This window comes from Humulus lupulus, chromosome 1, assembly GCF_963169125.1.
Source record: "Humulus lupulus chromosome 1, drHumLupu1.1, whole genome shotgun sequence".
In the NCBI taxonomy this organism is placed as follows: Eukaryota; Viridiplantae; Streptophyta; class Magnoliopsida; order Rosales; family Cannabaceae; genus Humulus; species Humulus lupulus.
In genome coordinates this window covers 131,177,003-131,249,091 of record NC_084793.1, presented here as the reverse complement: position 1 = coordinate 131,249,091, position 72,089 = coordinate 131,177,003, and the positions used below count along the sequence as shown (strand labels likewise).

At 37.4% G+C, this 72,089-nt stretch overlaps 1 protein-coding gene across 1 annotated transcript; it reads left to right on the top strand.

The window, feature by feature from the left end:
* Positions 1-23,805: 23,805 nt before the first annotated feature.
* Positions 23,806-31,860, top strand: LOC133797910 (CDPK-related kinase 5-like). The gene is made up of 11 exons (XM_062236019.1): positions 23,806-24,784; positions 27,132-27,262; positions 27,486-27,527; positions 27,643-27,751; positions 29,283-29,361; positions 29,438-29,734; positions 29,813-29,925; positions 30,432-30,539; positions 30,645-30,707; positions 30,816-30,983; positions 31,318-31,860. The coding sequence occupies exons 1-11, from the start codon at positions 24,236-24,238 to the stop codon at positions 31,456-31,458; spliced, it is 1,800 nt and encodes a 599-aa protein (XP_062092003.1). The 5' UTR covers positions 23,806-24,235; the 3' UTR covers positions 31,459-31,860.
* The last annotated feature ends 40,229 nt before the right edge of the window (positions 31,861-72,089 follow it).

The following is a 72,089-nucleotide window of genomic DNA, read 5'->3' as shown; positions in this document are numbered from 1 at the left end:
TCATCGACTACTCCGCTGCATACAACGTGATCTTAGGACGACCTACGCTCATGGCGTTTGAGGCCGTCACTTCCATTCGCCACCTCGAGATTTTGTACACTCCGCGAACTGCTATAAAAAGTCAGGCCCTGGCCGATTTTATGGCAGAGTGCACGGGATTCCAGGAGGATCCCGCAGAAGACTTGCCCCAAATCAACTCGCCCCGGGCGTCGTGGAGGATCTTTGTGGATGGTTCATCTAACGAGAACGGCTCCGGAGCTGGGATTATTTTGATATCCCCCGAGGGACATAGATTCCACTCGGCACTGAGGTTCGGATTCATGGCCTCCAACAACGAGGCCGAATACGAAGCTTTGCTGGCCGGGCTAAGGATAGCCCAGGAGTTGAGGGCGGGCTCCGTCCAATGCTTCAGTGACTCCCAACTCGTGGTAAACTAGGTTTTGGGTGAATATCAAGCACGGGGACCCAAGATGGCCGCCTATCTGGCAAAGGTAAAAGCTGAGCTGTCCGTGTTTGAGCGAGGCTCAATCGAACAAATACCTCGGGAGCAGAACGCTAACGCAGACGCTCTTGCCAAGCTCGCCACCTCTGGGGAAACAGAGACCTTGGGGTTAGTACCAATAGAGTTCTTGGAGAAACCAAGCATAGTAGATGTCAGGACGGAGGTCGAGATGATCGATGCCAGGCCGACCTGGATGACCCCCATCCTTGAGTATCTCGTCGAGGGAAAGCTGCCTGAAGGGCGTAATGATGCACGGCGAGTACTCTATCAAGTTCCCATGTATACGATAGTAGATGGGGTGTTATACCGGCGTGGGCACTCCCTGCCTCTCCTACGATGTGTTCTTCCAGGTGAAGCAAAGGCCATCCTGCAGGAGGTGCATGAGGGTTTTTGCGGAGACCACGCTGGTGGGCAGAGCTTGGCCTTAAAGGTCCTGAGGCAAGGGTATTACTGGCCAACTCTGTCCAAAGACTCAATTTCATACGTGAAGAGGTGTGACAAGTGCCAGCGATTCGCCGCAGTTTCCCAAGCTCCTCCAGCTGAGCTAAAGATGATCTCGTCCCCATGGCCGTTTGTCGTTTAGGGGATAGACTTGGTTGGCGCCCTCCCCACTGGAAAGGGCGGGGTCCGTTACGCCGTGGTAGCCATCGACTACTTTACGAAGTGGGCTGAGGCAGAACCTTTGGCAACGATAACGTCCAAAAAAGTGCTTGACTTCGTGGTTAAAAGCATTATCTGTCGATTCGGCCTGCCCAAGAAGATCGTCTCCGATAATGGTACTCAGTTCGACAGCAACCTGTTCACCGAGTTTTGTGAAAGGTACAGAATTGTGAAAAGTTTCTCCTCCGTGGCCTATCCTCAGGCGAATGGCCAGGTCGAAGCTGTCAACAAGACTCTAAAGGCGAGCCTCAAGAAGAGATTAGATGAAGCGAAGGGGCTCTGGCCAGAACAGCTCCCCCAGGTCCTATGGGCATATCGGACCTCACATCGGACTCCTACGGGTCATACTCCTTTTTCCCTAACCTTTGGGAGTGAGGCAGTCCTCCCCATGGAGGTTAAGGTGCTTTCGCATAGGGTCCAATCTTACGACCAGGACCGCAACCACGAGCTACTATGCAATTCCCTTGACCTAGTTGATGAAAGGCGAGAAGATTCGCAACTCCAGCTCGCCCATTATCAGCAGAAAATCACTCGCTATTTCAACTCCAAAGTCAAAAAGCGCGCCTTTAGCGTTGGCGACTTGGTCCTAAGGAGAGTTTTCCTGCCCGGGAAATATCCCAAAGATGGAGTCTTGGGACCAAACTGGGAAGGACCGTACCAGGTCATCAAAATCATTAAGGAGGGAACTTATAAGTTAGCTCGGCTTGATGGAGGGGCAGTCCCGCGGACTTGGAACGCCATCCATTTAAAGAAATATTATCAATGATTCACTTGTAAGGCCTGGAGGGCCATTTTTTATATATTAATGAGAATCAGCTTTTTGTACATGTTTGCAAGTGTAATCTAAAGTAACCACGAAAGACCCTTTCCCAGTTACTTGGGGGGCATATGGTACCTGGATATAACCAGGTCTCCTTAATGACTTAGAAGTTTATTCATATCGATTGACCGTTGTTTTTCTTAAAAAACACGAGATATGGATAAGGATTAACACTAACTAAGTCATATCCTGGATATAACCGAGTCATAAAACTTAGAAGTTGATTTAAATCTATTGATCGTTGTTCTTCCTAAAGAGCTCGAGATATGGATAAAATTTAACGCGAACTAAGTTTTCAAATTAAGTTCCTGGTCATAACCGGGTCATAAAACTTAGAAGTTGATTTAAATCTATTGATCGTTGTTCTTCCTAAAGAGCTCGAGATATGGATAAAAGTTAACGCGAACTAAGTTTTCAAATTAAGTTCCTGGTCATAACCGGGTGATAAAACTTAGAAGTTGATTTAAATTTATTGATCGTTTTTCTTCCTAAAGAGCTCGAGATATGAATAAAAGTTAACGCGAACTAAGTTTTCAAATTAAGTTCCTGGTCATAACTGGGTCATAAAACTTAGAAGTTGATTTAAATCTATTGATCGTTGTTCTTTCTAAAGAGCTCGAGGTATGGATAAAAGTTAACGCGGACTAAGTTTTCAAATTAAGTTCCTGGTCATAACCAGGTCATAAAACTTAGAAGTTGATTTAAATATATTGATCGTTGTTCTTCCTAAAGAGCTCGAGATATGGATAAAAGTTAACGCAAACTAAGTTTTCAAATTAAGTTCCTGATCATAACCGGGTCATAAAACTTAGAAGTTGATTTAAATCTATTGATCGTTGTTCTTCCTAAAGAGCTCGAGATATGGATAAAAGATTAACGCAAACTAAGTTTTTCAAAAAACTGTAACCAAAATGCATAAGGGCAAGAAAGAGGATCAATTAAAAGCGTTGAATCAAATTGTCTCGAGGTGGAAGCACCCCATGCAAAGGTTACACAAAAAATATTAAAAAATAGTAAAGGGCACAAGAGAATAAACGCCCTAAGCTCCGCCAGGTGGCCCCTTGGAGGTCGCCGTCTCGCCTTGCTCAGCTGCGCCAGAGCCTTCCCCGGTCTTGGAGGGCGCCTCTTTATCAAGGCGAGCTTGGAACTTCACATAATTTAGGAAGTCAGCAAAATACTGGTCCAGCAGGAGGAATGCCCCCGCCTTGAAATGCTCGCCGCTCCAGGCCGCGAATGCCTCGTCAAGCGGTGCGCAGCTCCGCTCGCCTTCCGCGGGAGGTCGGGCAATCACTAACGCTCTCCCCAGCCCGATGTTGTGGGAGAGGAATATCTTATTGATCTTCGTCTGGTCGGTAATCTTTGAGACGATCTTCTCCGCCTCGAAGAACGCATCAGGAGCCACCTCGAGCTCCTGCTCCACTGCCAGCCCAAAGGTGGGGATCGAGGAGTCTGGCATCACCGCCTTTCCTTTGTCTTGCTGGGAGGACGAGCTGCCGACGGTCTGCTTGGGAGCGTTCCTCTTTGGTGCCATCTGGTCGCCTAGCGAACAAAAGAAAATATTTCAGAAAAGGCGACCCAAACATGAGGAAAAATCAAATGTTATTTGCACGAGCTGAGGTAAGCCCAGCCCGTGGAGAGTGGGACCACGCGGTTCAATGAACACGCGCTTGTGCTCCCAACAGATCCCTGATTACTCAGAATTCGTGTGTCAGGAGGGTCAGGATAGAATTTTCCTTGGGGGGAAAGTTTCAGTAGGCAAAGAGGGTAAAATCGCCTGTGAAGCGTGTCCCCTAAGCTACCCGGTTTTGCACCCGGAATTCCAAAACTCCTACCCAGAAAATGCATCCTATAAACCATACTCCTAAACGATTTCCTACAGCAAAAAATACCCTAGCCTAAAAGGCTTTCACCCTTCATACCCACAAAAACCAATAAACCCTTGCATGTGGCTACAGTAAATATTTACCTAAGCTACAGTGAAAAATATTTTCAAAACACGCATGGTCAGGAGACTTACAGAGTGTTTGGTTGGGAGGTGAATGAAGGTGTCGCCTAGGTTGGAGCTTCGTAGGAGTTGCTGTCTCCAAAGATTCGAAGGAATCCTCACGCCTGAGCTTCTTGAACACTAAGAATGGCGGTCGCAGAGAAGAGGGTTTCTTTTTCTTCTGAGATGAAGAGAGAAGAAGGAAAGAAGTTCTGAGAAATTTCAAATGAAAGGGTGGCCCATGCGTAGGGTGGCCACCCCTTTTATATACGTGAAGGATCACGTATAGAGGGCCGTTGGATGGCCCTGATGTGGGATCCAAGGCCCTCCACTCGAAATACGAAACGACGGCAGGGCATGGGCTAGGCCATTAAATGCGGTTCTCGGAAGATGTACCATCACCAACCACGATGTTCCATGTATTAGGCGACTGCGTCAAGTGTGGAATGCGCAGGGTTCATGGGGAAGCTTAAAAGCCCCTACTATGGCCTTATGCGACGTCGTTTACCACAAGCAAGTGCTTGGGGGGGCAGATGTACGCCCTGATTTTCATACGGGTTGATTAGCGAGCTGAGATGCGGCCTAATCATGATTACCTCGTGGATATCCCCAAAACCGGAGCTTCCGTCATAAGATCATACCTCCTTAGCTCGAGGTAACCCAAGGGTTTGCCAAGATTGCCTAAGACTTGAGCCCGGACTCTGAAGGCCGAAGGTCGAGTCAGGTATCCAGCTCGTGGACCGAGCTGGATTTGGAGGCTATGACTCTTTGTAAAGTCAACACATGCAAGGTAAACGTGCATATATCAAACATCACGTGTCTGATATGCCCCTGACTTCTCAGACACGCACCAGGAACGTGCGTATTCAGACACCCACGACTGGGTTAGGCCGTGCGGCCCATTATCTCCTTACCTATTGATTTGACCACACTTATGTGTCAGGTTTTGGAATTAATCATGAATGTCACAGAGTTGATACGATAGGTAAGAAGGTCACGGGATGACCTTCTTACCAACTCCCAGGTGCCTTCTCCTATAAATATGGAGACCCTGGGAGTTGATAAGGGTTGGATTATCTCTTGTAAGAAATACCCTGTAATCAAATATCCAGTATATAGCAATAATACTGACTAGTGGAGTAGAATGATTTTAACCTTTGAACCACTTAAAAAACGTATCTTTAGTCACCTTTTCATTTCTAAGATCATATATCTGTTTCGATTCAACATTAGCACTGATCCCTTTCTCTTCTTTTCTTAATTACCTGTTGGCGAAAAACCGCGTCAACAAGCTTCATTAGCCTTCTGAACCATATCTGGCCCTAAGTACCTCCTCTCACCCATCTCATCCCAATGAATGGGTGATCTACACTTTCTCCCATATAGCATTTCATAAGGAGCCACTCCAATCATGGATTGATAACTGTTGTTATACGAGAACTCAATCAATGGTAGATACTTACTCCAAGACCCCTCGAAATCAATCACACACGCCCTAAGCATGTCCTCTAGCACCTGAATCGTCCTCTCAGTCTGTCCATCAGTCTGAGGATGAAAAGTTGTGCTAAACTTCAGCTGGGTCCCTATAGCTCTCTCCAGAGCTCCCCAAAACTTAGAGGTAAAGATAGGATCTCGATCAGACACAATAGACTTTGGAACCCCATGGAGACGAACTATCTCTCTCACATACAACTCTGCATACTGCTCCACTGTATAGGTCGACTTCACTGGTAGAAAATGATCTGACTTGGTGTATCTGTCTACTATTACCCACACTGAATCACAAAGTCCCACTGTCCTGGGTAAACCTCCCACAAAGTCCATTGTGATATCTTCTCACTTCCATTCAGGAATTCCCAAAGGCTGAAGCAATCCCACTGGTCGCTGATGTTCAGCCTTCACCTACTGACATGTCAAACATCTAGACACATACTCTACCACATCATTCTTCATCCCGGGCCACCAGTATAATGTCCATAGATCCTGATACATCTTCGTGGTACCCGGATGAAGCGAGTATGGCGTAGTGTGAGACTCATCCAGTATCTCTCGTCTGATCCCCTCATCTGCTAGAACACAAATTCGCCCATGATATCGAAGCATACCAGTCTCAAAGACGGAATAATCCTTAGCTTTCCCCGCTAAAACATGCTGCCTAACTTCCTGCAACTGCGCATCCACCAATTGTCCCTCCTTAATCCTCTCTAGCAGGGTCGACTGCAAGGTAATATTAGCTAACTGGCCCACCACCAATTCTATCTTTTCCCTGATCATCGCATCTGCTAACTCCCTTGAGATCTGGGTGGAACTATACAACTGTCCTAGGCCCCTCCGGCTCAATGCATCTGCCACCACGTTGGCTTTCCCCGGGTGGTAAAGGATACCACAGTCATAATCCTTAACCAGCTCTAACCAACGCCTCTGTCTCATGTTTAGATCCTTATGAGTGAAGAAATATTTCAAACTCTTATGGTCGGTGTATATCTCGCACTTCTCCCCATACAAGTAATGCCGCCAAACATTCAGTGCGAATACCGCGGCCGCCAGCTCCAAATCATGAGTGGGATACCGTTGCTCATACTCCTTCAGCTGCCGCGATGCATAGGCTATAACTTTCTCATTCTGCATCAGCACGTAGCCTAAACCCATCCTCGATGCATCACAGTAAACCACAAACTTTCCTTCCTCCGAAGGAAGACTCAACACAAGTGTGGAGATAAGCCGTCGCTTCAACTCTTGGAAACTGTTCTCACACCTCTCTGACCAAGCAAACCTCTGACTCTTTTTTGTCAACTCTGTCATTGGTGAAGCGATCTTTGAGAATCCCTCCACAAACCGCCTATAATAACCTGCCAACCCAAGGAAAATCCGCACCTCCGAGGTGTTCCTTGGCCTCATCCAATCTCTCACTGCTTCCACCTTGGACGGATCCACCTTAACCCCTTCTGCACCAACTATATGCCCAAGGAAAGTCACCTCTGGCAACCAAAACTCACACTTCTTAAACTTGGCGTACAATTGATGCTCCCTTAACCTCTGTAAAAACTATCAAAGATGTTGCTCATGCTCTGCCTCTGAACTGGAGTATACTAGAATGTCATCGATGAAGACAATGACAAACTGATCTAAGAAGTCCTTGAACACCCTATTCATCAAATCCATAAAAGTTGCCAGGGCATTGGTCAAAACGAAAGACATGACCAAGAACTCATAGTACCCATATCGCGTCTGGAAGGCCGTCTTCGATATATCCTCATCTTTGATCCTCAGCTGGTGATAACCAGATCGTAGATCAATCTTTGAGAACGCCGTCTTTCCCTGCAGCTAATCGAACAAGTCATCAATCCTTGGTAGAGGGTACTTATTCTTTATAGTCAACTTGTTCAATTCTCGATAGTCTATACACATCCTCAATGTCCCGTCCTTCTTCTTAACAAATAACACTGGAGCGCCCCATGGTGAATAACTAGGTCTGATGAATCCCAGATCCAGAAGCTTCTGTAACTGTATCTTTAGTTCCTTCAACTCAGATGGTGCCATTCTGTATGGTGTCCTTGATACTGGTTCTATCCCCGGTGCTAACTCAATCTCAAACTGAATCTCCTTGCGCGGTGACAACCCTGGTAGATCCTCAGGAAATATGTCCAAAAACTCACACACCAATCTGGTCTCTCCCGGCCCTGCCGACATAACCTTAGTGGTGTCCACTACACTGGCCAGAAAACTTATGCATCCCCCCTGCAACAAGTCTTTGGCTCTCAACGCTGAAATCATGGGTACGCGGGGTCCACATACCGCACCCACAAAGACAAAAGGATCCTCGCCCTCAGGCTCAAAAGTCACCATCTTCTTCCTGCAGTCAATAGTAGCCCCATATCTAACCAACCAGTCCATCCCCAGAATCATATCAAAATCCTCCATGTCTAACTCAATCAAATCCACCGAAAGTTCCCTACCATCAACCATCACTGGGAGTGCCCTAATCCATCTCCTAGAAATTACCAGTTCCCCTATAGGCAACAAAGTCCCAAACCCCACAATCTGATATTCGCTAGGTCTACACAATCTATCAATCACTTTACTAGAAACAAAGGAATGTGTAGCACCAGAATCAATCAATACAGTAAAAGGAGAGCCAGCACTAGAAAGTTGACCTGTCACTACTGAGGGACTAGCCTCGGCCTCTGCCTGCGTCAAAGTGAATACTCGAGCTGGAGTCAAGCTATCCACCTTTCCTGCTTCACCTTTCTTCACTGTTGGGCAGTCCTTCCTGAGATGCCCCACTGTTCCGCACACAAAACAAGCTTTGGCCCAACATTCGCCCAAGTGACGCCTTCTACACCTTGGGCACTTTGGATAGGTCCGCCATGCCTCACCACCACCCTGACAGCCACCCTGACCACCCCGACCCCTCTTATCAGGACCAATAGCGGTCGAAGTGACAGGAGTCTTTCTCTTGAAGTCACTGGGGCGTCCGCCCTTACCTGTCCCTGAATAAGGAGGCACCACTCTGAGGCCTTCACGCCTCACCGCACTTTCTCTCCAAATCTTGTTCTCCGCTTCCTCAGCGGTAAGAGCCTTTTCAACGGCCTGGGCATAAGTTGTTCCTCCAGGTACCATTGTAATCCTGACATCCCGGGCTATCATAGCATTAAGCCCCCTGATAAATCTATCTTGCCTAGTAGCATCAGTAGGCACAAGATCTGGTGAAAACTTCACAAGCCTGTCAAATTTTAGGGCATACTCTATAACAGTCATATTGCCCTGCACCAAACCCATAAACTCATTAACTTTTGCTGCCCTAACAGCAACATTGTAGTATTTCTGACTAAACAAGTCTCTGAAGCCTTCCCAACTCAGAGTACTGACATCCCTGGTCTTTGAAGCTACTTCCCACCAGATGTGGGCATCCTCTCTCAACATATACGTGGCACAGGCCACTCTGTCATGTCCCTCTATCCTCATAAAATCTAGGATAGTAGTAATCATTGTCAGCCATTGCTCGGCCTTCAGTGGATCAGGTCCCCCTTCAAAGATTGGAGGTTGCTGCTTCCTGAACCGCTCATATAACGGCTCCCACCTGTTCCCAACCTTCCCAGACTGTACAGCTGGTACCACTGCAGGTGGTACAATAGGGGCAACGCTCCCTGATGGAGCCTGCTGTCGCAGTAGACGAATCTATTCATCCTGGCTCTGTAATCAAGCCTGCATATCTGCCATGAGTTATTTCCAGTTCTCAGGGACTGGCGGAGGAATCTAGCCCTGGTCATCACCCCCGGTCCCAAACCTAGTGCCGACTAGTTACGTAGATTTTCTTAGACGCATAGCTATCCAAGTCAATCTGCAATCAACGACTCGGCAGTCAGACCATGATGACAGGGTAAAATCTTCTCCAAAACCCATCAAAGGAACATAACCAATCACAAACATTCAAAATATAGGCATTCATCCACATGCACCGACTGCTGATAAGCATGCCCCAACATTACCTCACTTCAACTAAGATAAAAGCATTCACCAATACACAATATACAGTTAATCATTCAAATATTCATTTACATGCACTACGATGCTAATAAGCATGCCTTAATATTTTCATACAGCAGTCAAGGGCCGGGCCTTATCAGTATCTCATGCTTCCTATTAATCCAATAAACAGCAACATTCATAACTCATTTCAAGCATATAAGCACCTATATACACTACCAAACCCTAAATCGAGCTTGTCTCTAGCAGCGAATGTACATGTCCAGCCGGTCTTCAGGAACCCTTAAACCTAGGACGCTCTGATACCAAGTTGTAACGCCCTGGATAGCCAAGATCGCTACACTGTGTACTTATAAAGGTGCAAGACTTGCTAATCAAGTCGTTTAATTAAAAACGTGTCACTAATCAAGAATGTCCTAGGGTTAAAAAGGTTTTGGTCTCAAAAGTTACACTCTATATCGTTAAACAGTTTTACACATGGGATCCCAAAAAGAAACAGTATTTAAAAGTTGGTTTATAGAATCTCCAAAATACAGACAATCATCAGCCATTCTAAGGCAAAACAGACATTTCTGGTTCTCATGTTCCTGCCTTTCCCCCAACCGTGGCGGCTGAGCAGCTGGTCATGTACATTTAGCTCATAGAGCTCTCCAAGTCAAGGCTGGTCAAGTTTGCCCTTGAGCCAAGGCCCAGCAAGAAAACATAATATGCAACACAAATAACAACTCGCGTGGGAATTTCATCATCAACTCGCGTTGATGACGATGGAACATTGGTTAGAGTCAATTCTTTAACCATCTCCTCTAAAACTACTTTGCTGCGAGGTTTAAAGTTTTGGACATAGTCATTTTCCAGAAAAGTAGCATTTGTAGAAGTAAACACTTTCTTTTCTGAATGACTATAGAAAAGTCCACCCCGAGTACCTTTAGGATAGCCAACAAACATGCAAACTTCAGTTCGCGGTTCTAGCTTTCCCTCATTTTTCCTCAGGACGTGAGCGGGACACCCCCAGATTCTATAATGGCGTAAACTAGGTTCATGACCATTCCAGCATTCTAAAGGTGTTTTGGGGATTGATTTTGACAGCACGACATTGAGAATGTCATTTGCGGTTTCAATTGCATGTCCCCAGAACGAAGTTGGTAGAGTTGAGTAACTAAGCATGCATCTAACCATTTCCAATAAAGTTCTGTTTCGGCGTTCCGCTACACCATTTTGTTACAGAGTACCTGGGGCAGTAAGTTGTGATAAAATCCCAAGTTCAGTTAAATGATCTTGGAACTGCATATCCAAATATTCTCCACCCCTATCAGATCGCAAGATCTTTAACGTTTTACCTAATTGGTTGTGAGCCATTGCTAGGAATTCTTGAAACTTTGAAAATGTTTCTAATTTCCTATGCATTAGGTAAAGACATGAGTATCTAGAGTAATCGTCAATGAAAGTGACAAAATACTCAAAACCACCCCTGGCTTGTACATTCAAAGGTCCACAAACATCTGAATGCACAAGACCAAGTGGTTCTTGGCCCTATCACCCTTTGCAAAGAATGGACGCTTGGTCAGTTTGCCCTCTAGACAAGATTCACAGACAGGTAATTCACCTAAGGTGAGTTCCCTCAAAGGTCCGTCCTTTGTAAGTCTTTGAATCCTATCATAGCCAATGTGACCTAGTCTTAAGTGCCATAAATACGTCATATTATTGTTATCGGTCTTTTGACATTTATTGGTCCTAGGTTTAGCTACTTTGAATAAATCATTATTAAGAGCGAGGGGTTCGTTAGGTCGCAGAATATAAAGCCCGTTTTCCAAACATGCAATACACAATTGTGATCAATTGAAAGAAATTGATATATTAAAACTTGTGAAAGTCATAACAAATTGTTTTAATTGCAACATGGAAACTGAAATTAAATTTCTACTAAAATCCAGAATAAAAAATACATCTTATAAAATTAAAAATTTATTTTCGAACTTCAAACGAGCTCTTCCTCTAGCTTGGACCACAACGAACGCTCTGTTCCCAACTCTAAGCTTTAAGCCACCTTCGTTCACTTCCTCCCATGATTCAAGAAGTTGTAAAGAGTTACAAACATGGTTGGTAGATCCAGAATCAATAATCCAAACGGATTTATCATTCTCTAAAACACATGTTTCTAAGATAAATGAACTATAATCATTACCTTTATTTTTCGCTACTAGAAACTTGGAGCAATCTCGTTTCCAATGCCCCTTCTCTTTGCAGTGAAAACATTTATCTTTACCTTTCTTGTTTTTCATGTTCTTCCCCTTAGGCGTCTGTGCACGTGGTTGTGCACTCGTCTTTGCAGCCTTTGTAGGCTTGGGGCTGTTGTTTTGTCCACCTTTCCTCTTGTTTCTAGCTTTCGAAGACACAGCTGGATGAGCTTCAACCTTAGCTAGATCAGCAGCAACATCAGTAGTCTTATTTTCACCTCCTTTACTAGGTCCACCCATGACAGGTTCAATAATCTGAAGCTCATTCATGAGCTGTGTCAGACCATAGTTGAGTTGAGCACGAACGTGCAGACACGGTGCCATCACGAACGTGCAGAGATGGTGCTATCCAAGCATTTACGGTACCATCACGAGCATTGATGGTGCCATCACTAACATGCGGACACGATGCTCGTTCTGGGGATTCCTCAATCATGACGAATTCAGAGTTGTCACTAATCATCTCTATGTTGATATTCTGCTTCCAATTAAGGAAGTTTTTGCTAGTGAGTTTCTCCATCGAAAGTTGAGAAGGGATGGGAGTAGACACAAACACTACTTAGCTTAAAACTACAAAGTACCAATAAAATAGAAATCAATCACATTTGCTCAATAAAACTTCTATTCACACAAATTTCAAGAAATAGCACAACATATACCAAAAATATGTAAGATATGAGAAAAAAAATACCAAAAACAATCATATCTCTATTTCTTTAGGTTTTTAACTAATCTATGATATCCTTGTCCCGGTTGGCGAGAGTCAAAAATACCACTAGTTAAATAGAGTTGTAAACTCATTTAATAATGGACACCACTATTAACAACCTACTATTCGATCAAAATAAGAAAACAAAATCTCTTATTTTATGAGCTAGACCCACGGTTTCAATAATCATAGATTTAGTCCTAGTTGTCACCGTAGGGGAGAGTCTAGTAGAATTTGATCTATAATTATCTATCTTTCGAAATCTAACCTTGTCAAAATAACTAATGAACACCTTCCGTAGGGGGACGAATCAAAGCGCCTCGAGGCCCCATTAAGCTATTGACTATGTTAAACCAACGGTGGAGATCGAATAAATTTTTTAAAATGAGCTCATTATAAAATTAAAATAGTATTTTTATTATTTATTTTTAGAAAATTAATGACTATGGTTTTCCCAAAAAAATTAAACAGATTAAATTTTTTTAAAACCAAAGTCCTATGATTTCTTATTAATTCTAAAGTGTCACATTGAAACAAATTCAATTAATTTAGAATTAATTTGTTGCTAATCAATATTTAGGTTTAACTAATATAATGAACCTATACAATTAAGTCCAACTCAGGTAAATGAGCCTTAACAATTGGGCTTGTATGGAGGAGGGCTAGGTCCAGTATGTCGTTCCCACTACAAAGGCCCCTTATCTTCCATACAAGTTCCAAAAGATAGGAATTTAAACCTTCGTTTTATTAATTGTTATTAATTGATTAGGCCCACTATAGTCATGCAAAACAAATGGGCATTCACAAGTGGAATCACCCACAAGAGAGGAATTTAAACTTTACATTTTCTAATGGGCCCAAATAAAACCTATCATTTTATGAATATTTTATTTTGCAAAATACCATATATCCAACAAACATATGGGCCACTATATGCATCTAAGCCCAATTGCAAAAATACCACATATAGTGCAAACAAACATGTTATAATTGGATGGGCCTAATCATGTTACTATATGAGCAATTCTATGAATTTATGCAAAAATACCACAATTTATTTCATTTGCAAAAATACCACAATTAATTATATAGAATTTATCAAAAAATTCAAATTAATTAAATGTTTACAAAAAATAAGTCAATTTAAATTAAATTTATCAAAAATTAACAATAGTTAATTTAAATTTCATTTATCAACAATCAACTTGGTTTTAGGTTAATTTGAAAAAAAAAATTTAATTTAATTTAAATAGGATTTATCAACAATTAACCAAAGTTAATTTAAATCCCATTAAAAAAAAATTATTAATTGGCTGAAAAAAAAATTGATATTTTTCAAAATTTAACCAATTTTAAATTTTAAAATCAATATCTTAACTATTTTCCAAAATATATTGTGTTGTTATAACTATTGGGTAATATTTTAACAATTAAAAAATAAAATAAAATATAAATAGTTATAACAATCCTAAAATATCTCAAAATAGTTAAACAAATTCAAATATCCATAAAAATATCTAACTAACAATATTCAAATTTCAAATAATTTAAATATTAAAAACTATAGAATAAAAAGATATTTATATTTTCAAATAAAGATTTAATAAAAATATCAAGAATTTAAATGAAAATATCTTAAATATCTGATATCATAATTCTAATATTTTAATATATTAAAAGATTTAAAATTAAGTTGTTAGTCTATTTTTAAATTTGAATTTGAATTTTTTGTAGAAAATATCTAATTATTTAAATCTCAACTAACAAAAATATCTTATTTAAAAAAAAATTAAATGATAAAATAAAAAAGATATTTTTGGTTTTGATTATAAATAATAAATTTCAACAATTTTAATTTTCTTTAATTTTGAAAAAAAAATAAAAAAAATAGGATGAACAGTACCCGTATCGGGTACTGTTCATTGGCTGGGCTGCAGTGGTGTGCGCGCGCAGCACAGGAGGCTGCCGAGGGACGCGCGCGGAGGCGTGTTGTGCGTGCGTGTGCGTGCGCTGGTGCGCACGGTGTGCGCGCGCACATGGCAGCCAATGCAAATTTTTCCAAAAAAAAATTTAGAGCAATTTTTCAAAACAAAACCATTTTCTAATTAATTTTTTACATGTTTTACACAAAATAAAGCATATATAAAAATTAATAGATTATAAAACACAACAAAATAACCTAAAAATTGCTAAAATTCACATAAAATCAATATGCTTCATAAAAACATGAAAACCATCCAATTATTCAAACATATCAAATAATCCAATTTTAAACATGTTCATGCATGAAAATAAAGATTACCAAAGGCTCTGAGGCCAGTTGTTGGATTAGCTTATACAGGATCTTTATTTATTTTCATGTATATCTAATATTAAACAAATTAATACGAGATAGCCTAAAACATGTTTCTAAAATTGAATTCAAGAGAAACAAAGAATAGAATACTTACAGTATACGCAGCAGAATTAAATAGTCCTTCCTTCAGTTTCTCTAACTCTTATATCCTCTCTGTCGCAGAGTATTATCAAGAAACTGAACCTATCTTCTATTTTCTTCACAATCTTCCAATGTATCCTTAGAACCACCTAGACTAGTGCGGGCAATTCTCAACACATGAGATGGATATAGAGAGAAGAAGAGAAAATAACAAAGAGGCTTAGAAAATGACTTGTGTTTAGAGATAATCTAAAACTATCAGAAAATCTGACTTGAGACTTGTCAAATTTATGTTTTGACTTCTCTCTAAGCACTCATTTCATAGACTCAATTAGGCCATTTAATTTAATTAAAAAATCAATAAAATAACAGCCATTTTGAAGCCCTAGGTCGAAATTATCATGGGCTATAGGCCCGTGAAATTTCTCATTTGATTATAAACCCATTGGACTTAAAATCAAGGCCTGTATTATTTTCTATTGATTTAATTAATTAAATAATTATTTAAATCCTGTATAAAATTAATTATTTATAATTTGAACCTTGATTTAAATTTATTTATTAATTTAGATACCAATTTATCTTAATTAATAAACCTGTCATAATTTCTCTATTCTTCTTAAAATTACACAACTCTGTGAAACTATCCAAAATTGACCTGGTCAACTTTGATAATTCTAATTGATGATTAAATCAATTAATTGAGACTATCTAGATGATTTTATCCAAGGTACAATGGGGACCATGGGCCTATGAAATCAAGCTCCAATAAGTTATCATAAATCTAACAAATAAATTTACTAACTTATTAATTCCTCGTGACTCCACTATAGACTCGGAATTGCACTCTTGAATTCATAGAACGCTCTATAACAAATATAGATACGCTATTAATTATCCATTGTTACAACCATAATTGTCACTCAATCCTCTATAGACAGTCTACAATGAGATAGGACTAAAATACTGTTTTACCCCTCATTGTATTTTATCCTTAAAACACTTAGTTCCTTGTAAATGATATTTCAGTAAACTAATTTAATTACTGAAATGAGATCTCTATCATTTAACACCTTGAACCAAACTAAAAGGAAACCATCATTTCACTTCTTCATCAGAAGCTATAGATGTTCATATCTATGATTAACACTCCCACTCAATTATACTACCAAGTTCCCAAGATGTAAGTATGGTAACGAACAAGTCAAATAACTCAAATAATATAATAAGTTATAATACTAACCACTCAGAATTGAGATTGAATTGACATATGGTCAACTATATGATACGACTAGAATAGATAATAACGGTATGTTTACTTATCTTATCAACTGTCAATATCAGTCCTGTCCGATGTAACAAATACATCCGATCTTATCTACTTTGCTAATGTTCTGGAAAGAACATAACACTGTAATGTGTAAGTAGATCATATCGTAGATTGGCAAGTCAGTGTAAATCCGGTGCACTGACTAATCTTAGGACTAACTTATTTTGAACATATAATCATATTTATATTCCACTGTGATTACGTCACTATAAATAAGATTAGCTATATGCTCGGGATTTAATAGAAGTTTATATTAAACAAATAATCATGAAAATAAAACATGTGAGCAAAGTGATTGACCAAGTCAAAAATGATTTCTATTCTTTTTATTGATAATAAAATGAGATTACAAAGAATTTGGGTTTTAATTAAGGCATAAAACCCCAACATAATTGACTTCATTGTTATCATGTCCATCTCTAAACTGCGGCCGACTATGGCGCGACCGGCTGGTCACGCTGTTTCCTCCTTTGGTTGGTATCTCCCGAGCATCAAAGGGAGGCATGCGCTAGTCGGTGGGTCCCCATGCATTATTATGCCATGGGGGGCCCCTGACCGCAGAGCCTGACTCGTTATGCCTTCTGTTGGCAGAAGGATGCTGCCCCCTGCTCGGTGGAGTTGGCTCATCGTCCCCTGGGCATCTAGGGCTACGGGGAGGCTGCCCAGCCCTATTCTGCCTCTAGCGCTGGGGATTGCCGCGACCAGCTTGAGAGGGTGGTTGTTGCTCAGGATCCCTAATTGGGACATCATCCTGAGCACCATGTGGCTGCTCCGCCCTTTAAGGGCTTGCTGGCTGGAGCGGAGGACTCAGATTAGGGGCCCGCTGCGGTGGTGCATTTGGTGGCTGATTCGGTTGAGAGGCCGGCGTAGCATGTCCACTGGCCAACTAATGGCTGCTTCAAGAGCGGTCGTGGCATCTCTCTGCCGACAGTCCATTTCTGCCTGCCGCTCATTCAGCTCCTGACGCTGACGCTCAATCTCCATCTGCTACAGCGCCAAGGTCTCTACTGCATTCTCCTGATTGACCCTCAGATTGGCCAACTCATCCTGCAATACCCCCAATGTTGCCCTCAGCATCTTGGAATCCATTTCCTCCTCTTCAAAATCCAAGTGTGGTTCATTTTCAACCACATTTGGAGGAGGAGGTTGAGACGACGCAGCGCCAACAACCTGTCCAGCTCTCTTGGATGTCTTCGTCATTTGATCTTCCTAAAGCTTTTTGATTAATCTCTCAATGAAAGCACCAAAATGTTGACCCTTAATTTGGCTAACGACACGGAGTCAAAATAATGACAAAGAAAAAAAAAATCAAGAAGAGAATCAAATGGGAAGAAAGTGACACAAGTGATTTATAGTGGTTCGGCCCCAACTGCGTGGTAATAGTCTACATCCACTTAGTGTTCTTATTGATATTGGATCCTAATATTGTGATCAAAGAACTAGGGTTCTTGAGTTTCACAAGCCTTAGGAATAATACAACCTTCCGTGGATAATTACACTATACTTTTCTCTTTGAATACAAAGATTAAAATTCTAAGAGTCCAAAAGTCTCTTCCTTGAGCCTTCTCATTCTTATTTATAGGTTGAAGGAGGTTACATGGGTCGATGGGCCTTAATTACCCTTAATATCAACGTATCAAGGCAATAAAAAGAAAATATATTCAATGTAGTTATTACAAGATTGTGCATCTTAAAGGAAGTAAATAGAAGCATGCGACCAGCCTAGTCGCATCTAAACGCGGGATCTGATGTGGCAATAATCATCTGGTCGATAGGTGAACAGTGTCCCTTGACTTCAGAACTGCCACGTCCCAACCACTTGTAAGAAATTCTTGCCACGTCATCAGGAACCATTTTTGGGTAAACAGAACCTATAATACGAAGCTCCAATAAACCAGATTATTAATTAAACTCTTTAATCCAATAACCTTATTTATTAATTCTATTATTACTCCACTATAAATATGGAGTTGCACTCTAAGTATTTATAGAATTATATTTACAAAGTTTTCTCTAGTAATCCATTGATATAATCAATAAATGTACTTTTGTCCTCCATTTATTGGTTCGTTAATTAGAGCTAGTCAAGATTACCGTTTTACCCTTCTAATTACCACTTAATCCTTAAGTACCATTAATTCACTAGTGGATAATTAATCTATAATCAAATTATAGATTTGAGCTCAATAACTATTTAGTTACAGAATTAACCCTTAAGGGAACCAATATTTGATCCGTTAGGAAAATATGAATTCCATTATTGTAAATCATATTCCTAGTCATTCATGATATTGAATCTCCAAAATAAAAGTCATTAGCCTCATTATATTAAGAAACATTAACAAGTGAATTAAAATATCCATTAAACACAAATAGGAGTTCATGAATACTCAGGATTTAGACTGATCTATAAATGATATTCTATTATGATAAGAATTAAATCTTTATGTCAAACGACAAGTTTATAAAGATAATTAATTATCATCGATCCTATCATATATAATCTGTATTATATACAACATCTTTACTAAGATGTCTATCCACATTAGTAATCCGAATCTAGATCACTTGCATCCCGTATGCTTAGTAAACCGCACTAGTTACCATTCATTAAAGATTCCTCACTTTAATATGTTACTGACTATTCTATTTTATTCATTATATATGATTTTAATTCTCTTGTACTAATACAAGATCATATTCTCATGAATGATTAATGAATTTTCTTGACATTATTATATAATTAATTCAAACAACAATTATAACATTCAAATATAATAAAATTGTACTTATATTTAAATCAATAAAATGTCTTTACATGTTTTTAGGGAATTAATCCTAACACCTATTTATAAAGTTTTGAGACACCATTTGAATTTCAAATTTCGACAATCCTCATGGCTATTACCAATGCTTAATTGGATGTTTATGGAAATAAAAAGAAGTTTTGGGAGTACATGAGTTGTTAGAACCATTCAAGATGGAAAAAAGAAATTGGAAATGGCTGCCAACGTCCATGGCCGCGCCCGTGAGTCTCGGTTCTCCAGGCCGCGGCTTGGAACACTCGTGGCCGCGCCCACATGTCCAATTTCAGCAAAACTCAATTTTGCCATTTCCAAATGGGTCTATCCTCTTCCAACATGATTTTGTAACCTCCAAACACATTATGAGTGTTAAAATCATGCCTACAACAATCATATCACTTATGACTTTGATAAATTCATATCAAAATGTGTAACATCAAATCTACTCATTATTGGGTAATATTTGGGGGTTACAAATTTGTAACTGAATTTGTAAGTCCAAATATGTTACATATTTGAATATTCACATTATCTAAAAATCTAACTCTTGTGACCCACATTGTCACATTATTTAATTTAAACATCATATTATATAAATAATATAATATTCTCCCACTAGATTAAATAATTCCCTATTGTAACACTTATTTAATTAATCAACATTATTTTTAAAATATAACAACATTTTTTTTGTCAGACATTTCCCATACCTACTTAAGATACTCTAAGTTACTGTTTTTTTTTCCTGTATAAAATTTAGAATAAATATCATTTTTGCCTCCCGAACTATGACTATTGTATGATCGTGTCCCCTGAATGATTTGCGATGTTAAAAATTCCCCCCGAACTATGCACGTTACTAAAATATGAGACTTCTGTTAGATTTCGTCCTATGTGACTAACATATTGTCTGTTGATGTGGCAGTGCCATGTGTAGAATAATTATCAATTTTGCCCCCCGAACTTTGACCACTACCAAATTATACCAATTTTATAAAAAATATATATGTTTTTTCTTAAAAATAATAATTAAATCCTTAATAAATAAATTTTTTTAATTATCAACAAATAACTCCTTTTTACTTTTTCTTTTACAATATTAATTAAAACTATTTTAGAATGAACATTTTAAATAAATACTAAAACAAAGAAAAAACTTTTAAGTAAAAAGGTGGACAAAATAGTTAAATAAATAAAAAATTTAATTTAAGAGGACAAAGGGGGAAAATTTTGTTTTAGGATTTATTTTTTTAATTTTGATATTAACATATATATTGTAAAAGAAAAGAAAAAGTAAAAAAAAAACTATTTTCTATTAATTAGATTTTTATTTTTTGAGTGTTTGAATTTTATTTAATTAATTTGAAATTTTTTGTATTGATCATTTTCTTAATCTTTTAAAATGATTTTTTTAAAATTTTTAAGGATTAGATTATCATTTTAAAAAAAAATATTAAATTAGTTTTAAAAAAAGGACACAATTTGGTAGTGGTCAAAGTTCGGGGGGCAAAATTTCTAATTATTCTACACATGACACTGCCACATCAAGAGACAAAACGCTACATCATCAATCCGTTAGCCACCTAAGACGAAATCTAACAGATTTCTCATATTTCAGTAACGTGTATAATTCGGGGAGAAATTTTAATACTGCAAATCATTCGAGGGGTACGATCATACAGTGGTCATAATTCAGGGACAAAATGTTATTTATTCTAAAATTTAATTTAAGCTTTATGAATTATTCCAAGAAATTTAAAAGATAATTGATGTGAATCAAAGGTTGAAGAAGAAGTAAATAAGTTCAAAATTAATCAATATAAAAATAATTGCATTTGATATTTATTAATGATCAATTTGGAAAGGTGTTGTTAAGAAAATATTTAAAATAAAAAGACTTGGGCTATTTTTTTTAGATGTGAGTATAGTACCCAAAAAAAAAAAAAAAAACGTTGGCACCCCATTTAAAATTTGAATTTTTTTTATTGCAACTTCTTTTAAAATGTAAGGAGTTTTCTAATTATTCTGAATTCCACTTTGAAAAAGTATATAAAAAGAAGTTTATTCTTGATAAATTTTAAGCAACGAACTTTTATTATTCTTCATAAAGTATGTGAACCACTTGGCTATGATAGTAGTCATGTAATTTGATATATATATATATATATATATATAATGTAACTCACCTTACAAATAATAAAAAGGGACTGAAATATTTTGCACGTGCATTGAGTCGGTGTAGCTAGGTAGCTAGCATGATTAGTCGTTAGTGTCAGGATCGAATACTTAAAAATATAGATTAAGTTGACCATGCAACCCATATTTTATACTGTCATTCATAATAGGGTTTTTAAAAAATAATCATCACTTTTTTTTAATAGTTAATGTTATTTATTTATAACAACATTTATTTTTAGTAATTGGTTTTAGATGGCATAGATGGACGAGCTCATTGGCTAAATAAAACAAAAAGTGATACGTATCTCGTAATAAATAAAATTGGATTGGATTCCATCTTACCCTGTTTCCTGCGAATTGATTCTTAATAATTGTGCCTGATTTTTCTATTGAAACACTAACAAAATCTTAGTTGTTAATCGAAATCAATAAAACAACTCAGATATATACTATTACTAATCTCATATCTAAATTAAAAATTCGATATGGTCTTAATTGCCATTTAAATTTCACACTATATATAATATTTAACCATCATTTATAACATATAATAAACTTGGGCGTGCTGTTTTTATGTAGACACACACATATAACGAGTAACAAAGTTCTAGGTAGAGCACATAAGACTACACCACCAAATTGATGAGTTGGTTTTCCATTTTTCTTATTAATTTATGTTCTGTCCGTACTTATTTTTTTTCTTATTGAAAAAAAATTCCATTAATTAATAAAAATTAATCTACTATGGTAAGTAATCGATCTAATACAAAAGTTAGATCACAAATAACCTACCATAGTATAATAATGAACTGAACTCGGTAAACTGATTCTAATAATAGGGAAGAAAAAAATGTCTACAAAACATAGATGACGTACACATATTTGATTATGCACTTTGACAATTATTATTATTGTTATTATTATTATTATATGTTTGTTTTAGATAAGTAGATCCATACTAATTGTGGGTATTAATTAGCTGTGTAGCTGTATAGAGTCAAAGCAATCCTTTTCCTAATAATATGGGGGGGATAATATGTATGGCTAAAAATGAGGAAGTAGACTAATTTAATTAGGAAGCAAATCACCTATTAATATTTCAACAAATCTTAATTCAACTATCGACCATGTCTATATCTCTTTCCTTAATAACCATTTTCATTCTTAAAATAAAAATAATCCACACCTACATTACATTATAGTTTTCCTAAAAATAAAAAATAAAATAAGAAAGTAATAACAATAATAAAAAAATAGCAATATTAAATATATATATATTTTTTCTGCTTCTCTCGTGTGTTTTTTTTTGAGATACTGATCGCCTGTACAATAAATAGTAAAAGTTTTTTCAAAAAAGAAAAAAAATAGTAAAATTTATTAGTAAAGATGTAATAATAAATTATATATAAAGAGAAAATAACAAAGGAAATGCGTATAGGTTTCTCATGGAAACAAATATAATATTAGTCAATAATTATTCGAAGAGAAAGTAATAAGAAAATATATTATGAATTGTTTAGAAAAAATTTAATACAATTCATGAAAACTTAATCATAAGACATTAATAGTTGGACAATTTTAAAAAAAAAATTCTTAATATTTTAAAGATTTTAAAAATCATAAGTAATATAAAATATGGTTAATGAATAATAGGATGTAAGAAGTTGATATTTTTTAACATTAATTATAAAAAGTATAACTTGTAATATGTATTAATATTTTGACATAAATAATTTTATAACTAAATTTTATAATATTTTGAAGAATTTAAAAAATGGTAAGCATGATAAATAAAAATTGATGTCATTGTAAATAATTGCAAAAATATTAGTTCCTTACATTGCAGTTATATGGGCCTTAAAGTTTCTTTAATTTCTGATAATATTATAAGTTTTGTTTATTGTTAATATTAAAATATTATTGCTTTACATTGAATTGTTTAATTTATATGTTTATAATTTATTACGAATTTTTATTACCTACATTATCCTCTATTTGTCAAATAAATTAACTTACCGGTGTATAGGTAGCTGAGAGAAAGTCAAGGGAAAAGAAAAAGAGAAATTATATATATAAAAATATTAATATGAACAAACTTTACATATATTATAGTCCTCCTCGTTGTCAAAAAGAAATAAATAAAATTCTGAAGAATACACCTACAAAAATACATATGAGGACCACTTTGTCCAGTTATTATCCTTGAATATAAACGACAACGAGAATAAATAAATTAATACAACTCATAATTTATTCTCCATAATTTAAGTGCCACAAATAAAAAGTTGAAGTTATCCTTTTTTTTTTAGAGTAATGATATATAAATGAATAACTTGAAGTTCCTTATTTTATTAATCTTTAGATATTGTAATGTAAAATATGTTATAATCTAAAAAACTATTGAAAGAAAGAAAAAAAACTATTAAAATTAATAAATGATAAAGTGAAAACTTAAAAGGGAAAAGTATGGTCAAATGGAAAGTAAAATGAAATGTTTATATAAATGAATCAAATTCCAATTTTAAAATTAAGTCATTCTGTCCCAATAGCGTAAGTTAGTAGTAGTCTAATTAGAGCCATAAGAACGGTCCCAATAGCATTTAAGAATATGATAACATATTGTCATATCTTTCTTACTATAATTCAATAATCTTCCAACCACCCCACTCATCTCAATTCCAAACTCAGGCCAAGCCATTCTCTTTGGTTTCCTTTTCTCTTTTTTACCTAAAACAAAATTCAATCTCTAAAATTTACAATAGGTATGGTAACTCTAAGGATCACGTGCATGGCACGTGTCCAGTGAGTTCATAGTTCCTACAGCTCAGGTCCTTTCCTCTCTCTTATTTTGCATTTAACATCTTTTCCCACCCTTTATTATTATTAACACCAGCTTCTTCTTCTTCTTCTTCTTGTGTTCTTTCTCTCTCTGTACAGTGAAAGAAGAAGAAGAAGAAGAAGAAGAAGAAGAACCAGTACACAGCAAAACCAAAACCCAATCCTTAATAGCTCTCTCTTATCTCAGAAAACCCCAGAAAGAAGACTTGGACTGTATTCACATTGCACCCAAAAATCACAATACCACATGCCATGGGAACCTGCACCTCCAAGCCACCTAAAGCCAACCCATATTCGGTCCGAGACCCAAACGACGCCTCCCAGACCCCTAAATCCCTCCCGGCCACAACCCCACACCACAACCGGAGGGATGACAACGACGACGTCTCCGGCGCCGGAAAAATGTCTCCTTTCTTCCCATTCTACAGCCCCAGTCCCGCCCACTACCTGAAGAAATCTTCCCCGGCGCCTGCCGGCAGCAAAAGTGCTAGTTCTACCCCCAGGAGGTTTTTCCGGCGGCCGTTTCCTCCGCCGTCGCCGGCCAAGCACATACGGGCGGTGCTGGCTCGGAGGCACGGGAAGAAGGCATCGGCGACGGCGATTCCTGAGGAGGAAGGGGACGAGGATGAGAATGGGGTTGAGCTGGATAAGAGGTTTGGGTTCTCGAAGGAGTTCACGAACAGGTTGGAGGTGGGAGACGAAGTGGGTCGGGGGCATTTTGGGTACACTTGTTCTGCTAGGTTCAAGAAAGGTGAGCGCAAGGGCCAGAACGTTGCTGTCAAAGTCATCCCAAAGTCCAAGGTTTGGTGCTCTTCAACTATGGAAGTTTAACTGTCCCTTTTTCTTTACCTTTTTTTTTCTTTCCCTTTTTCTTTCTTTCTCGGTGGAAATGATCAAGTATAATTTGAAAATAAAAAAGTATAATCTGGTATCTGGGTTTGTCTCGGTCTGAGTATCTTTGTTTAATCTAGACGGATAAATGTTTCAACTTTTAATTTTACTTTACATATATTTTATATAGTTGCTGTTAGGACTTGCGTGTTTTTGCATTTGAAACTGATGAATTCAGACCCCATTTGCTGTTACTGTTACTGTTTCTTTTCCTGATAATGGCCGTTGTTTTGTTACTATCTTGTTGTTGTTGTTATTATGACTTATTTTGTGTAGGGACCAGGGAGATGGACATGGAGGTCTCTACTCTCTGGTCTATTATTTGTTAGTCATTATTACTACTATTAATTTTTCTTGGCACTGTGGGTTCATGTAAATTCAATTAAGTGGGTTAAATAGTAAGTTGAGTGTAGCACGATGGGATCCTTTACATATTTCTTGGTAAGTTTTTTTTAGTATTAATGATGGTTTTGGTGTCCTTCTAGATGTAGGATATTAGGGCAGAGTTCCTTTGGGGAATAAAAAAAAATGAGAAAAGAATACTAGGGATAGTTTCAGACATTGCTACTTGTTGCAACTTTTGAATGTAAGGTGTATAATGTGACATAATTGTTTGTTTATTGCTTTTTGGGTCAACGATTAGAACAGCTGATCTTTTCTCTTCTAGCCCCATCTGAATAATTTAGTGCTATCAAGTTATCACAGAACAACTATTTATGATATTTAATACTTAGTTTACGCTTAACCAAGCACAATTGGCAAAAATCAATTCATGTGGTTTATAATTGAAAAACATAATATGTGAATGAGAATAAAGTTATTATCAATTTTTTTAAGTGACTTTTATAAAACAATGTTACGATGTATAACTGTATAAGATGTGATTGTTCCAACTAAAGGATCAAGAAATCCAATAGCCCACAGGTTTGAGTGGACCTAATCATTGAAAAGAATCATAGAAGGATGGTCCAAATAGGGGTCTTGGTCTTGATGGGGTCCTATGATTGTACTGTGTCATACATAAGGCCATTCTTCTAATGCTCAGCACCAGCCTTCAGTTGCTGCCATGGCAAATAGGTCAAAGGTATCAGGCCAGTTGCATTTCATAACTGGACCAGATGCGTGGTTGACAACCAGGTCCCGTAATAGGTAAACCTTCTTTTAAAGGACAAGACATTGTACAACCCTTGAGCTTATATGGTATGATTGACCCCAAACACAAGAGATCGCTAAATAATTGAAGAATGTATGATGTAGAACGTGCCAAGACTACACAGTCGTGTGAGAGGATTGGGACCTTATCTCATGTTCAGATCAAGATTCATAACAGGAAGAAGAAGATAAGGAATGCTTTTCCTAGACTTGCTTGGCTTTCCCCTATGCCCCCTCTACAAAACGATTTTCTACTTCAAATCCCTATAACCGGATATGCCCCACTTTACAGAGTGGTTTCCTTTTCATACTGGAGGGCAGAGGTATCACCACTTCTAAAATCAGTAAGATAAAAAAGAGAGCAAAGAAGTTGAGCTCCAAAATTAATAACAGAAAGCAACTAATATTAGGTTGGAATACATGGATATATTTGAGGCTCGAGTCTCTCTTAGGTATTTACATAGCAATTGTTATAGACTTTTGTTCCTCAAATATTGTAGGAATAGATGAAGAGCCCAGTTTCAAAAGATATTAGTTTGTAATACCAGAAGTAGAATTTCTGAAATATTGTTTTTCCCCAACGAGTCAACTGGACTAGACAAACAAGATAAAATGATCCGTGCACTATTTTTTTAAAGGAAGCATATGCCTAAATTGTCTTGATTTATTTATATAAAATTGGACTTTGATTGTAGGAAATGTTTATTTAATGTGTGCAAATGTGTTTTGTGGGCTTTGTTGAACAAACCTCACTTCTCTATTTGCACATGCATATGCATTCACAGTATTAGACATGAAGTCTGCAGCCCTCTAAATGAATAATCTAACATTTTTAATCATCTCCCTAATTCAGATTGACTGAAAGCTCTGCTGTTTGAGTGGAGAAATTTTAGTGTTGTTTTTTTTATATGCATCGTTTTGCTTCTAAGCCCGTCATTTTCTCCTGTAATTTTTCTTTTACTCTAATAATTTGCATCTTTTAGCTGTTAAGTTTGAGTGTAATATATGAAACGAGGTAGAGAAAGAAAAAGGAAAGCATGTTTTCTCTTTCACTTCGTCGACTTAATAAATTACTTTAGCTTAATGATGTATTCTTTGTTATCAGATGACCACTGCCATAGCAATTGAGGATGTGAGAAGGGAGGTTAAGATACTGCAAGCTTTGACAGGACATAGTAATCTAGTGCAATTCTACGAAGCATTTGAAGACAGCGATAATGTCTACGTAGTAATGGAGTAAGCTTGAAAATGAATTTATATTTTGATAATATACGAATCATTTAAGTGTTGTCCACAAATAGTGGAGGTAGAAGTTACGGTATACGAATATTATACTGAAGTTTTTCTAATATTTGTGATTTATGTAAAGGCATGTGAGCTCTATGAAATGGCAGTTGCCTTATTGTAATATTTTCTGCTTGTTTACTGCATGTCTGACAAAGTGTTATGGACATTTCAGGTTGTGTGAAGGAGGGGAACTTCTGGACAGAATACTTTCAAGGTAATTCGTAATATATGGGCTGTAAGATTTTCCTTTAAAGGCCTATTAGCTCTAATATAAGTGCATTACTGTGGCCTAGCTAATTATTCAGCTAAAATATTCATTTAAATTGTAGGGGTGGGAAATACACAGAAGACGATGCCAAGGCTGTCATGGTACAGATACTAAATGTTGTTGCATTTTGCCACCTTCAGGGTGTGGTGCATCGTGATCTTAAACCAGAGGTGAAATATCTTTATAATTCTGTTTTGTACTTAGCCTAATTTTTGCCTGCATGGTGAACCAAGCTATGGATGTGCTAGCCCATTTGAAAGATCCTTGACAAGTATTATTTGAGTGAAGGGCCCTAGTGCCTGTTATGTCCAAGAACAATACTCTCTAAGTGTCTGTTATGTCCAAGAACAATACACTCTAATACAAATAGAGTTTAGATGATGTTGTATAGTAGAGTCTGAACTTTTATTGATCAAAGGAAACCAGAATGTGTCCAAGGTAAAACTACCGGTACCCCAAATTATACAACTGCCGATATCCTAAAATACACATCAGCACAATAGCCTTAAATCATTGTTATTTTTCTTCCTACCGACGAATGTATATTTACTCACCAAATTATATATATATATATATTTACAAAACCTACCCTTTATTTTGGATAACATGAGAGAACTCCCTTTGGATTTACATTTTGATCTTTCAAGGCCTTGTAATATGCATATGTTTTAATATTGAGTTATTGATCCACTCATGTAAGCTAAATTAGGAGAACTTATAAGAATGACAAAATAGCTACGTTAGGGGGGCATACTAGACTAATTTTAAAAATTATTTTGAGTTTTGCAGATGACCTAATAAGTAATATAATAGATTTCAAACAACAATTCATTCATGAAACACTAAATTCATTCTCCACAAAGGTCAAAGGGTAAGTTTTGTCTTTTTTCATATTTTTTCTTACAGTAACTTGAATAAGGTCATGTCTCAAAACTAGTCAATTTGAAAGGATTTTTATAATAAAATTCAAATTGCAAAGGGTTTGATCATATTCTAAAGAAACGTGGGTTTGTCAAAGAAAAAGGGTCAACGTCATATCCAAGAACTATAGTTTCTAGTCAATTTCTATGATGGATTTTCTAGTTGGTTCTATTATGGTAAGAAAATTAGCTGGAATGTATCTCATGTGACATTGTGATTAGGGAAAATATTCATAGTCATCCGTATTCTGAGATAATAGTTGGCATAAGGTCTTGGTGAAATGGGAGTTTCTTTTCCATTATAAAATCATATAGTAAGATCAGCTGGTTCTTTAACTTGTGTTTGACAAAATGTTAACCTAGTTGAAGTGATACTGAGACCTCCAATATGCCTATGCTGGACGTTGGAAACCGTAATTGGTGGAAAATTGGGGCAATAGGATGTTCTGGGAGGTTTAATTATCATAGAATTATGTTGATCATCCTAGTATGTCCTAGAGTCAGAATTATTTGGAAAGTTTATGAGAATAGATTAGGGGAGTGTATGAGTTAGGGTTGCCTAGTCTTATCGTACCGAGCTCTAGCTCTAGCTCTAGGAGAGAAACCGGGTCTCTAAAACTTCCTGGGTGCGTTAGTTTGTGTTCCTATTTCAATAAAATCACTCTCATATTTCCCATTGTCTTGTTTACTGCTTTATGTGTTCCTGTGGTGTATCAGATACCTCATAATATGCTTTGTAATTTTAATGTACTACACTAAAGTTGGTTTTTCTATGCATCAGAACTTTCTGTATACTTCTAAGGATGAAAATTCTGAGTTGAAAGCCATCGACTTTGGTTTATCAGATTTTGTGAAACCAGGTTTGTTTTCAACCAATTGTCATCTCTTAGTCTTTGAAGCTTTGGATCAACTTGTGACATTTGTAATTGTTGACAGATGAAAAGCTAAATGATATTGTTGGAAGTGCATACTATGTGGCCCCTGAAGTTTTACATAGAGCTTATAGTACAGAGGCTGATGTGTGGAGTGTGGGTGTGATAGCATATATTCTGTTATGTGGTAGTCGCCCTTTTTGGGCCCGGACCGAATCTGGTATTTTTCGAGCAGTTTTGAAAGCTGATCCAAGTTTTGATGAACAACCTTGGCCTTCTTTAACCATAGAAGCAAGGGACTTTGTTAAGCGCCTATTGAATAAGGATCCACGGAAAAGAATGACAGCTGCTCAGGCTCTCAGTGAGTTTCTCAAAATTTACTAAAAATTGAATAGTTTGCCATATTGATGTCTTACTGGTCATGATCTTTTATTAACAGGTCATCCTTGGATCAGGAACTACAATGATGTGAACGTGCCGCTTGATATTCTAATTTTCAAACTTATGAAAACTTATATGCGGTCTTCATCTTTGCGAAAGGCTGCTTTAAAGGTGCTCCTTTTTTTAAACATATCAAAGCAAGTATTTATTTTTGTTCTTTTCAAGAAAAAAAAATGGACGTATGTCAATCCACATTGTTTTTTCTATTGAGGAATGTATTTCTTGAAAAATAGTTATGTACGGCTTCTGTTTGTTTTCTTGATTAATGCAGTCCATATTTCTGCTATTAAAAATATTTGATTTCACTCTAATCAAACACTTGGAAATAGTCTTAAATCTGTCGAGTACTTTTTCATCACTCAATTTTTTTAGACTTTCTTATGAGATGTGACACCTAATCCCTAAAACACATAGCTCTCCCTTTCTGATGTTTTTGAACATTCTTTACAGTCTCTTAGGTTTTAAGATGGTCATACATGCTTAATATTGCTAGGCTTATATTAGAATTAGGTTCTACTTAATGCCCTTAATCCATGAAAACATGTTTTGTATATAAGATTCTAAAGTATATTCTCATATGTTTTAATTTATATTTATTATGTCGACAATTCTCACAGGCCTTGTCCAGGACACTTACTGTGGATGAACTCTTTTATCTAAAGGAGCAGTTCTCCCTCTTGGAGCCAAACAAAAATGGCACCATATCCTTAGACAACATTAGGATGGTTTGCTTCTCTCTCTCTCTCTCACTCATATTGGACAGTTTGATCTTGGATCTTGAAAGTAACTTTCTGTTTTTGGTTGTCTTTCTCATTTTTCTCCTGGAACAGGCCCTGATGAAAAATGCAACTGATGCAATGAAGGAATCCCGCATCCCTGATCTTATTGCTTCGGTAATTTCCTCTGCCAAATTTCTTTTCTTTAATTCTTTTGATGTTCATGCCCTTGTATGATTATCCACTCATTACTTCTGTTCGTACTGTTTGATTGTCCCATGACAGTTGAGTGCACTTCAATACAGAAGAATGGATTTTGAAGAGTTTTGTGCAGCTGCATTAAGTGTCCATCAGCTGGAAGCACTTGACCGTTGGGAACAACATGCTCGATGTGCATACGAACTTTTTGAGAAGGATGGTAACAGGGCTATAGTCATTGAAGAGCTTGCTTCTGTAAGTCGATATCTTGATATAGTGTTACAGTTTCTAGTCAATTGATCATTTTGTTACTAAATGATTTTGAAATTTATTGACACTCGTGAGCATTAATTGACTCTCGGACTACCATCTTATGGATCATTACTGCTAATAGAATCAGTTAGCAACTAGAATTAAGTAGACATCACCTGTGAAAAAATTAGCATGAGTTTTTCTATCACTCAATTTATTAAAAGATTTTATTTGCTTTTTTACTTGTTACTCTGAGAATATAATATTTTAGATCTTTGTTCTATTTGTGGCAGTTTAAACTGACATTTTGTATTTTTTTTTTGAAATTGTTGTTTAGGAACTTGGTCTTGGTCCTTCAATCCCTCTTCATGTGGTACTTCATGACTGGATAAGGCACACAGATGGGAAGCTAAGCTTCCTTGGATTTGTCAAATTGTTGCATGGTGTGTCCAGCAGGACCTTTGTGAAGGCACAATGAAAAGATATAGTAACAATGAGCTCAAAGAAGTGCTTGTTTTTCTATCATTTTAGGCAACTGTGATATGTGCTAGGTGTTTGGATTGAAACACGGGTGCGTACCTAAACCTGTCGATTCATTTCCTGAGGTCTGGGATGCCCAGCGGCGAATTCTATTGAAACCCACTTTGGCACAGACAATGAGCCGTCAACTTCATACAAATTCTAAGAGACGGCTTTGACCAATCCTCTGGAACTGCAGGTTTGGTCCTTTGTTTGATTTCGTAAAGGCCATGAAAGCTATTTTGATGTTTCCCAGTGTAAAGTTGTAGTCAGTTTTTGCTCAAATGGGGCTAATGTTTATGATATATCCTTCTCACACTATAGTGATGATGCTTTGTATACATGTTTCATTAATGCTGTCTCTAATGTTTTTGTCTACATTTCTTTCATCAGACCAATCTAATCTTTGAAGATTTTGGTACTCCCAACCCTTGATTGTGGAAACCCAAAATTAGAGACAAAGTCTTTTCTCCTAACCCCCCTATGTTTGGTGGAAGAGAAAAGTGGGAGGAATGAAAATTTGGAGAGAAAAGTGGAGGGAAGAAGAAAAAATTGTCTTTGATTGGAAAGAAAAGTGGATAGAAGAGAAAAATAGATAGAAAATAAAAATAAAACAATGGGTCTCACCAATATCTCTCTCCCCAGATTGGAGGGAAATTTTACAATATACATTTGTATCAAAAATTACTTATTTATCTTTATTTTTTCATTAAAAAAAATTCATATCTTTTTTTTTTATCAGAAAACAAACTTTATAAAACTAAACAAAGTCAAATAAGCTGATGATCTACTCCCAAAAGTTCAATAAGCCAAAAACAAAAACCTTGGTTCTACTAACTCAAAAAACAAGGAAATTCAAATCAACAAAAGGCAGTCTAATAGAATTAAAAACATCTAAATTATTCCAGTAAAGCTCTGTAAGTCAGTCTAATAGAATTAAAAACATCTAATAGAATGAGGGCATCTCCCATTCTGTAAAGCTGTGGAAAGTAGAACAAACAAGAACACCCCATCCTGCCAGTTAAATTGACTAACAAGAATCAAGGCAAAGGGTAAAGCCAAAAGTTCAGCTTCAAAAGGCGACTGAGCTTTAAGGGGAGTAGTTGCAACTGACTCAATCCCACCCTCGACATCTTTACGAGGAGCATCAACAAAATCACAAATTTGGCCTGGTCTCGATTACTCCATCGCTCGAAAAGAGCTATTGGAGAGTTGATGACAGATTGAACCTCATTCTTCCTTCGAACAAACTCAAAGAATTTGTTATTAATTAGGGTAAATACTAATATGATACTTTGTGTATTATTGAAATACATGCTTGATACCCTAGTTTATAATAATGATTATTCGGTACTCTTTATTTGTAATTAATTCATACCAATTTAGTATCATTTGTGAAAATTTGGTCAACCCAAATTTCAAATATGACCATATTGCTCCTCTAATTAAGGATTTATTTGATTTTCTTTTGTCTTTATTATTTTAAAATAATTTAAAAAAAGTTATGAATTAATAAAAAAATGTTTTTATAAATTAATCAATTAAAAATAAAAATTAAATCTAACCCGTAAACTAAAACCTAATAATTAAAACCAACACCCTAAACTTAAAAGCCAAAATTTAAACTAAATTCAAATAAAATAGTTTAATTAAAACTTTATTAGGTTTATAGTTTACTTTAATTAATTTTAAAATATTGGTTTTAGTTTTATAAAAAAAATTATATTGGAATTAAAAATATTTATGTTTATTTAATTAATTAAAATAGTTTTATTCAATATTTTATTTTAAAATTAATTTAATTATTTTTTATTTAAAAATTTATATTTAATTACATCTTAATGGATTAATTTATAAAATATTTTTTGGTTTTTGTTTTATTAATTCGAAAAATATTTTTAAATACAAAAACAAAAAAAGATCAAATAAATCATTAAAAGAAAGGATAATATGATTATATTTGAAATTTAGGCTGGCCAAACTCCCGTGGAGGGTACTAAATTGGTACGAATTGCAAATAAAGGATACCAAATTATCATTATTATAAACATAGGGTATCAAATGTGTATTTCAATAAAATACAGGTACTAAATAAGTATTTACCCTATTAACTATAGTGATAATGGTCTTAGGAAAATCCAGTTTACGTAAGTAAAAATAGTCGTTCCGAGTCGACCAAATCTAATTGCAAAGTAAAGCAATATACAATATAGTATTATCCTCATCAAACACCAAACATAAGTAAGTGATTATTACTATCAAATAACCAAATTATAAAATCCATACCATAGGAAATAGAACCCAATTGAATTGAGAGGAAGTAACTATAAATAATTGTAACTAACTTATTGTAGAATTTCAATATGCAAGTATACGTAATCATAATAAGTAATAATAATGAAAATAAAGACCATTCCCACGATGATTGATTTATTTATTACTAACTTTCTCAATTTAATTCTATTTGGAAATCTATTATCAAGATTTTGAAACTAAAGAAAAATAAATAAACACAACAAAATAATTGCAAGAAAGTAAAGAAAGATGAAATTAAATAGATTAAAGTCCTAGGGTGTTTGATTTCATCAACTAATCCACTTTATAATTACTATTCCAATTTCACGGCTCTTCTTCCTATAATGATAGCGAGTTTACTAAAACGATTCCTATTCTTTATCAAGATATAAGAACTTAATTGACATGTAAATTTTGTACATCTCTGTGATCATTCAAACATGTAAAAGACATTAAGGACGAAAACTCAAAGGCTACACAAATCATACAAGTATTCTCACCCAATATGTATTTATGATTCTTTAATTTTAGCATATATAACTCTCACTTCTCAGATATTGAGTTATAAACATAAATCATGCAAAAGACAATCATTCACAAGCATTGAACATAAATCAAAGAGTTTAATATAGAGATGAAGAAGAAATTATAAAGTCGTCATATATAATAATAGATATTCAAAGTGACTACATCAAAAGCCTAGAAAATATGTTTAGTTCAACATAGTAATAAGACCAACCACTGTATTAAATGAAAAATGCATAAAGAAAGAAGAAGAAAGAAAAATTCAAAGATGAACCCAATCCTAGGACTTCCAAGATGCTTCATGTTGTACCCCAAAAATACGAGCTGAATTACTCAACACAGGGTAAAGCTAGCAAACAATCGTATGAAGAAAGCGAGATGCTGACTTTGAAGTGAGCAGCTTGAGTCAAACTTGACAGCTTACGACAACCAGATAGTCTCCAAATCACTTCTTGCGCCAACAACTTAGTTCGAGATGTGCGTCGCCCAAATCGCCTCTGTGAAACTCTGAACATGACCTGTGCCAGTTCATATTAGTCCTATGACATCCAGCTCAAAGGAAGGGTTCAACTCGCGGAAGCCTGGTCATGACGCACAGAAGGATCCCAAAAGACTCAAAATTCTTTATACGCCTGATAAATGCCCATATTTTATTATGCATTTATTATCCGATATAACATATATAAATTTAATAGGCTATCATATATTTATGTAAATGGGAAGTTACTCAAATTGGTCAATTATCATATTAATGTATAGTTACCCAAAACTGTCCATGAGAATCTCCTATAAATACATGGGGAATGGATAGTTAAAGCGATAGACTTTCTATTATCAAAATCTCCGCTGAAATTGTCAAAAACAATTTCTTCTAGAGTCTAAACAAATCAATAAGAGTAACTAGTGGACTAGGTGGATTTTAACCACTGAACCACGTAAAATTGTGTGAGCATTTTGCATTCTTGTTTGTTGCTACTTTTTATACATTCAGTTTACAAAAAGCCTAATATCTCTATTGTCAGATTTCTAAATCTCCCGTTGCCGAAAAATCGCATCAACATATTGGTGCTTTTAGGCTTAATTCCCCACGCAAGTTTCACCCAACAAACACTATGGTGGTCACGTGATCTATGCGCGACAACGAGACAGAGCAACCTGATGCTCAGGAGGCTCACCATGCAGCCATCCCCACTAGAGAAGGCACATCCGCACAACGCCGTCCTGGAAAACAACATGTGGACCAAGATGATGCTGGGAGCTCAGCCTCATGTCCACCAAATCCTCATCCTGGGTATCTGACAGCCATCGAGATGGAAAACGCCCAGTTAAGGAACCATCTTGCCCAGGCTAACAAGCAGATTGCAGAGATTTTGGCTTGATTACCCCCACCTGCAGCCGATGATAATGTCGGGAAGGAGGGAAAGTGGGTCACACATATCCCATAGGAATAATCGACCCAATATTAGTCGCTCTGTCAGAACTACAACTCCGAGTTCTGTACCTTCTGAACAGACTTCGCGAAATACTCAACTTGCTAATACCCACAGGATTCATTGACCTAATGTTAGCTGTTCCATCTGAACTGCGACCTCGAGTTTCATACCTTCTAAACGGACTCTGCAAAATGCTTAGCCTGCCAACCCTGGCATGAATAATATTTCAACTCACACTCCCATGAATAAGCCTGGCCAGACAAGGTGAGCTGAAGATGACTCAAGGAGAAGAGACATCCCATCAAATGCATCAGTGCCTCGGCCAGCAGCTCCGGCACGGAGAAACGAATCTACAGTGCCTCCAACCCGAGAAATTGGAGTAGATAGAGGACGAGCTAATCTAGTGCGACCCGATGGAATAAGGATAGCTTCACCGTTAAGGAATCCTCCATCGCCAATTCGACATCCAACACCACCTCACCCACAGGGGAATGCTTCAGCCCGAGAGAATAGCAGGAGAAATCCTCCCCCCTTAGAAGATGTTTATATCCCACGGTCTCACAGTAATAATCCAAGTCCTCAATCCCAGCCATGTGCTGTAAGATTCATGAATGGAAGCTACTGGACAGAGAGCTAGCACAAAGCCTTCGCTCCGATCCACATTCTGACTTGTGTGATCATCTAAACTCACAAAGAGGACACCCAGCCTGCCACAATGATTTGAGTTGCACTCAGGCCAGAGGAGATTCATCTATTGTATGTGACAATGGGAATGTTCCACCTAACCGAGCTCAAGCTTGGAGGGATAATAACCCATCTAACGCGTATAACAGGATGGGAGCTGATAATCAGTTCCTAAATAACCTAGAAACCAAGGATCCAACCCTCGAGTTGGTGACCTTAATGGAGGAATAGATGAAAAGATTACTGTCTGGAAAATGCATTGTGTATTGTGATTCTGATGAGGCACTCAAGCCTTTCGCTACCCATATTGTGGCAGCTCCGTATCATGCTGGCTTCAAGACGCTGACCATACCCACATATGATAGAGCCACTGATCTGTCAAATCACCTATGGACCTTCAACATGCTGATGATGGCCCACAATGTAAATTTATACCTAAGGTGTATCCTGTTCCTTGCAACGTTGATTGAACAAACCAAACAGTGGTTCAATAAATATAAAAAGCGTTCAATCACCTTCTGGAAAAAACTGTCTTCCGCGTTCAAGAGACAGTTTTGGGCTGTAAAAGAGACCAGAGTAGAGATCGATTCATTGGTTAACATCAAGCAGTAGCTCGGTGAATCCCTGAAGGCATATCTCAACCAATTCAAAAATGCAGCAACTCGACTTAGAGACGCTGATGATAGCTCTAAGCTCATGGCTATGAGAATAGGAATTACCATAGGAGGAAATTTGTGGATAGAACTCCAAATAAAAAGGGTAAAGAGTGTGGATGAGTTTTTTGGCTCGAGCTCAAGAATAGATAAATTTAGAAGAGGCAAAGTCTGCTGTCGCAGGAACTAGCTAGCCCCCGTTTAGCTCGCTGGAGTGGTAACAGATGCTGCAACTGTGGCTCAGCCCGCTACCAATAATAACTAGTCAGGGGGTAATAAACGGAAAGGGAATGGTGATGGCGACCAGAACGACTCCAAGAAAAATAAGCACGGGGATAACTATACCTCCATCTACACCGCCTATACAGATTTAACGGATACGTGAGAACGTATTTATTCAACTAACTCTACTCGCTGTCCATGGAAAAAGCCCGAGCCCATGAAGCATCAAAGGGCGAAGAATGATCCAGCTAAATTATGTTGATATCATAATGACATTGGTCACAACACTGATGATTGTCGTCAACTGAAAGATGAGATCGAGACTCTTATCCGGGCTGGACCGTTAGCACAATACGATCGAAATATGGTAGCTCCTAGTCAACCGGTGCGCCAAAACTCACAACCAGCTAAGGCAAGCCAGGCCAACCCTCAACCAGCTCCAGGGAATCAAGTTATCCCTCCTCCTGTTGAAAAAAGGGAAACAACCACTGTAACGCCCCACGTCACTATGGCTGCTTCCTGGAATGACGACTGGCCCTACAAACCAATACAAGTCTTTCCAGCATGCTTTGTCCTCACTCGCACGCTTCCTGGGAAAACTTCCCAGGAGGTCACCCATCTTGAGATTACTCCAGGTCAAGAACGCTTAACTTTGGAGTTCTCAAGTGATGGGCTATTGAAAAGAAGATGCATCTTGTTGATATAGGTAGTACCCATCAATCCATTTAAGCCCTCTTCAACTGTGTAGTCCCATACCTATACAGTCTTAGAATCATCACACTTGACCTTCCCCAGGCGGTGTGGGATTGCACAACTTTACCCGGTCTCTCCCCTTACGGATCACGAAATTCTAACTGTCACAACCACTATCTCTTGAGGGCCCCATTTTGCAGGAACGAGCACTAGAGCCTAGAAAAGGTATATCCAAGAGCTGAAGACGCACAATGGCGCCGAATTTGTATCAAAGAAACAACGGTTGGAGAAACAACCAATAATTTTTACAGAAGATGACACTAGCCACGCCTAATTCCTTCATAATGACAATGGGAGCAACATAAACGTGTTATTCAGGTCCACCCTTGAAAATATGGGGCTATCTGTAGCCAATCTTAAAGCGACCTCAATGACCCTCTATGGATTTTCAGGAGAGGGGACGGCAACCATAGGAACAATCGAGCTCGTAGTTACATTGGGCGAGGATACACGAGCTGTCGCCAAGATGCTTGAGTTCATAGTAATTCATTGTCCAGTCACCAACAATGAAATTTTGGGAAGATCTGCGTTGATAGCTTTTGAAGCTATAACTTTGGTTCACCATCTTGCCATGAAATTTACCTCATCCTCGGGGATATGCACAGTGAGGGGAGATCAACTTGCTACCATGGAATGCTATAACATTGCCATAAGGGGAAAATCATAACCCGGGCAGTAGGCCATGGTAATAACCGAAGAGAATGAGGAACCTTGGGCAATGGTAGTTGCTGAAGAGGTGGAAGAACCTCATGAAGTAAAAAATGAGGTCGCCCAACCTGAAGAAATTGATCTGAGATTAGGTGAAGAGAGATCTGAGCTCCAGGATTTAGAGGAGCTAGAGGAAATCATCATTGACCTAGAAGTACCCTCAAAAGCGATAAGGGTTGGGAAAAACCTTGGATCTGAAAGAAAGAAGGAATTGGTTGAGTTTTTGAGAAGAAATCTTGATGTCTTTGCCTGGTTGCATGAGGACAAGGTAGGGATCAGTCCGAGCGTGATGATGCACACGTTAAATTTGGACAAAAACGTAGCTGCAAAGGCACAGAAATGTAGACTGCTGAGAAAAGAGTGAGGATAAGCTCTGGAGGAAGAGGCAGCTCGATTATTAAAATGCAGGTCCATCAGGGAGGAAAAATATTCGACCTAGATAGCCAACCCCGTTTTGGTCTCAAAGCCTAATGGAAAGTGGAGAACCTGCATCGATTTCTCTGATCTCAATAAAGCATGTCCTAAGGATTGTTTCCCACTGCCTAGGATTGATCAACTAGTAGGCGCAACGGCTGGCCACGAGCTCATGTCCTTCATGGATGCATATTCTAGATATAACCAGATCGTGATGAACCCTATTGACCAAGAGCACACTAGCTTCATGACCAAGCATAATGTGTTTTGTTACAAAGCTATTCCATTCAGGCTGAAGAATGCTGGTGCAACTTACCAATGGCTGGTCAACAAGATGTTCATTAACCACATCGAGAGAAACATGGAGGGATATGTCAATGATACGCTTGTTAAGTGAAGGACTGCCAATAACCATGTATCTGATCTAGAAGAATGTTTTCACGTGCTGAGAAAATACAACATGAAGTTGAATCCCCATAAATGTATCTTTGGGGTGTCGTCGGGGAAGTTCTTAAGCTTCATAGTCAATGCGAGGGGGATCAAGGAAAATCCAGAAAATATCAGGTCACTATTAGAAATGCCTTCACCGAGGTCACAAAAAGATGTACAAAGCTTAACCGGAAAGATCGCTGCCTGGTCGACTGTCTGTAATTTTGGAGTTGTAATTACTCTTTTTTGAATTGTAAACGACTTGTAAATGTTTATTTTGGGATCCTAAGTACGCACTTAACATTTGAATGAAATGACTATTCCTTAGACCAAATTTTTTAACCCTAAGTCATCAATCATGTTTAGTTGCACGTTTATGGCCAAATGACTCGATTAGCGAGCCTAGCACTGTTTAAAACACACGGTGTAACAATCTTGGCTATCTAGGGCGTTACAAATATGATCCACGTATACCTCACAAATAGATGCAGTCAAGAGACATTTACATTCGAACAAATATTCAAAACATGGTTATAACCATATTCTACAACCAAAGCCAAACCCTATTCCTAGTGCAAGTGCCAATTTTCTTACCTTGGGTCCTGTGCAAGTACTGATACGACCCCGAGCACGATCCCATTTTTTTAGCCTTGCGGTAAACCTAGTCACAACATAAACAGTACCCTCATTAAGAACTAATCCCGTACACAGACTCCAAGACTATTCCCTTGCTCTCGGTACTTCCAATTTCACCAATTCGAGTGATGGAACCGTCCCCCGAGCCCCCATGCTTTTCCCGAAACCTAAAAAAACACACTATCTTGAAATGGTAATGGTGTAGTGGCGCCACCCCCTAGCACATGGGTGCCCATAAACACAGAGACGCCCAAAATGTTCCCCTGCTTTGCACAGGGGCGCCCACCTCTGGCTCAGGGGCGCGACAACGCGAACCTAAAATTTCTGAGTTTCTCCTCTGCGTTTTCTCAAATCCAAAACCTACCAAACAGAAATCCCAACTAATTTTATACAAAAATCAGCTCCAAAATTGTAATATATGGACACACATTTTATTTATGGTTTATTTTAATTTATTAATTATTATTTTAGTTACTTATTTTTAATTTAATTATTTTATTTTATTATCGTCTTGTTTACTTGTTTAATTAGTTGTAACCTTATCTACTATAATAGTTATTCTTTTATTATTTATTTGTGTAGCTATTTATTTTCCTTTATTTTATTTACTTATTTATGTCTTGATTTAATTATATGTTAATGTGTGCACATGTGTGTCTGTGCATGGAGCCTTGGGCGTGTAAGAGAGAAGGAAGAGAGAGTATTTAAGACACATTTTATATGTAGGGAAATGATATTAAGAAATAAGAAGAAATGAATCAAAGTTATATCTTATTTAGAAGATAAGGTGATTTGGAAATAAGAGATGACTAGATGATGAATGTACACATATATAGGGATTTTCCCTATGAATTTCGAAATTTAAGGTGTATCATCTATAAGAGATTTTGTTGCCAACCCTAGACCTATCCTTAGTGAAACAGTCATAACTAGAGCTATAGATATTTGATTTAGACAAAACTGGTACCGTTAGAACACCAATTAAATTATCTACAACTTTTGTGAAATAGTTCTTTCCCTAAAACGTAACGAACAAGGGTCAAAATCGAGTCTCAAGTTACAGGACCCTAGTGTTACGAAAAGAGCACAATTTCCTTATTAAGTGTGGAGAACCAAGGAGGGAGGGAGAGAGAGAGAGAGAGAGAGAGAGAGAGAGAGAGAGAGAGAGAGAGAGAGAGAGAGAGAGAGAGAGAGAGAGAGAGAGAGAGAGAGAGAGAGAGAGAGAGAGAGAGAGAAGGAAATCTGATTTCCTAATTATTCTAGTTATTCTCTTGATAGGTCAATGATTTTATTGTCTTGATTGTATGAGTAGATAAATGGGGAGAATTCGGGTAAGCCTGGTAGTGGATTTCGAAATTTAAGGAAAGGATAAGCTTAATTGATTTTGTGACAAGAGATCATTGGATTATTTTTGGAATTTTGGAAAATCTTGAGAAGGAATCAAGAGATTTAGTGCCAATCAAGACTTGATTATTTGAGGTATTTATGGTTGACATCTTGCTAATTTATTTGGCAATATAAATGGAATGATACTAATTAGTGTATAAAAGGAATAGAAGATCAATTAGCATTAAATGGTAACTTGGTGGTGATGGCTTTTGGAGCCTATAAATAGAGAGCCTTTGCTCTCATTTCCTTCACACCAATTGAAGGAAGTGGCGTGAAGGGCAAGAGCAAGGCAAGGGTTTCGAAATTTTGAGAGTGGGGGAGGAAGGCCATAGAGATGTGAGCTTGGGAAGAGGAAAGAGGCTAAGATTAAGATCTTAGAGGTAATTATATTCTCTCGGGTTCATAGTTCTCTTCATTAAAGTTTAGAGGTCATAAGTTTATAATGGTCTATGGTGCATAAATGTGATGGCTAGGGTTTAAAGGCTTCAAAGGATGAAGGGCATAAGAGGGGGTTCAACCACCACAGTGCTAAGGAGGTACCTTATATTTTTATTTTATTTTTGTGTGAATTCTTTCTTTATAAGCATGTGATCTTGACTGGGATTTATTTTTTTAAGAAAAATAGTTTTGGAGTCTATAGGAGTGCATGGCCCAGGGCGTGTGGCACAATTATGGGAAATATATTATATTTTTGGAATACGTTTAATGCCTATATGTTTATGGTAATAAGTTATCAAAGGTTATTGTTTTTATGGTGATATTTTATTAAGGCTATAATAATAATAATAGTTATTATTATTATTATTTTTATGATAGGTCTTGACCATTAAGTGAGACAATTCCCTCAAGGATTCTCCATCTCTCTCTCACACTAAGGTAAGGAGGATAAACATGTTTGCTTGAATGTTAACGTTTTTGGAATGCATGTTGTATGCTAATGTTTTAGGGCATGTACTTGTTAGGGTTTTATGCCCTAATTAAAACCTGATTTCTTTGCAATCTCATTTATTATCAATAAAAGAATAGAAATTATTTTTTGACTTGGTCAATCACTTTGCTCACATGTTTTATTTTCATTATTATTTGTTTAATATAAACTTCTATTAAATCCTGAGCTTATAGCTAATCGTATTTATAGTGACGTAATGACAGTGGAATATAAATATTATGTGTTCAAAATAAGTTAGTCCTCTGGATTAGTCAGTGCACAAGATTTACATTGACTTGCCAATTTGCGATATGATCTACTTACACATCGCAGTGTTATGTTCTTTCTAGAACATTAGCAAAGTAGATAAGATTGGATGTATTTGTTACATCGGACTGGACCGATATTGAGAGTAGATAGGATAAGTAAACATACCGTTATTATTTATTCTAGTCATATCATATAGTTGATCATAGGTTAATTCAATCTCAATTCTGAGTGGTTAGTATTCTAACTGATTGTATTATTTGAGTTCTTTGACTTGTTCGTTACCAGCTTACCCTACGGACTAGCCCATACTTACATCTTGGGAACTCGGTAGTATAATTGAGTGGGAGTGTTAATCATAGATATGAACATCTATAGCTTCTGATGAAGAAGTGAAACGATGGTTTCGTTTTAGTTTTGTTCAAGGTGCTAAATGATAGAGATCTCATTTCAGTAATTAATATTAGTTTACTGAAATATAATTTACAAGGAACTAAGTGTTTTAAGGATAAAATACAATGAGGGGTAAAACAGTATTTTAGTCCCATCTCATTGTAGACTGTCTATAGAGGATTGAGTGACAATTATGGTTGTAACAATAGATAATTAATAACGTATCTATTTTTGTTATAGAGCGTTCTATGAATTCAAGAGTGCAATTCTGAGTCTATAGTGGAGTTACGAGGAATTAATAAGTTAGTAAATTTATTTGTTAAATTTATGATAACTTATTGAAGCTTGATTTCACAGGCCCATGGTCCCCACTGTACCTTGGATCAAAATCATGTAGATAGTCTCAATTAATTGATTTAATTATCAATTAGAATTATCAAAGTTGACCAGGTCAAATTTGGATAGTTTCACAGAGTTATGTAATTTAAAGAAATTATGGCATATTTATTAATTAAGATAAATTGGTATCTAAATTAATAAATAAGTTTAAATCAAGCTTCAAATTATAAACAATTAATATGATAAACATTACATCAATAGAAAATAATACAAGCGATAACTTCATTTTAACGTCATTTTAGAATGTGTTTTTGTGGTAATCTTGAGTCTTTATGTGTGTTTTGTGCAAGATTACGCTTTTGTTTGTCTTTGTTGTAGGATGGTGCGATGAATCTTGAGAATAATGTAAAAATAAGTGAAAATGATGGAAAAACGAGGCTCTTGGTGGTTGTTGGACTCAAAAATGATGCTAAGGATGATTAAAAGACGGGTTTTGATGAAGAGATGAGTTGAAAGACCTAATCTGAGAAAAAATTGAGTTAAGGTCGTGACTTGGGCTTATAAGTTGTGACTCAAGGCGAGGTCAGAGACGCATAGCTACTGGATGGAATTAGTGTCGCGACTTGGGCTTACAAGTCATGACTCAAGAGGAAAACATAGGCTCAGCTAAGGGGAAAATGGACACGAGCCGCGACTTGATGATGTTTAAGTCACGGCGCCTGAAGATTGATCACGGAAGGATAAGGCTAAAAGACAGACACGGGTCGCGACTCAGATAAGGCCAAGTCGCGGCCCGCATAGAAAAAAACACAGCCTTTGTTATTTTTTTACTATAAATTCGTATTTAGGGTTTAATTAAGTCATTATGTCAGTTTTTAATTACTTGTTATTTGAGGCGAAATAATATATCATGTATGCTTAATAATATGATTTAGGCTATTATTTGGATCGTTTGAGCTTTTCTTGCCAACCTTAAGTTACTTAATCCTTTGTTTACCCTTTTTGAGCCTAATCTTGTATCTTTTTGTTCTAAACCATCATTTAAGCCTAATACTTTAAACTTGGTTATATATCCGTCCCTGATATACTATGAGCATATGATTGAGAAAAAATTATGGGGATTGATGTGTAATGGGATTTAATTGTGATTTGATTGGGTTTAGAAAGTGAAAAGTGAATTTTTTTTTGAGAGAGTATATATATTGAAAAAAAAAATTTCAATACACTCCCAATATAAATATATAAATCAAGAATGGGGGAGTGTAGTTATTATTGAAAAAAAAAGAAATATATATATATCTCTCTCTAAAGAAAGAAAAAACAAGAAAGGGGATTATGGGATAGTATTATTATGGAAGTAAAGTTGGTGAGTTTTGGTCATGTGCTTATAGTAAAGCGAGCTTAAAAATTACTTTGTTAACTACCTTTTCCTAAGCCATCGTTATAAGCCTATAAAAGTCCTATGGATTCTTATGCATATAATGATTTATATTAGTGGAGAATTGCAAGTAAGTGAGCTTATGGAATTACTTGGTTTGAATGGATCAATTGAAAAGAAAGTTGGTGAGCATACTTGATTTCAAATATGTTTATTTAATGATCACGAGTTGATAATCCAAAATTTTAGCAGACTAAGGTGTGTTGATGGAGTGTTTTGATCAAAATTATAGATTAAATAAACTGTTGAGTAGTTTTATGAGAATTATATGATTAACATTCATGATTTTGAGGCATAATTATTGTTGTTGGTATAATTCATGTTGTTCAAGTCTAGGTTTGTTTGAGTCCTTTGTTTGAGGGCGGACAAAGAGTAAGTTTGGGGGAGTTTAATAACTTCATTTTAACATAATTTTAGAATGTGTTTTTGTGGTAATCTTGAGTCTTTATGTGTGTTTTGTGCAAGATTACGCTTTTGTTTATCTTTGTTGTAGGATGGTGCGATGGATCACGAGAATAATGTAAAAAGAAGATAAAATGGTGGAAAAACGAGGCTCTTGGTTGTTGTTGGACTCAAAATGATGCTAAGGATGATTACAAGACGGGTTTTGATGAAGAGATGAGTTGAAAGACCTAATATGAGAAAAAATTGAGTTAGGGTCGCGACTTGGGCTTATAAGTTGTGACTCAAGAAGAAGTCAAAGACGCATAGCTGCTGGATGGAATTAATGTCGTGACTTGGGCTTACAAGTCGCGACTCAAGAGGAAAACAGAGGCTCAGCTAAGAGAAAAAATGGACACGGGCTACGACTTGATGATGTTTTAGTTGCGGCGCCTGAAGATTGATCATGGAAGGAAAAAGCTTAAAAACAGACACGGGCCGCGACCTAGAGAAGGCCAAGTCGCGACCCGCATAGAAAAAAACATAGCCTTTGTTATTTTATTACGATAAATTTGTATTTAGGGTTTAATTAAGTCATTATGTCAGTTTTTAATTATGTTTTTAAAGACTAATTGTGATTCTTAGGCTAGTTATTCTGTAGTTTTGTATTTTTCTTTCTTCTTTAAGTTTATGAATCTTATGTTTTTGAATTATTATTTTGTTGATTTAGTCATGTCTGATATGAACTAAACAATTTTTATCTAGGATTTAATGTAGTCACTTGGATTTCTATCTAATTTAATTATGATATTCTTTTGATTTTTCTTCTCTATTTTAATCTATATAATGTGCGTTTAATGCTAGTAAATACTTTATCAATATTGGCTTGATTTTATGATTTTGATTCAAAATTCAAAAGATGAGAATTGAACATGCTATCATTATATAGACACATGTTGCATATTGGACGAAAGTACCTGTATGACTTATGTAGTAATTAGGTTTCCACGCTTAATGCCTTCTATATGTTTAAGTTTATCACAGAGATGTAGAAAACTTGCATATAAGTTGAAATCTTATATCTTGAAAAAGAATTGGAATTGATTTAGGTTAACCTAATATTAGAATATGAAGAAAGAAATCTATAATTGATTAATAAAAATTAATAGAATGAAAAGTTGATGAAATTAACACCCTAGGTCGTTTTAATAGTGATTTAAAATCTTTTAATTAGTTGTTTTTGATCAAAGTGATTTTCAATTTAAAATTAAATTCAAAAATCAAAATTTTAGTTGCCAAATAGAAAGTAAAAAAACAATTGTTGGTAATTTGAAAACAATCTTCATTGGAATGATACTCTACTTATCATATATTACTTGAATCGATTGCGTGCACTTGCGTATATAAATATTCGCGATCAACAGACCTTGATTTTAAGTCCAATGGACTTATAATTAAAAGGAAAATCTCACGAGCCTATGACCCATGATAATTTCGACCTAGGACTGATATTATCTATTATTTTATTATTTTTTTAATTAAATTAAATTGCCTAATTGAGTCTATAAAAGGAGTGCTAAGTGAGAGATGACAGACACAAGTTTCTGAGAAGATCAAAAGATCTAGTAGGTTTTAGATTCTCTCTACAAAGATAAGTCCTTTTCTAAGCCTCATTATTCTTTTCTCTTATTCTCTTTGTATCTATCTCATGTGTTGAGAATCGCCAACCCTAGTCTAGGTGATTCTAAGGATACTTTGGAAGGCTGTGAAGAAAATTGAAGAACGGTTTAGTTTCCCGGTAATACTCTGCAACATAAAGGATACAAGGGTTAGAGAAACTGAAGGAATGACTCATTTATTCCGCTGTGTATAATGTAAGTGTTCTTATCATTATTTCTGGTTGAATTCAATTTTAGAAATATGTTATAGGTTATTTTATATTAATTTGTTTATTTTAAGATCTACATGAAAATAAACCAGATCCTGTTTAAGTTTTCCCAATAAGTACATGGCACCAGAACCAATCAGCATAATACAAGAATCAGAATTAGAAAGTTGACCTGTCACTACTGAGGGACTAACCTCAGCCTCTGATTGCGTCAGAGTGAACACTCAAGCTGAAGTCAAGTTGTCCGCCCTCTTTGGTTTTTTCTTCCCCAGCTTTGGGAAATTCCTCTTGAGGTGTCCAGCCATCCCACATAAGAAACATGCCCTCACTCGGTATTCTCCCAGATGCCTCCTCCTGCACCGAGCGCATTCTGAGTAGATTTTCCAATCCTCGCCCTCGCCTTGATGGCCTATCTGAGTGTCTCAGAACCCCTTTCCTAGTCCAGGGATACCGAATATGTCTTTAACCTTTCTTTTCTGGTCACTCTGGCCTCCGCCCCTATTGGACCCAATAAGTGAAGGTATCACCGTTTGAGCTCCGTGCCCTCCGATGCTCTCCCTCCATACCTCGTTTCCTTTGCCCTCAACAACAAGGGCCTTCCCTACCACTTGAAGATAGGTAGAGATCTCATGTATTGGGGCGGCCCTAACGCTCTGAGCTATCCCAAAATTCAATCCTCGAATAAGTCGCTCCTTCCGAGCCAAGTCCGTGGCACCATATCAAAGGAAAATTTGGCCAACTCATCAAATTTATTAACATACTCTATCACTGTCATATTCCCCTGAACCAGATTCATAAATTCATTCATCTTCGCAGTCCTAACTACATTACTATAGTACCTCTCATTAAACAACTACCTGAATTCTTCCCAGCTCATCGTAGCTGTATTTTGTTTCTAGGATACCACTTCCCACCAAGTCCGGGCATCCTCCTGTAACACTTATGTAGCACATATCACTTTATCGTTGTCTACCATCCCCATAAAGTCGAGAATAGAGAGGATCCTGCCTATCCATTGTTCAGCTCTGAATGGATCTAGGCCTCCCTCAAAAACTAGAGGATAATGTTTATGAAATCTCTCATATAGAAATTCCCACCTGTTCTCAATTCTAGGCTGAGCCAAAACCGGTGCCATTCCAAGCATAACAAAGGAAGAAGTGTTCTCTGACAGAACCTGTTGTCTCAACCATCTGATCTCTTAAAATAGTGCTGGATTCGCTAAACGAGTCATTTGGACTAAAACATGTAATTAAGCAACTAATATCTTAGGTTTTAAAAAAAATGGTAAAAAAAATAAACATATTCATTAAAAGGTTTTAGTCTTTACATGGGATCCCAAAATAGGAGTTTATATGTAACGACCCCAAATTCGCTAATGAGGCTTAAGGGCCTTGATTAGTGTGCCGGGAGGGCATTATTGAGTTAAATGTGATTTGAATGATTTTATTGATTTAAATGCATAATTGTATGATTAGAATGCTTGTATGACTATATTTGTATTAATGTGATATATATATGGCATTGTGAGAACCACATTATTATGTGGGTAGGTCTGCAGAGCACGACTCGAGGCGATCCTAGGGCTAGATAACGAGGAAAAGTCACAACGGGGCTTAACAGTTGACTTTGGATAAGTCAAGGGTATTTTAGGTATCGGGTAGTTATTTAGACTGTCGAGTTATGAAAATAAATATATGGAGATATATTTGAGGTTAGGAAGTCTAGGTGGGAATATTGGGGAATTTTACCGTTTTGCCCTCGGGGACGTTTCTGGCACCCCGAGCCTTGGGATTGACTTAATGGGATAAGGTTAGACTAAAGAAATAGAAAACAATAGACAGAATTAGACCGACTCTTTATTCAGCCTTTCCTCTCTATTTTCTCTCAAGGAAAACACAAGGAAGAAAACACTGAAATCTTAGGGGAATTCAGCTGGGAACTCAGAGGAATTCAGGAGTGATTTAGAGGCTTAGCTCAAGAATCAATAAAGAACTTAATCAGGAATAAGGTAAGCATTGAATTTCCTTTTTTGTGGTTAGAAATTCTGGGTTTTGGCTGGGTATTGAGGTAATTGTGGTTTTGATGTTTAAGGGCAGAATTAAGGAGGAAAGCTTGGGAATTAGCTTGGATTTGGCTTGGGGAAGTGGTTCAGAAGAAGAGGTAAGTCTCAATTCGTGATATAGAGGTTTCAATTTGAGTTTGAATGGTTGGTTTGAGTGTTTACAGTGCTTGAGTTTCAGGAATTGGAAATGGGATTCTAGTGGGTTTTTGGGCTGTATTTTTGTTAGGATGTGTTGTTAGAATCATGATAAAAGTGTTGTGATTAAAGGGTTTTGAATTGGGGAGCTTTGGGATGGATTTGGATGAGGTTTAGATGTTGGTAATGGTGGGTTTTCTGGGCATGAAGGGAAGGGCCGCGACTCTATTCTAGAGCGCTGCGACCCTAGGATGAAGATGAGTCAGGAGGGCTCGGCCAAGGGTGTACACCGCATCGCCCAAAGCAAGGGCCGTGGCGCGTGTCTTCTTTCAGGCATGCCCTTGGTTGTATTTTGAGGGCAGGGCCGCAGCCCTTGGGTGCACACTTGAACATTTGGGGACTTAGGCATGGGAATGTGGTCTAGAATGCTTGGGATCGATTTCACCACCGTGCTTGGTGGAATTCGGATTCCCGAAAGTTAGTTTTGTATCTGAAAACCCTTATTTGAATATTAATGGAACCCTATACCTTGGTTGTGACTGGGTGATAAAAGCTTAGGCTCGGGAATGGATCGTGCTTGAGAAGCATTGCTCGTAATCAGTAACCGCAAAGATTAAAGGTAAGAAAACTGCACCTGGTTGAATATATGTGATGGGACTAAGGGTTCCCTATTGTGTGTGCTTGAAAAGATGGTATTATGCCATGCAAGCTAATTAGTGAACCAATGGCCTAAGGGTGCCAAGGGTTACACTAGTGCACAGGGCGCGGCTTGGCCACTGGTAGCCGAGGACAGCTTAATATACACTGAGCTCGGTTTAAGCTGGCTGGAGTCAGTGGGATAAAAAGAGGGTGCGGCCTAAGTTGTCGGCCCTGATTATTATGTGTTATGAATGTTATAAGTGATTGATTGCATCCTTGGTCCTGAATATATACTGGTTGACTAATGTGGATTATTTGATGAGAGTTCATGCTTGGTGAATTTACTGTCTGTTATTACTGTTTATGTTGCACATGTTTTCTTGCTGGGCCTTGGCTCACGGGTGCTACGTGGTGCAGGTAAAGGCAATGGCAAACTTGACCAGCCTTGATTAGGAGAGCTCTACGAGCGGAATGTACATGGCCAGTTGCTCAGTCGCCATGGTTGAGGTTTAGGCAGGGACGTGAGACCCAGAGATTGTTCATTTTGCCTTAGTATGGCTAAAAGTTGTTTGTATTATTTTTGGAAGTCTGTAATTCAACTTTTAAACTCAGTTTCTTTTGGGATCCCGTGTATATAACTGCTTAATTATATAAAATGAAACTTTTGAGACCAAAACCTTTTTAACCCTAGTTCATACATGTTTAGTGACACGTTTTTAAATTAATGACTTGATTAGCAACTCTTGCACCTTTATAAGTACACAGTGTAGCGGTCCTGGCTATCCAAGGCGTTACATTATAAGTTCTTTACAACTGAAAGGATTACAAAATAAGCCGACCTAAGTGGCAAAACAGGGTCCAACCCTAGTTCCTCAGTGAAATCTCGGCCATGGAAATCGAGCAGACAACATATGTACACATTTCCCCTAATCCTCTCCCACTCATGGTTGGCCAAGCTTCTCCTTACCCTTACCTGCACCACATAGCACCCGTGAGCCTAGGCTCAGCAAGAAAACTTAATTAAACAGATTCAGATAGTCAATAGAATATAAACAACATGCTTAGCAATAATAACTATAACCAAGCAGGCATACTATACAAGTATGCGACCACAGAGTCACACAAGTACGTATCACACTTCTATTTATTCAATTGGCATTTGAGCTAGACAAGTGCATAATGCACTCCCAAGGTGGCCTAACCATAGCAACCTACGTTCTGCAAGCATAGTGCCGACCACGGCTTATAAGCCAAGCTTCCAATCAGGAATAATCATACATATAGTATGTTCATCATATAAACAAATGCAGTGCATTCCAGTATGCTTAATCAGATATTAACAGGCATAATTATAATCATGCTCATTAACAGGGGCCCGAGCCCTAATCATATTTACATTTAACAACCAGGCCAAGACCTAATCATGTATCTCACACATTGGGTGCAATTTTCTTACCTCTGGTCCAAGCACGAGTTAATTAACAAAGACCCTCGTGCACGATCCCATCATGAGCCCTAGCGATACCCTAGTCACAACACAAGTATACGTTCATTAGGAATCAACCTGAGATCCCGAGTTCCAATATGGACTCTAACTCTCGGAACCATTGTTCCCAATCAACGGGATGCTAAAAATGTCCCCCGAGCCCCCAATTAGGGCTCCCAAACCAGATTCCTGTGCCCCTCGGGCCTTCAACAAAATAGCTTTTCAGGGAACCTGGCACGGTTGCGCTTGCCCTTGGCGCAGTCACGCCCACAAAAAAATTGGGCTTTCCAAAGGCATTGGTGCGGTTGTACCAACCCCTGGCTCGGTCGTACCCATCAATTCGAGACCCAATCCCAATTTCAATTCCACCTTTTCTGTGACACTAGAGCGGTCGCGCTAGGTCGCTAGAAATCCAAAAATTGCCCTCTGATTTTGACCAAAACAGGTGTTTCCAGTAGGCTTTCAACCACAAAAACACCCCACACAACTCATATAAACCGAACCCAACACTCATCCCCCCACAAAACACATCATACAACATAAAACCCAAAATCAAAACTTTAAACTCAAGAACATTCAAAGAACTCAATGGCTTAAGATTAGAGGGACCACTTACTGAAATTCCAAATTTTCAAGCTGCTTTGAGACCCTCAACAACTCCTAATCCCCCATAAAACTTCAATTCCCCTTCACCCTCTGCAAGAATTTAAACATTGGCCTAGATTTTGATTCCCCTTGAGTGTTCTTCCAAAGTGGCAAACAAGTGAGAATGAGATAGGGGAAAAAACGTGTACGACCCTTTCCCAAAGGTCACTGCCCACATTGCCCCTTGCCCCAATTCGCCTTAAAGGTTACTTCAAAGGGAAAATTAGTCTTTTGGAATGATTTATGTTAATCTCAAATTACCCCACATATTCCCAAATAAATCCATCAAACCAAATGTTCTCCAAGTTAATTCCCATTACTCAATAAATCCCGGTAACTGACCAAATTACCAAAATACCCCCAAGCTCACTCCGAGTCAGGTATTTTACCTCGTAGTGACTTTTCCACTAACTTGCTCACTAGGATCACCTCGTGCCGGGTAACTCAAATATGCCCACATAATAATGTGGTAACAATTACAAATCACATATATTTACATGTATACCCTCAACTGATCAAAATTATGAACATGCCATTCTTTTAAGAAACGGGCTCACATGCATGCTTAACACACCCAAACATGCAAACATAATCATACTATAATATAACTCACATAATAATTCAATTATTGCCCTCCTGGCCCCCTAATCAAGACACTAAGCCTTATTAGAGAAATTAGGACGTTACAACACCAATAACAAAACATACTATCAATACTTATCATCTTTCTATAGAATCTAACCATTCATTCCAACCATGAATATGGTTTTTTTTTTCTTTTCAAAATACATACCAGATTCTTAACACATGCTTTCAACATAGTCATAAAATAAAAATAAAATACTTCTAGATTCTACATATGCCTTGCCCGAAACCACCTTTATCAATATTCCATTTTCTTTTTCTTCAACCCCACATAAAATTCACTCAAACATGTTTCTAGAGAAAATAAAAAATAATGCCAACATCAAAAGAATGCTTAAGAACTCTCTTCATAACGATAAACAATCCTAACAAATAAATCAAAAAACAATGTCACAAAACCACAAAAAATGATCAAAACCTCAAAACAACAATAGATCAAGGACAAGGGATAGAGATTCCAATACCTCCCTTGCTAGAAATTAAATAACCAAAACAATGGTCACCCTCTTGAACAAACTTAGGGTTTTCGAAACCCAAATAAAAAAAAGAGAAGAAAAATTCGAAGGATTGAGGGGAAAGAACCTTAGACTAGAAAAAATCAAACCAATGATCTAAACAACACAAGGAACCATACCTATAGGAATTTTCGAATCCCCACTCTTCTTCTTCTCCTTCTCTTTCACGTTTTCTCTCCCTCTCCTCTCTCTAAGTGGGCGACTGTGGTATAGAAAAAAAAGAGAGAGCAAAATGCTCTCTAGGGTTCTAAGATTTGTATTTATACTAGTGTACTAGTTTTCAAAAATAAAAAAAGGCAACCAAAATTTTCATTAATCCTTTATTTCCAATAAATCAAATAATAATTGTACTAAGCCAATCAAACCCCTTTGAAAATTGACAGAACACTAATTTATCTCTTTCCTTCCTTGGCACACCACACTAATAAGGAAATGTCTAATTTTCATAGTTCTAGGGTCCTGCCACTTGGGACTCGATTTGGACCCTTATTTATTGCGTTTTAGGGAAAATGATATTTCACAAAAGTTGTAGAAACTTTAATTAGCTTTCTAACAGTACTAATTTTGTCTAAATAAAAAATCTGTAGCTCAAGTTATGACTATTTTAATGAGGCTGGGTCCAGGATTACGGGAACTCAAAAAGTGGCAACTCTCTTCTTACCATTTGTTTCTCATTTCTCACTTGTGTGAACACAAGCCTTCTAGAGTCTTCCCTCTTTATTTCTCCTATTATTTCCCTTTCTTAATTAAATAAAAACTAATTAATAAATAAAATAACAATCTAAAATAATGCATGGCAAAACTATTGCATGCTCACCAGGCAATCATGCAAATGCACACACACAAGTGCTAAAGTGCATTTCTATTGACCAAGCACCTTGGTGCACAACCAAAACTCAAGAACTCACAAAATAAAACAACTAAATAAATAAATCAATTAACAAATAAAATCACACATTTTCTACCAAAAAGTTTCAAATACAATTAACACTTAACAATTATAAATTAAAAAATAAAGCACACAAATTAATAAAATAAAATAAAAAAGTGGTACACTACATTACTTAACACATATCTAAACCCCATATGCCCACAAAAATCAATTAGAACCATAAATTATGAAGGTTCAACTCAAAACTTCAAAATTCCTCAAGAACAATGAAAGAGCCAATAAAGGATAGAAGGAGAAGAGTTCATACCTTTTAAATTTGAAACTTCCTAGGGATTAAGGTAGGTTGGCTGCTATCCCTCCTCTTGATGCTCAAATCCTCAAAACCTTCAAACTCCAAAGCTTAGTTCAAGCTAAAACCTTAGTGTGCCCCCTTGTGTTCAATAAGGCTTTCCCAAGGAGAAAGAGTAGAAATACTTAGAACGTACAAGAGTCTTTAGCATTTGGTTTACTCTAATCTCTTGGTCAAATGACCAATATGTCCTTGCCTTTACTTAACCTCTTGGCCAACCTCAAAGGGCAATTTTGTCATTTCACTTAAAACTCTAATTACACATAAAAATCTTAATTAATCCATAAATCACTCAAACACCAATATTTCAACAATTTATTTCATTAATTCCCAAAATACCCAAAATTACAAAAATATCCCTTTGCTCACCCAAGCTGGGTATAAATCCCCATTGTGACTTTTCTGCTAACTTGCTCAAAAGGATCGACTCATGTCGAATATCATCTATATATACACATTATTATGTGGTCTCAATACAATGCCATATAAAATTATAGTTATACCCTCAACGAGTCAAAATTACGAAAATGCCAATTTTCAACAAAAGCGGACCTTTAAACACATTTAATACACGTAAACATGCTTAAGCAGACATATCATAATATAACTCACATAATTCACATAATTACCAATATATTCAATTCAATTCATATAATCCACAATTGATTCCAATTATGCCCTCCCGACGCACTAACCATGGTACTAAACCTCATTAGAAGTTTTGGGACGTTACAACTATCCCTTCCTAATAGAAATTTCGTCCTTGAAATTTAATTGAACAACTTGGGATACCTCATATCTGATTCTAGCTCCCAAGTCACGTCCTTTACTTTGTTGTTGATCCATAACACCTTTACTAAGGCAATAGTCCTAATCCTTAGAACTTTATCCTTTCTATCTAGAATTTGTACTGGCCTCTCCTCATAGGACAAATCTTGGTCTAATTCCATATTCCCATAGCTTAGCACGTGCATAGTATCTAACACATACCTTTGAAATATCGATACATGGAACATGTTATGAACTCCTGATAGAGCTGGAGGCATAGCCAGTTTATAAGATACCTACCCAATCCTTTCTAGGATCTCAAAAGGTCCAACAAACCTAGGGCTCAACTTTTTTTTTTTTTTTCCAAACCTTTTGAATCCCCTAAGTTGTGAGACTCTAATAAAGACATAGTCTCCCACTTGGAACTCTACGTTCATGAGCCTCAGATCTGAATAACTTTTATGTCTACTCTGTGATGCGAGCATCTGAGCTTTAATTTTCTCTATAGCTTCACTGGTCCTCTGAACTGCCTCAAGACCAAGATACTTTCTCTCACCCATTTCATCCTAATGGATGGGTGATCTACACTTCCTACCATACAACATCTCACACGGAGCCACTCTGATAGTCGACTGGTAGTTGTTATTGTAGGAAAACTCAATCAAGGGGATATACCATCTCTAGGATCCCCTGAAATCTAGTACATAAGCTCGTAGCACATCTTTTAATATCTGGATCATCCTCCCAGACTTCCCATCCGTCCGAGGATGAAAAGATGTACTAGACATCAGTTGTCTACCCATAGCCTTTTGTAAACCTCAACAATACTTGGAAGTAAAGGTGGGGTCCCGATTTGATACAATAGACTTTGGAGCCCCATGGAGACGAACAATATCGCCGACATATAATTCAACATGCTAGCATACATGTATCTATGATAGTGCTAATGAGCATGTTCTAACCTACATGTCCATATAACAACGCTAGTAAGCGTTTCCTCTGCACTCACAAGCAATGTCAATGTTAATAAGCACGTCCTTATCATTCATGCAACAGTCAAGGGCCAGGCCCTATCAGAATATCTCATGCTACATAATAAGGCAAGAAGATAAGGAATTTATATCCTAGTTAAGCAGTTAAACACATAACCACATAAATAGTTACCAAACCCTGAGTTGAGCTTGTCTTTAGTGGCGAGTGTACATTCTCAGCCTGTCTTCAGGAACCCTTAACCTTGGCACGCTTTGATACTAAGTTGTAACGTTCTGCATAACCAAGACCATTACATTGTGTATTTTAAATAGTGCTAGGTTCGCTAAACGAGTCATTTGGCCATAAATGTGTACTAAAAGTGATTAACGGTTTAGGGTTAAAAATTTCGTTAAAAAGGAATAGCTATTTCGTTAAAACATTAAGTTGTACATGGGTTCTCATAACAAACATTTACAAAGTTGTTTACAGTTCCAAAAGGGTAATTACAACTCAAAAGTTACAACTAGCCGAGCTATGCAGGAAAAATAGGGTTTATCCCTAGTCCCTTTGAGAAACCCCAGGCGTGGTGGTCGAGCAGCCGCATATGTACATGTCGCCACCAAAGTTCTCCAACTCATGGTTGGTCCAGCTTCCCTTTCCCATTACCTGCACCACATAGCATTCGTGAGCCAAGGCTCAGCAAGAAAACTTAAACATGCTCATAAGCAGTCAACAACTTGTTACCAAATCATAATAAGCATGCCTAGCAGTAATAACCCTACTCATGCATGCATACCATTCATATAAATGACTAGAGAGTCATATGGGGGCCAACTGCCCTAATAAAATGATTAATGAATCATACTGGGGCTTGTTGCCCAAAATACATGATTAATAAATCATACTGGGGGCCCAGCCCTAGGATATGGGACTAATAAGTCACCCCGGGGCCCATCGCCCTATCCTCTGTATAACTAGCCTTGGAGCTAGCCCAGCATATCTGGTGCTTTAATTTTCCACGACCATTGGGTCGGACAAGTGTATGATGCGCTCATGATTAGGCCTAACCATATCGACCAGCGCACATCGCGCTGTTGCCACCCTTGAATTATAAGTCAATGCTTTCAACCAGCGCTTAGTGCGCTATTGCCGTTCTTGACTTATAAGTCAAGTCTTTACAATCAGATAATGCAAAAAAGCATATATCATATAGAAAATATCTAGATACAGAGCATTCAACATGCTTAATCAACAATCACAGACATAATCATAATCATGTGCATTCTTAGGAGCATAATCCCTAATCAAGTCTTTAATCAACATTTGGGCCAAGGCCCAATCTACATGATGTATTGAGTGCAATTTTCTTACCTCATGTTCGAGTGTACTGTATAATAAGAACGACCCTCGAGCACGATCCTGATTCTAAGCCCCTAAAGATAACCTAGTCATAACCAAGTATAGAATCCCATCAATAATGAGTAAATAAAGGTTTTCAAACCGAGTCCTAGCCTCTCGGACGTTAAATCCTACTAAATCGAGTAGTAGGATCGATCCCGAGCCCTTAGGTTTGAGTTCTCGCACTCAAAACCTCCCAGAGTCCAAAAACCCCTTAAGCGTCGTAGCTCAAACATTTGAGCCGCGACCTGCCCCAAGTCAGAGAGCCTAAGGCTCTCCCCTACTTCCATCCGCACTGCGCCGCGCCTTCACATGAGTCGCGACTCAAATGGCCCAAAGGTACCTGCTTCTCCCTGTGTCCAAGAGAGCCACGACACCCCAAGAACAGGGTCGCAACTCGACATGAAATTTTTTTTTTCTATTTTTTTCTCAAGCCAAATCCCTCAGAAAACCTAACCAACCATAGACAAATCCCAAAAAAAAAAAAAATTTCTCAATCAACTCAGCAGCACAAAACCATCAAAACACAAGTTACAAATGAATCAAAAACTCATCAAAACATTATAATCCAATCAATGCTTAAAAACTCAAAAATTCAGAACTTAAAGCTTAGATTACCTCTGATTAAGTTTTTTTCTAGCTAAATCCTCAAGCTATCAAGCTTTTAATCTTCCCTAGAATCGCTATGACTCTAACCTTGCTTGAATCTGAGTCATAAAACTTGAGTTTCCTTCAAAAATGCTAACGAGCGTCAAGTGAGAGAACGTGAGAGAGAACGTGAGGGTTGAACGTGTTTTCTATTTCTGTCAGGTTACTTAGAGCTTAAGTAACCCTAAGCAAATCCCAAGGCTCGGGGTACCCAAAAACGTCCTTGAGGGTAAAATAGTCAAAATTCCCAGAACTCCCTCCTAATCTCACTAACTCCGAATGTATCCTCGAATATTCATTCCCATTACCCAATATCCCTGTAATATGCTAAATATCCAAAATACCCCTTGACTCACCCGAGTTTAGTATTGGTCCCGTTGTGACTTTCCCGCTAACTTGCTCCCTAGGATCGCCTCGTGCCGAGTAACCCAAATATATCCACATAATAATGTGGTCTCACACATGCATCACATATTTGCCAAATATACCCAAAACAGGCCAAATTACGAAAATGCATATCAAATCATATTATAATATAACTCACATAATCATATAATGATACACATATATATGACATAAACACATAATTTTCATAATTTGCCATCCTGACCCCCTAATCAAGGCCCTAAGCCTTATTAGGTAATTTGGGACATTACCACAACACCTGGAATGCCACAACAAAATGGTGTTTCAAAAAGAAGAAACAGGACCTTGTTGGACACAGTCAGGTCTATGTTAAGCTACTCTTCACTTCCTCTCTCATATTGGGGATATGCACTTCAAACGGTGACTTACATTTTAATGTGGTCCCATCTAAGTCCATAAGCAAAACACCACTGGAATTGTGGAATGGAAACAAACCTAGTTTACACCATTTTCGCATTTGGGATGTCCTACTAATGTTTTTAGTCCTAAATCAGGGAAACTTGATTCAAGGTCTGATGTGTGCATTTTCATGGGCTATGCTCTAGAAACAAGAGGCAGTTACTTCTATAGTCCCAAGGACCAAAATGTATTTGTTTCAACAAATGCAACCTTCCTTGAACACAACTATATGAATAACTACAAACCTTGGAGCAAAGTAATTTTAAAGGAACTCACAGCTGATAAGATTCCATCCCCTTGATCATCATCATCAAATGATAAATGACAAATTGAGGAAACCACTATTCCTGAAAAGGAAACCCCCGTACAACATTGTAGTGGGAGGGTTGTGAGACAATCGGTTCGCTACGAACATAAAGCACATGTCCTTGTTTCTGATACATACAAGGACGATCCATTAACCTTTAAAGAGGCTATGGATGATCCTGAAAAGGAGAAATGGCAAGAAGCCATGAACCAAGAAATAGAATCTATGTATTCCAATTTTTTCTGGGAACTTGTAGACCCACCTGAAGATGTCAGGCCCATTGGGTGCAAATGGATTTACAAGAAGAAAAGTGGTGTATATGGAAAAGTGGAAACTTTCAAAGCAAGGCTGGTAGCCAAAGGTTACACTTAGAGAGAAGGTGTTGATTATGAAGAAACATTTTCTCTTGTGGCCATGCTAAAATCCATTCGCATCCTCTTATCCATAGTTGCCACGTATGATTATGAGATATGGCATATGGATGTCAAGACAACCTTCCTTAATGGCTATCTTGATGAAAGTATCTATATGGTACAACCAGAAGGATTCATCAAGAATGAGGAAGATCAAAAGGTGTGTAAGTTGTTGAAATTCATTTATGGATTAAAGCAAGCATCTAGGTCTTCAAATATCACCTTTGATTAAACAATTAAAACACATGGCTTCGAAAAAAATGTTAACGAAGCATGTGTATATAAATATATCAAAGGAAAAGTGGTGGTTTTCCTAGTTCTTTATATGGATGAGATTCTCCTTATTGGCAACGATGTAGAGACACTGTTGAACGTAAAGAAGTGGTTAGCTGAAAAGTTCCAAGTGAAAGATTTGGGCAAGGCAAGCTATGTTCTGGGAATCCAAATCTTGAGGGATAGGAAGAACAAGCTTTTGGCACTTTCTCAAGCTAATTATATAGATAAGGTGCTGGGAAGGTTCTCTACGGTGAATTCCAAGAAAGGTAAGTTACCGACCACACATGGAATTATTCTTTCCAAAGAGCAATGTCCAAAGACACCTCAAGAGGAAGAGGACATGAGAAAGTATCTCTATGCTTCAGTAGTTGGGAGTCTGATGTATGCTATGTTGTGTTCTAGGCTCGACATATGCTATGCAGTAGGGAATCTGCGTCATTATCAATCAAATCCTAGTTTGGAACACTAGATTGTAGTAAATCACATTATCAAGTATCATAGGAGAGCGAGATATTATATGCTTGTATATTCAGGGGTGAGTTAAACCCTACATGATACACTGATTCTGATTTCCAATCAGACAAAGACAGTCATAAGTCGATGACTGGGTCAGTGTTCACTCGTGGTGGAGGAGCTGTATTCTAGAAAAGTATTAAATAATCCAATATTGCATATTCAACCATGGAAGCCGAGTATATAGTGGCTTGTGAAGCAGCTTAGAAGGCAGTTTGGTTGAGGAAGTTCTACACTAATTTGGTAGTAGTTCCAGATATGGATAAGCCACTAATCCTGTACTGTAACAATAATGGAGCAGTAGCTAACTCCAAAAAACCTAGAAGCCACAAGATATCAAATCATATAGAAAGAAAATACCATATGGTTAGAGAGATTGTGCACAGAGGTGATGTGACTGTTATGACGATAGCGTCGGAACAGAACCTAGCGGACCCATTCGCCAAGACACTTCCTACAATTTCGTTTATGGGTCATATATGCAACATGGGATTAAGGGAGATGTCTCACTTGCTTTGAGGGAAAGTGGGAGATTTTTAGGATTAATGCCCTAAAAGCATATAAATACATTTGATTGATTTAAATAAATGTACAATTATTTTATATTTTAATGTTATAATTCTTTTTTGAATTAATTATATAATAATATCAAGAAAATTCCTTATTTATTCATGAGAATTGTTGGTATTAAAAGTGTAAATAAGAGAAATGCAATGGAGAAATTAAGGTTTTGAAAAATTTATTAATACCAGCCATGATCATACATATATAGATATATTAAATCACATACAAATAGATTAGAGATTACCTCTTGAAGCCTATCAAGTTTCCGCGAATCTTTTTTTATAAATCAACAATCTTCCAATTCAGATTCTGAAATCTCACACCTTGATCTTCCAGCCCAATCCTCAAACACACAAGGACGTGTGTGGGCAGGTAGGATTCAAAAGGTTAATTTAGGACTTTCTAGATATACTCAACACATGAGATCTAGAAATGTTTGATTGAGAGAAGATGTATTGGATAGTTTTTTAGGTTTTGAAAAATGATCGCTTTCTTTTCAAAGAGAGAGAGTATGACAGTCTTTGAAAACCAAATCTTGTTTTTCTTGAAAAGTATCGCTTCTTTTTAGGTTTATAAAAATAATAAACTAATTTAATTAATCTTTATTTTATTAAAATCAAACTGATTAGTTATAACCTATTTAATTGTTTAATTTAAATCATATTTAAAAAAATAATTAAATAAACAAATTATTTGAAATTCAAAATTCAAATCCAAAGGATAGGAATTCCTTGTGTGTGGGGCCACACTCACTGTACAGTGAGTGTGTCGACCACACCATTAGGGTTATCCCAAATCTTTCTAATTTTTTATTTAATTAATATTTAAGACAATATATTCATCCCAAAATAAATATTAGTTAATTCAAAATTAACTTTATCTGAAAATATCAATTTTAAATAAATAAATATCTTATTCTAAACAAGATAGTTATTAATCTCTCTTTATATTAATCCAAACATGATTAATATTTATTTTAACCTATAATTTTTCAAAATAAAAACTATATAGTTAAATAATTAATTAATCCATAATTAATCAATTGACCATAATTATCACATTATTATTTTCTTGCCCTAAAAAATTAATTCATTTGCAATTAAGTCCTTCTCTCAAGAAATCTTTCTTTTGACATCCTTACCCTTGACAGTATAGGACAGAGGTGATATGAGGACAATGGACCTATAATATGAAGCTCTAATAAATCACATTATTAATCAAACTCTTTAATCCAATAATCTTATTTTTTTAATTCCATGATTACTCCACTATAAATATGGAACTGCACTCTAAGTATATATAGAATTATATTTACATAGTTTTCTCTTATAGTACATTGATATAATAAATAAATGTAGTTCTGTCCTCCATTTGTTGGTTCATTAATTAGAGCTGGTCAAGATTACCATTTTACCATTCTAATTACCTATTGATCCTTAAGTACCATTAATTCACTAGCGAATAATTAAAGTATAATCATATTATAGATTTGAGCTCAATAACTATTTAGTTCCAGAATTAACCCTTAAGGGAACCAATATTTGATCCGTTATGAAAGAATGGATTCCATTATCGTAAATCATGTTCCCAGCCATTCATGATATTGAATCTCCAAAACAAGAGTCATTAGCCCATTATACTAAGAAACATTAACGAGTGAATCAAATGATCAAATAAACACAAAAAGGAGTTCATGAATACTCATGATTTAGATTGATTTACAATTGATCATATATTATGATAAGAATTAAATTTTTATGTCAAACGACAATTTTATAAAGATAATTAGTTCTCATCGGTCCTGTAATCTCTATTATATACAAATCCTTTACTAAGATGTCTATCCACATCAGTAATCTGAATCTAGATCACTCACACCCCCGTATGCTTAGTAAACCCCAATCGTAACTATTCATTAAAGATTCCTTATTTATATGTTACTGACTATTTTATTCATTATGTATGATCTTAATTCTCTCGTACTAATACAAGATATTAAAATTGCACCTACACTGAGATTAGATCATTGGCCCCAGTTATTGAACGTGGTTATAACCACGTTTTGAATACCTGATTACATGTGAATGTATTGAACGATGTATATTTTATTGTACGTGAGATGCATATTTATTTGTATTCGTCTGGAAAGCTCGACTTATAATCCGTGGTCGGCATGAGCATGTGGAATGCAGGAAGTTATGGCTGTGCCAATTCAGGAGTGTTGTATGTGCTCATGCGTCTCTATGGCCTCGCAAATATATTGTGTGCTTGTTTGAGTTTGTTTATAACTGTTAAGCATGCTATTCATGATCTATATCATGTTGATTATCTGTTCTGTTTAATTAAGATTTCTTGCTGGGCCTTGGCTTGAATCCTCTTCCTAATGCTCCCCCAGCAACACTTGAATCAAACTTGGAAAATTGAGGTATATGTGCTTCAAGAAAGTTCCCAAAGAGAGAGAGAGAGATATGAGTTACGTGAAATGTGAAGGCTGCGAAGGACTTAGCCAATTTGTCTAATCAAATGATCAAAAACCCATTTTTCCACACCTCCCTTACATCCTCAAAGTTAATCCCAAGGGCCTTTTGGGATTGCCTCGTGTCGAATGACACAAATATATCTACATAATAATATGGTGACAAACATATAGAATATAAAATTACAATTATACCCTCAATGGGCCAAAATTACGAAAATGCCCATTTTTAGCAAAAGCGGGTCTTTAAGCACATTTAATACATATAAACATGCATAAATAGTCATATCATAATATAACTCATATAGTTCACATAATCACACATATATTCAATTTTAAAACATATAATTTCCAATTATGCCCTCCCAGCACACAAACCAAGGTACTAAATCTTATTAGGAGTTTTGCGACGTTATAAGCGACGATTGATCACTGCACCAGTTTTGAGTCTTCCATCAGATCAAGAGAAGTTTGTGGTCGACTGCGATGCATCTAAAAAAGGGTTTGGCTGTGTTCTTATGCAGGCTGGGAAGGTGATTTCCTATGCATCATGACAGTTGAAAGAATATGAATAGCAATACCCTACTCATGATTTGGAGTTAGCAGCAGTTGTATTTGCACTGAAGTTGTGACGATACTATTTATATGGAGAGAAGTGTGAGATATATATTGATCACAAGAGTTTGAAGTGCTTCTTTACTAAGAAGGATCTGAATATGAGATAGAGACATTGGCTGAAGTTAGTAAAGGATTATGATTGTGAAATCTTGTATCATCCAGGAAAAGTCAATGTGGTGGCAGATGCTGTGAGTCAAAAGGGTCTAGGACAGTTGTTCAGCTCAAAGAAGATATCCAGAGAACTTGCAAAGGATATGACTAGACTGGGAATAAAGTTGGTGGTGGTCTAGCTAGCCAATATCACCTTGTAGTCTACTCTTTTAGAGAGAATAAATGAGGGTCAGTTGAGAGATCCCCAATTGATGAAGCACAGAGAGGACGTCCTATCTGGAGTGACTATGGACTATACTGTTTCAGAGATGGGTCTGATGAGATACAAGGATAGAATTTGTGTTCTGATGGACGCTGGTATCAAACAGGAGATTATGGATGAATCCATACTACATCATATTCGTTGCATCCAGGCACCACGAAGATATATCAAAATTTGAAATCTTTATATTGGTGGCCTAGGATGAAGAAAGATGTGATTGAATATGTGGCTAAGTGTCTGACGTGTTAGTAAGTGAAGGCTGAACACTAGAGACCAGTAGAGCTATTACAGCCTTTGGGCATCCCTGAGTGGAAATGGAAGGACTTTGTGTGCCAGAAGGGCTTAATTGGGATTATATGTGATATTATTGAATATATATATGTGTGTGTGATTATGTGAATTGCATGAGTTTTATTATTATATGACTGATAATGCATGTTTAAGTGTATTAAATGTGCTTAAATGCTCACTTTTGTCAAAGAGGGGGATTTTTGTAATTTTGACTTGTGGAGGGTATACTTGTAATTACATGTGTTATATGTTTGCTACCACATTATTATGTGGATATATTTGTGATATTCAACACAAATCGGTCTTTTTGAGCAATAAGTGGAAAAGTCACAATGGGGATTAATACCCGACTCGGGGTGAGCCTAGGGGTATTTTTGTAATTTGGTGAATTACCGAGAATTATTGGAGTATGAGATATATTTAGGGAAAATATTGGTATTCAGATGAATTATCTAATTTAATTGGGAATTTTAAGTGAAATTTGAGGTTTAGTGGGAATTGGTGTCTAATGACCATTTTTCCCTTGAGGGGCTTTGATGGGGGAGTTGTAAGGCAGGGGTATAATAGTATTTTTCCAATGAAATAACTAAAGACTTAGCCAAAGTATGAAGCAATATCCTCTCATTCATGTTCTCCCACTCTTCTCTCTATGGTTGTTTTTTTTAGGCTTGTCAAATATTCAACCATTTTTGGATAATCTAAGTGGGAATTCAAGTTGTGGTTCGGGATTGCAAACTGCTTGGAGAACCAGTAGCTAAGGTATTCGAATTTTCACAAGGAATTTAGAGGTAAGAAGCTTTGTCGTAGATTTTTTGTGGTGTTCTTGAGGGGTTAAGTGTAATGCCCTGGATAACCAAGACCATTACACTGTGTGTTTATAAAGGTGCAAGACATGCTAATCAAGTCATTTAGTTAAAAATGTGACACTAAAACCATAATAGAACTAGGGTTAAAAGATTTTGGTCATAAAAGATAAATTTTATTTAAATAAATGTTTGATACACAGGATCCCAAAATCAGGGCTAAAGAACAGTTTACAAAACTTCAAAGGTTATGTACAACCATAAGCCACTCTAATGGAAAAATAGGCATTTTACGTCCTCCTGTTCCTGTATCATCCCTCAGTCGTGGCGACCGAGCAGCCGACTATGTACATTCCACCCCCAGAGATCTCCAATTCAGGGTTGGTCCAGCTTACCCTTGCCTTTACCTGCAACACGTAGCACCCGTGAGCCAATGCCCAACAAGAAAACCATAATACAAAGCATAACCAATAACAATAATTCAATAACTCACAAAACATTAACCAGATATTCAATAGACCATAGCATTCACATAAACAGTGATATCAATCAACGAATCAATATATTATCATCTAGGTAAGCAACATGCCATGATCATTAGATTAACAACAGTAAACATATCATGCAATATCTAGGGTCGGCGCCCTTAGGTTGCACCCTCTGTTTATCCCACTAACTCCAGCTCACTTAGGCTGAGTTCAGTGATTATATAGTTAACCTCAGCTACCGGTGGCTGAGTCGCGTCCTGTGCACAAATATCAATTCTGACACTCTTAGGTTGTTTATTTCATGCTCACATGTCATAACACAATCATACAACATTGTATACAAATATAGGGAACCCTTAGTCCCAACATAGCCACACAAACGGGTGTAGTTTTCTTACCCTTGATTCCGAGCGAAGAAAGTGAGCTGGTTCCGAGCACGATCCCTAGCCTTGAGCCTTAGCGATAAACCTAGTCACAAGGGCCATTGACATCCATTAACTTTCAATTAGAAATAAAATACATAGGGAACAAAACTAACCTCCAAGACCTCAATTTCTACTCAACTGGGTAGTAGAAATTGTTCCGAGCTCCTAGGTTCGAACCCCCGAGCCCTAACAATTCTTAAAACACTTCCAAGACCAAACTTCCTAGGTGGGTCACAACTTGGCTCAGCAAGTCTTGACTTGCCCCAAGTCAGAGAGAAACCTCCCAAGCCAAAGGGGAGGTGGGTCGCGACTTGGCCAAGCAAGTCGCGGCACGCCCCTAAGTCAGAGAGCTACCTCGGCCAGAAGGGCCGCACGCACCGCAGGGCCCCTAGGTTGGGTTGCGGCGCGCCCTACGAACTCAGAGAAAACCTGGGTTTTCTCCTCCTTCTCCCAGCCAAGAACACCTAAGATTGCCCAGAATTTCCCCACTTACTCTTTTAACTTACGACCAATTTCAGTTACGAATTAGACCCATATTCACTTATTTTAAACACCAAAAACCTCAGCAATTACACTACAATTACACTCTCAAACCAGCCATAATTCCTTCCCCAAAAACTCAGAATTGAACCTATTCTTAAACTCCAAAATTCTCAGCTCAACCTTATAACTTAACCAATTTCATCAACTAATCATACCCAGAAATCCAGCAAAAATTCAAAGATGAAACTAGAGCTCTTACCTCAAATATAGCTTACTTCTCCTCTGAATTTCTAGTTCCAATACCCAGTTTAACTCTCCTTCAATTTCTTCAAAGATCAATGCCCCCAAAACTTAACCTAAGCTTCTCTTGAGTCCTTAGCTTCAAGTCCAAAATGGAAGCAAGAGAGAGAGATATGTGTGGGAGAGAGTGAGAGAAGTGGGCTGAGAGAATTTTCCCTTCTTTTCTTCCTTAGACCATTCTATATGTTTCTCTGTTTTGTCCTAATAAATCTGAGCATATCCTTAGTTTTAGGAAAATACCTCTTTGCCCTCCTAAATAACACTAACCTTTAACTCAATCTAGGGTTAGGATAGTCATTTGTTCCCAATTCCCACTAATTCCTCAAGTGTTCCTAATATTTACTCCTTAAATCTCATCATCCAATTAATCACCAATTATTTACCCCATATCTAATAATCTCCAATGTATTCCCTAAATTCCCAAAAATACCCCCAGGCTTCCCCAAGCCGGATATAAATCCCTGTCGTTACTATTTCTCCAAACTGCTCACTAGGATCATCTCGAGCCATATGCTACAAATATATCCAGATAATAATGTGGTCTCAACAATTTACCACAAATAATCACATTTATGCCCTCAACGGGCCAAAATTACAAATATGCCCTTATAAGCTAAACAAGGCCCACATGCATATTAATACTCATAAACATGCATTTCACATATCCATATAATCATATAAGCATGCTTTTCACATAATCATTCATTTAATATTTTAAATCACACACATATACCAATTATGCCCTCCCGGCATGCTAATCAAGGCCCTTAAGCCTTATTAGTGATATTGGGTTGTTATATAAAGTTTCTTTGGGTGTTGAGTTGTGAATCGTTGTATTTTAGGGTGTTTTGGGTGTATGATGTTGTAAAGCTGGTTTGTGGTCAGGTTAAACTTAGAATTGGGTTGAATTCAGGTTTAGGTTGGATTTTGGAATGGTTGCGATTTCGAAAAATCACAGAAATTTTAAGTTTTCAAGGTGGTGCTATGGCACTCTGTACGAGCGTCATGACCCATTTGGAAGGTTCTTGAGGTTGGGTTTCCCTCGGACCGCCATAGCGTCGTGGCATAAAATGGGAAAATTTTTATGGGTTAGCTCTTTGCCAAGTGGGGCATCGCGGTCCTTAGTGGTGGCTGACGTGGCGCAAAGTGCTTGGGAATTCTTGGAGGCCTCATAGCCTATTGTAGGGCCACGGTGCAACAAGGAGGCACCACAGTGATAAATGGGAATTTTTTTAAGTATGTGGCTTTGGGATTCGGAAAACCAAATCATAGGGCCCAAGAACGATTCCACTACCCATTTTAGTGGAATCTGAGGTCCCGATGGCTAGGGCTTGATCTTAATGCTCTTAATTGGTTTAGCTCTTATTGGAAAGAATCATGCTCGAGGTCACTTTATGTAACGACCCAAAATTATTAATAAGGCTTAAGGACCTTGATTAGTGTGCTGGGAGGGCATAATTGGAGGTTAAGAGAATTAATGGCAAGAAAGCATGAATACGTGTATTGGATAAGTATGTGGGCCCTGTCTGGCTGGTAAGGGCATAATCGTAATTTTGGCCCGTTAGGGCATAAATGTGAATGTGTGTGATAAATTGTTGAGACCACATTATTATGTGGATAAATAGATAAATATATACATGCGTGTACATGTGTGTACATTTGTAACTGTCTGCACGAGGCGATCCTAGGGAGCAAGTAGCGGGAAAGTCACAACGGGGTTTAATAGTTGACTTTGGATAAGTCAGGGGTATTATAAGTATCGGGTAGCTATTTAGACTTTCGGGTTATGAAAATAAATATATGGAGATATATTCGAGGTTAGGAAGTCTAGGTGGGAATGTTGGGAAATTTTACCATTTTGCCCTCGGGGACGTTTCCAGCACCCCGAGGCTCGGGATTGACTTAACGGGATAAAGGATAGACTTGGCTAAGATAGAAGCTAGAGGAAGGAAGATTAGACCGAGTTTCATTTTCTCTCCCTCTTCTCTCTCAAGGGAACTAGGAAAAACCACAAGGAAAACAGAGGAAACTTGGAGGATTTGGGCTAGGATTTCAAAGGGTTTCAGTGGGGATCTAAAAGCTTTGCTCAAGGATTATCCAAGGAACATTTAATCAAAGCCAAGGTGAGAATCAAACTATGTTTTTGAGGTTAGAAGCTCTGAGTTTTTCTGGGTAATAAGATAATTATAATTTTGGTGTTTAAGGTTGAATTGAAGCTCGGAACTTGGGAACTAGCTGGGATTCTGCTTAGAGAAGGGGTTCAGCTGAAAAGGTAAACTTTAATTTATGATTTAGAAGTTTAAATCTGAGTTTTGAATGGTTGGTTTTGGTGTTTGATGTTCTTGAGTTTCAGAGATTGAAACATGGATTGCATTGAGTCTTAGATTGGGTAAACTGTTGAATTATGATGTTGAAGTTGTCTTAAAAGTGTTGGGAATGATTGATATTGAAATAGGGAGCTTTGGGATGATTTTGGGTAAGGTTTGGAGGTTGGAAATGGTGGAAATTCTGGGCTCGAAGGGAAGGGCCGCGACTATGTTCTAGAGCGCTGCGGCCCTAGGATGAAGATGAGCCAGGAAGGCTCGGCCAAGGGGGAGCGCCGCGGCGCCCAAGGGAAGGGCTGCGGCGCGTGTCTTCCTTCAGGGAGGGCCTTGGTTCTGTTTTAAGGGCAGGGCCGCGACTAAGCTTTGGGGGCCGCAGCCCTTAGATGCATACTTGAACGTTCATGGTTTTAAAGTACGGGGATCGAGCCTAGGGTGCTCGGGATCAATCTCACCACCGTGCTTGGTGGGATTCGACTTCCCGGAAGCTAGTTTTGTGTACGAAAACCTATATTTGAATATTAATGGAATCCATTATATTGATTGTGACTAGGTGATAAGCTAGGGCTCGGGAAGTGGATCGTGCTCGGGGGTCGTCCTTTCTAATTAAAGCATTTGGAATCAAGGTAAGAAAATTGCACCTATGTAGGTGGATAGGTCGGGACTAAGTGTTCCCTATATTTGTTTGTATTGCTGTGAGAGTATGTTGGGACTAAGAGTTCCCTATACTTATATGAATTGCTGTGCGAATATGTTGGAACTAAGAGTTCCCTTTAACTATATGAATTGCTGTGAGAATATGTTGGGACTAAGAGTTCCCTATAATTATATAAATGTCATGGGGTGGTATTATGCCACTGGGACATGTGATAAGCGGCCTAAGGGTGCTGAAATCAACACTTGCGCACATGGCGCGGCTCGGACACTGGTATCCGAGGACAGCTTATTAATCAATGAGCTCGGTTAAGCTGGCTGGAGTCAGTGGGTATGTCACTTAGATTGGCCTAAGCGAGCCAAAGACAGTGAATTAAACAGAGGGTGCGGCCTGCGGGCATTAACCCTAGTTATTGCTTGTGTAGGTTCTATTGTTGATTATGGTGTATGACTTGATGAGTACCTGGAGTTGAATTATTGGTTATTGGCCAGTGTGCTGCCCTGAATGTATTTTATGGTGTGCTGGTAACTGATTAGTACCTTGTGATTATTTGGATTATGCTCAACAAACTGTTTAGCTGCTATAACTGTTATATTATGTTGTTATGTTTTCTTGCTGGGCCTCGGCTCACGGGTGCTACATGGTGCAGGTAATGCTAGTTGGCCATGAGTTGGAGAGCTCTGGGGGCGAGGTGTACATAGTCAGCTGCTCGGCCACCACGGTCGGGGGAAAAAGTATAGGGACGGGAACTTAAACTGTGAATTTTTCCATTAGAGTGGCTTGGTGGTTTATTTGTTAACAAGAATTTTATATTTACGTTATTCAAACCTTGTTTTGGGATCCCATGTATCAAACATGTGTTTTAGTAAAACTTAGTTGTTTATAACCAAAATTCTTTTTGACCTAACTTGCTTACGTCATTAGTTACACATTTTGAGTCAAATGACTTGACTAGCAATTCTTGCACTATTCAAACACACAGTGTAACGGTCTTGGTTATCCAGGGCGTTACACTTTACTTTATCACTCAGACTTAAGGTAAGAAAAATGCACCTACATTGAGATTAAGGCATTGGCCCCAGTTATTGAACGTAGTTATAGCCATACTTTAAATACCTGGTTACATGTGAATGTATGTGAGAGGCATATCTGTTTGTATTTTTCTGGAAAGCTTGGGTTATAAGCTCTGGTCAGCATGGGCATATGGATTGCAGGCTGTTATGGCTGGGCCAATTCGGGAGTGAGGTATGCGCTCGTGTGGCCTATGGCCTCACAAATATATTGTGTGCTTGCTTGAGTTTGTTTATAATTGTTAAGCATGCTATTCATGATATATATCTTGTTGATTATCTATTCTATTGAATTAAGTTTTCTTGTTGGGGTTTGGCTCACGGGTGCCACGTGGCGCAAGTAAAGGCAAAGAGAAGCTGGATCAACCATGAGTTGGAGAGCTTCGGGGGCGACATGTACATATGCGACCTGCTCGACCGCCACAGTTGATACTTCTTTTGTGAATTTAGGGTTTCAATT

Excerpts from the sequence above, each read along its gene's own strand:
- LOC133797910 (XM_062236019.1), top strand. The coding sequence starts at position 24,236 with ATGGGAACCTGCACCTCCAAGCCACCTAAAGCCAACCCATATTCGGTC. Across the intron at positions 29,362-29,437 it reads ATCAGATTTTGTGAAACCAG|ATGAAAAGCTAAATGATATT; the intron begins GTTTGTTTTCAA and ends AATTGTTGACAG. Across the intron at positions 30,708-30,815 it reads TCCCTGATCTTATTGCTTCG|TTGAGTGCACTTCAATACAG; the intron begins GTAATTTCCTCT and ends GTCCCATGACAG.